This window comes from Bos mutus, chromosome 14 (genome assembly GCF_027580195.1).
Source record: "Bos mutus isolate GX-2022 chromosome 14, NWIPB_WYAK_1.1, whole genome shotgun sequence".
NCBI classification, from domain to species: Eukaryota; Metazoa; Chordata; class Mammalia; order Artiodactyla; family Bovidae; genus Bos; species Bos mutus.
Genome location: NC_091630.1, coordinates 21,729,129 through 21,795,348, shown reverse-complemented (window position 1 = coordinate 21,795,348; position 66,220 = coordinate 21,729,129). Strand labels below are relative to the sequence as shown.

Below are 66,220 nucleotides of genomic sequence, written 5' to 3'. Positions count from 1 at the left end.
TCCTGTCAAATTTATCTTATTGGAGATTTAATTTGCATTTTCTTGAGTGCTAATGAGGTTGAGTTCCTTTTCATCATGCAGTTTAATTGATCTTACTAAGCATCAGTTCCTTCATTTATAAGATGGAAATAATAGCATCTTCCTAATGCACATGGATGCTGTGAGGATCACAAAGCCCATACTGTGTGGTCAGCACAGGCTAGCTAGGACTACTGCTGATAGGAACATGATGAATTAATAAACAGCTCACTGCCCAGAGACTGCCAGAGTCTCGACTGTTCCCTTTCTGTGGGGAAGCTCACCAGGCTCAGGAGTGCCAGATCCTCTGACAGCTGGAGGAGCATGGAAGCCAAGACTGGAAGGGCGGAGTGAATGGGTACAGGGTGAGGGAATAGCGTGGGCCTGGAGAGAACTCTGAGGTCAGCGGGCATGCGGGCCCTGAGGCCTGGACCAGCTGAGAAATCAGCAGAGCTACAAGAGGACACATGGAGGATGAGCAGGGCCTGGCTCTCAAGCGACGCCTGCAGGTCCAGCAGATCCCAGGGCCGGCATCTGCGGCTCCACCTGGGACCGGCTTCTCAGCGTTTTCTCTTCCCCTCTGCCTGTCCACCGTAGGGGAGGCAGCATCCTGTGGGGGAGGGATTGTGGGCCTGTCACAGGCTTTAAAGTCACAGAGCTGGGTTTGAACCAGACGATCTAGATACTTGACCTTCCTGAGTCTGTTTCCCCATTGGTAAAGAGGGAAGAGTTAATAATACTTCCTCACTTGGGGCGCTTTTGAAGGGACTAATTGAGATGATATGGAAGGTGACTTCTGTGCTCTTTGCCCCTCGCCCCACCTGTTTTTACTCTTTTATTTGCCTTGTTTCTCATTTACCTGCTGTTGATTAGATTAATTAGATTTCTTTGTATCAAGCCCACTTTCTCCCTCTCCTTCTTTTTGGACAGTATCTATAGACATGTTAAAAGAAAGAAAAAGGCAGTGGGTCTATCATTTACCATTAAACACCTACTGCTTATAGAACACAAACCAAACCCCTCAGTTTTTTGTTTGTTGTTGTTTAATATTTATTATTTGGTCTTAGTTGCAGCCTGTGGGAACTTCAGGTGTAGCCTCTGTGGGTCTAGTTCACTGACCAGGGATCCAAGCTGGGCCCCCTGCATTGGGAACTCAGAGGCCTAGCTACTGGACCGCCAGGGAAGTCCCCCCAAGTCCCTCAGTTTTGGCTGCCACTGTCCCTCAAATGTACAGTGAGTAACACAAAGAAGTGCTCAATGAATTCGTCTCAGGAAAAGAAGACAAAGAAGATGATGGTGATGGAGGAAGAAAAGAGAAATAATTCACAAATGAAGATGAACAGTATAGCAAACCATTATTTGTGTTCAGGGGTCAGGAAGGCATTTATCTCAGGAGCTATCCATAGGATATCAGGGAAGTTTATAAAATTAAAAATGACCAGTTGTGAAATACATTTGCCCACTTTTTAATTTAGCCTATACAATAATCTAGCATGATAAAATAGCTATGTTATATTTACTGTTCAAAGTATTTGCAACTGCGTTGTAATTGTAAGTTCCTCAAGGGCAGGGACGGTTTCTTAACAGCTCGTGCCCCAAACAACACCAATACAATGTTTTACTCAAGGCAGACCTTCACAATGGGCTTGGTGAACAAAAATTAAAGTACTGTGGCTGAGACAATTTAAAGGAAAATGTCTGAGTTTGGAAAGATTTGCTGAAAGACAAGGGTTTTAAATCCTGTTGATGAAGACAGTCACACTTGGCAGAGGAGAAAAAGAAGTATGTTCTAGGAAAAAGAACAGTATGGCAAGATCAGAGGTCAGCTCATCCAGGGCCATCCGCCATGGAGGTTCACTGGGGACAGGCCATTGTGGCTCTATGAGCCAACGGAGGTGTCCATAACAAGCTGTTGGAGTTAGGAAGCATTAACAGGGCTTTTTCAAGCATTGCTCTTCATCTTAGAATAGGATGTAATCTCCACAAGAACACAGAACCTTCGGCATTTTCTTTAATGATTTCTATAAACATGCTCAACTGACCATTAATGTAATATTTTTTAAGCCCCTATTGAAACCATGCAGGACCCTCTAGGGCTCCTGGGCGTAGAAGCCTTTCTGTGCTCCCTGTTTCTTGTTTATAGGGAATAGATTCCAGCCCCCATGACGTTTCTTGAGTTGCAAAGGGCAGATTGGAACTGTTGCTCATCAGGGAAGGGGGGGATGCAGAAACAAGGGAGGAGACCACCCGAGCCAGATTAAAGGAGTGTGGGCCCTGCACACACCCTGATCCTTATTAGCAACTCCACCCTTGAACCATTGCTATAAAACTCCGCACCACATCCTCCTGGGTCGGGACACACAGTTTTTGAGGCATGAGACCGTTGTGTTCCCCTCTGCCTGGCCAACAATAACGCTATTACTTTCTAAGATTTGATTTAGGAACAGGTTCACAGATGAAGAGTTTTCAGCATCACTGTTAGGTGTCTAGACCACCATTGGAACTCCCCCATACCTCGTGTTTATGCCCATCCCATTCTCACCTAGTGAGACTCTGATGGTCAAGTCTCCATCTTGACCAGGTACAGCCCCCACAGGGCTGAGTGAGTGCCCACTCCACCCCCTCCAGGGGCATTTCCTCCCATCAGCACCCTGGGAGCTGTCCAAGCTCCACTCACAGCTTTGCAGACAGACATTTGGGAATTATTTATTCTCCACTCCCCGTTCTCTCAGGGCCTGTGTTCTTTTCTTAAGTGGTTTACAATTCTCTGAGTTGCTTTACACCTTATGGCCAGCTTGCCGTCAACTTGCCATAAAGCATTCTCTCGTCTGGGGAATTTTAGTAACAAGACCGCTTGCTTTCTCTTTTCTAAAAGAACACGCTGCACCCCCTCCAATCAATATTTACTGGGTGTAGGTCTGCTGAGAGGGAGAGAGGTTTACAGTGCATTAAGAAGATGTAGACACAGCCCTCAGGGAGCTTATAATGAAACTGTTATGGGGAAAGGAGTCAAAAAGTTACTAAGATTCTTAGGAGTGGATACTATGCCAGTAGTGCTGGGATTTTGAGGGAGTTGTCAAAAAAAAGGAATTTTCTTGCTATGTTTTTTTATTTTTTTCTTCTCCTCCTCCCTTTTCTCCTCCCCCTCCACCTTCTTATAGGCAACAAAAGAAAAATGAAGGTTTCTGAATCCTAGAATCTACCTTTATGTCACGGATCTAATTAAAGAGGAAAAATTGAAGATATTTCTCTTTATTGAAATTCGTTGGAGGACAATGGTTTAACACTAAGAAGGAAAGATTCTTAGAATAATTTGTGGGGGGGTAGGGGTGGTGAAGGCAAAGATTCAGAGCCCCAAAAGTTGTGCCTCATGCACCAGAGGGCACCTGACATGGACAAGGAGCCCAGGATTTGGGGTGAAAGGACAGCTTTCATCACAGTGTGCGGTCTGGGGCAAGTCTCTTTCAATCTCAATTTCTTGATCCATAAATGGAAATGGCAATATCTGCCCTGCTTACTTTATTGTGTTGAGCTGAGTGAAACTTGTGGACAATTAAACAGTATGAATGTAATGAGGATAATATGATTATAAACTCAATTTCAGGACCAAAAAGTCAGCTATTCTAGAAGTTGAAAAGTGAAAGTGTTAGTCCCTCAGTCATGTCCGATTCTTTCTGACCCCATGGACTTGTATCTGGCCAGGCTCCTCTGTCCATAGGGATTCTCTAGGCAAGAATACTGGAGTTGGTTGCCTTTTCCTTCTCCAGAGGATCTTCCCAACCAGGGATTGAACCCAGTATCCTGCATTACAGGCATATTCTTAACCATCTGAACTACAAACCAATTCTGAAAGTTGGTTTGTAGTAAAAAAAAAAAAAAAAAAACACTCAGAATGAGAGAGATTGTAAAGGCCATAGGAGACTTAAAAATAAACTGTTGAGATCACTGTCATAACAGAAGGGCACTTTTGAGGGGAGGGTGCTAAGAAAAGGAGAAAATAACTGAGAACTGAACAAGTTTAACAGGGCACAGAGAAGGAGGAGGTGTTGCTGGGTCCCACTGGAGGAAGCTGGAGGTATAGTTCACTAATATGCAGAGCAATTGGGGTTAGGGAAGAGCTTATAATGTGAGCATTTACTATGAGTCATTGTACCGTCCCTATTGAGTGCCACATGCAAAAGCCAGATCCCAAAAGAGGCATGGCAAGTGGAGGCTAGGACGGCATTCAAGAACTCATGGAGAAGATGCACTGAGCTGGGAGAATCAGGACAGTGAAATGAGGGGGACACTGCAGGCAAGTTCTGAGAAAGCTCAACAGGAGGCCATGGGAGGGAAGAGGTTAGGACAAGCTCGTGGATATCTGAGCCCAAAAGGCTGCCAGGAAGTACAAAGATCTGACGTAAGGATGGAGTTGGAAGCCAAGAAGATCAGTTCAGAAGGAGCTGGAATCCTAGGCTGCGTGACAAGGATGCTACTGGATCTGGAAGGAAGCTTGGCAGACACCCTGGGTTAGGACCAGAGCTGCCAGGCACAGAGAGGCTGGATTCCCAGGAACAGGACATGAGGACAGTGGTTAGGTCTTGCTCATCCAGAGACCTCAGTCTCCTTGTGACCTGGAACCACTGCTTCCTCCCTGTAGCCTCACCCGCCCCGCATAGTGCCTGGCCTTCAGACTTGATCAATGTCTGTTGGAATGAACCAATGAATGAAAGACAAATGAGTAAAGTCAAGTTCAAAACACCCAACAAACCATGAATTTTATTCCCCTCTCTGGTGGCTTCGGGCAGCATCTGGCTCTCCTTCTAGTGCTACATAGTTCATGTGGAACCACCCTGTGATCCCTCCTGAGAACTCCTGACCATCTAGCATGTCTCCTTCCCTTCCCTTCACATGGTGTGTGCGCTCGAGATGGCCACGTTCCACTCAGTGGCTTGTCTCCATGGCAACTTGCTCCTTCATGATGCCACGCTCGCCCTGCCTCTCATTACCAAGCATTGCCGTATCCTTTTCAGATGTCTAACCCTGGCAGTTCCCAGTGTGTTTACATCCTGTCCGGATATAGAATGTCTTACATTAACAGAACATTGTCTTCTCAGAAAATTAACTTTAAAAATTGCATTTAAACACATTATGGCATGATTTCTTTTTTCCCACTAGAAATAAAAATTTTCTCAACAACTTCTTTGCCAAGAAACAAGTTCCCTTGTCAGCCAGCCATGTTCATTGATTCCTTTCAAAACTTTTTTCTCCATGTGTATTGTAAAGCCCTGGAAAGAGTCTCCAGGAAAAGCATTTGGTTCCTGAAGTAACATATGGCTCTCAAACTCTCACCTACATCGGCAGACTCTTCCTCCTGCTGGTCATTGCCATGGGCAGACCGCAGCGACCTCAGCCTTGGCACTGATGAAAATCTGAACACCATTCCAAGAAAAAGGAGGTACAAAAGTCACAGTGCACGTAATGTTTTTCCCTTTTGTACCTGAGAAGGTCCATTTTTTAAAAAATTTATGTATATATATTTTTAATGTAAGACCACTTCTTCTACCTGTTTTTGGCCATGCTGGGTCTTTGTTGCTGTGTGCAGGCCTTCTCCAGTTGCGGTGCTCCAGCTTCTTGTTGCGGGCTCCAGCTTCTCGTTGCGGCTCCAGCTTCTCGTTGCGGGTCTCCAGCTTCTCGTTGCGGGTCTCCAGCTTCTCGTTGCGGTCTCCAGCTTCTCGTTGCGGGCTCCAGCTTCTCGTTGCATCGGCTCCTCTCATTGTGGAGCATGGGTGCTAGGTGTGTGAGCTTCAAGAGCTGAGGCTCAGGGGCTTAGTTCCCTCCCCACACCCACCCCAGCATGTGCAATCTTCCTGGACCAGGGATTGAACCCATGTCCTCTGCACTGGCAGGCGGATTCTTATCCACTCACAGTGCACATTTAATTTCATTTTATTGTGTCCTTTTTATTAGACTGGCCCATTTGTGTCTTAAGGCTCCCGACCTGCTTTCATCACTTTAATGAAGATGGATCTAGCCAATCTGTTCTTAGAATCCATCTCAGTCCCCTCGTAGCACGAGTCTCGACCTCAGTCTCTTTCTCAGCTGTCACCTATATTAAGAAACACTCAGAGGAGACCCACTAATGGTGGTTCAGGATCACATGATCTTTTCTTTTCCAAGGTGGATTTTTACATCTGCAAGGAGAACTGTCTACCACACACCTGCCACATGTTGCCAGTGTGGGTGGGCTTGTCCTTGGTGCAGCAGCTCGTCCTGTTCCTCCAGTGGGGCCTTTCACCACTCCTTGCCTTCCTGCAAGATAACAGATGGATCGCTACACTTGGTGTCTCTCGCTTATAAGGTCCCTCAGCTCAGTGGATTGCTGGGATCTTTCATCTAGAGCTTTTCCTCAACTCCCAGTGAGCCTCTATGTAGCAGACCATTTATTGTGGCTAAGATACAATTCCAAGTTCCATAGAGCAACTTTCCTCTGGCTGTACATCAAAAATTCAATTCTGAAGGACCTACTGTTAGGCACAAGGAACTCAATATTTTTCAATAACTGACATGGGAAAAATATATATATATATATATATATATATATATATATATGAGAATCATTTTGCTTTATGCCCAAAATTAACACAGCATTATAAATCAGCTATGCTTCAATAAAAAAAAAAAAAAAATTTCAATTCTGATTTCTCCTAACTTCTTCGTATCTGAATTTAGCAGTAGAATGCATCAGAGGATAATGTAAAGTTTATCCTAAATGTGCACCTAAGCTATGACCCAGTAAGAGATATCTTTAAAAGTGTTGGTTCTGCATACTGTATATACCATACAAGGGGTAATTCCCTAAATGGGAAAGAGATTCTAAACAGAGCAAATGTATGTATATGTACAGTTGATTCATTTTACTGAACAGGAGAACTGAACACAACATTGTAAAGCAACTGTACTCCAATAAAAATTAATTTAAAAGTTTTTAAAGGCTTTAAAATAATAGTGAGCTTGCCTAAGCTCTGTGTGTCTAGCAGATCTGGGCAAGTCAGCTGACCTGGCAAAAGAAGGAAGAGCTGCCCTCTGTTTGGATGAGGTGGGCGTACATTGGTGTGCCCCTCCACCTGGTCAGCTTCCCTACAGATTCTCAACCTGGTCCCTGCCCGCCGTGGAGTCTGCCAGCCCTAGGAGGGGAGGAAAAGCAGGGGCCCTGAGCCCGAGCCCAAGCTCAAGGCCAGAGCTGGGATTGTTAATGGCAGGGGTGAAGGGAAGCCTACAAAGGAACCACAGGACAGGGAGGACCAGAGAACCTAGGTCACAGAAGCTAAGGTCTTGTCCAAAGATTCAGGGACAGAATTTTCATCTATTTTTAGATGAAGTAGCAGGATGTGGAAACCAAAAAAAAACAAAAAAAAATGGTCAGTTCTCCCATACTGCACAATGGTGATGACTTATGCAAAACATCCTCTTTTCCTATTTTTAACTAGATCACAGAAGCTGCGTCAAAGGACTGGCTGCTGACTAATCCTGTTGAGACACCTTTCTCTGAATTGCATAAATGCCATCTACGCTAGAGAACATTCGAGAAGGGGGAGAAAAACTGTTAAAGACTACTGCACACGGGGCATCCTTATAAATAGTCTTCTGAGTGGGATTGAAGTGTTCTGGGCCACAGCTTTCTGGGAGTTGTCTAGGATTTCATGGCTGAATGAGGCAGACATTCAAGGAGAAATCATTCATTTACTTAAGCTGAATTAATGGTCCCATGACTTTCTCACATTCCAAAGTACAGTGACGACTGTTTTTCAGTAGATTACCTGGAGAAGAATGCTGGTTTTTCAGAAAAACTATTATCTTGTGGTATAAATATCCCCACACCAGGAACAGATATTTTATTAGAGAAAAGGAGTCAGGAACGAAAGCAAAGGGTTCTCAGTGCTTTATGGATGAGAACCACGTCATGCCAATGGAGGCCCTTGAACATCAGCAGAGACCTGAGCCATCACGGAAGGCAGCCCTTCTCCACTGTACTGGAGGGGAGATGGCGCTGCTGGAGATGCTGTGGGGACCGGATTCCTCCTGCCTCCCCGGACTCACCACTTCCTCATGCTCAAGCAGACCCCCAGCGGCCAGTCTCTGCATCTCTTTGCCTGGGAGCTTTTTTCATAACTGAGGGAAGTCACATGTGCCAGGGGATACACACCACCCAGAAGCAGCACCAGCCCACAGTCAACAACTGGCAGGACTTGATGTATAAATACCCCAGGCCCTCACCCCTCAGTGGGGTAACCCCTAGGTATGGGGGCTCCAAGCTGCTAACACAAAGAGAAAGTGGGCTGCAGGCTGTGGTTGGTGGATGTTGGCTAGAAGTTAATGTAATAATGTTGGTTTGCTTTCAAGGTATGTATATGAGTCTCTGTGTATATCTGTATGGAGTGTGTGTGTGTATATATATATGTATACACACACATATATGTATAGACATATTGAGTGTATTAATATATCTGTAAGTGTATATATATATACAAACAATAAATATTATATACGATGTTTATGTACATTACCTTCTATTTACAGAAGGTGATACTGTTTTTCTGTTTGCAATGATATTACAAAGTTTCCCTTTAAAATAAACTTATTTAATAAAAAATGCTGGGTTGATTTAAAGCACATGTAAGTACATGATAGAACATGAATTATGCTAATATGATAAAAACTGGGGAAGGCTGTGCATGAATGACTAACGTTAGTCTGGTATCTCCTGCCTCAGATTCTGCTGGTACTGCAGAAACTGTGGAGAGAAAGGAAAGCTGGCTTCAGGTCACCTGCCTCAGTTTCAAGCAGGGCAACTCTGTGTTTGTTGGGTTGGGAATCAGTAATTTAAAGATTGAATTAGGAATACAAGCTACTAGATATAAAACAGATAAACAACAAGGACCTACTGTGTAGCACAGAATTATAGAATTATATGCAACATCTGAATTATATCCAACAACAGAATTATATTCAATATTCCATTATAATAACCTATAATGGAATATAACCTGAAAAAAACCTGAATCATTTTGTTGTATACATGAGACTAACACAATATCATAAATCAACTATACTTTAATTTAAAAAATCCAATGTTGGCATTGAATTGTACATCTAAAAACTGTTAAAATGGCAAGTTTTATGTTATGTATATCTTGCCACAATACAAAAATATAACTTTTTTAAAAAAAGAATGAATTAGAGGAAGGGAGGTTTACTGCTTAAAGGAATATTAGTTGATACGTTTGCAAATTTCAGGAGTCCAGCATTCAGTTGATCAAGAAATTGGAGCCCAGAGAGATTAGATGACATTTCCTAGTTCCCACACAGAGGTTGTGAAGGGTGGGTTGCATTCTCATAACTCCCTCCCGTGCACTTCCCACTGTGCTCACTTCCTGAGGTAGTGGGACTTGAAGGATAGGAGGAAGTGAAAGAGGAGCAAAGACTGGAGAGCGCTTTACAGGTGGGGAGGTCCAAGAGCTTGAAGGTGTGAAGGCAGAATGCAGGTGACTCTTCCCAAGCCAGGTGGGAAGAGCTTTTTGACTGAAGGGAGGCTTGGGAAAGAGGAGGGGTGAGGAATAAGGTGAGGAAATAGGCTAGGATCAGACTGGAGGGGAGCTCAAATGCCTGGAGCTGACTCATTGGAAAAGACCCTGATGCTAGGGAATATTGAAAGCAAAAGAAGAGGGCCGCAGAGGATGAGATGGTTAAATGGTATCCCTGACTCAATGGACATGAAAAAATTTGAGCACACTCTGAGAGATAGCAAAGGACAGGGGAGCCCAGTGTGCCGCAGTCCATGGGGTCACAGAGAGTCGGACATGACTGAGCGACTGAACAACCAACAAGAAATGCCTGGTGTGTGTAAGTCGCTTAGTTGTGTCTGACTCTTTGAGATCCCATGGACTGTAGCCTGGCAAGCTCCTCTGTCTATGGAATTCTCCAGGCAAGAATACTGGAGCGAGTAGCCATTCCCTTCTCCTGGGGATCTTCCCAATGCTTGGGGAGGAGAATGTTAACTCCCCAGGATTTGTGATCCAAATCTCTGATCTGGGAATTGACAGATCAAAACCAGGCTATAGAATGCAGCATGGTAAAAAGTAACTGTGATCAAATAATCGCTTCATGAACATACAATTTACTTAGCCTGTCTATGCCTTAGCTTTTTCATCTATGAAACAGCAACAGCATCAGAAGTTCCCACTTGAGATTTTGGTAAGGATTACTGGAAATTATATACCCCAAACAATGTCTGGTATCTAGTAAGGGCTCAGAAAATAATAGCTACCATGATCTCCGACTATGCCAAAGCCTTTGACTGTGTGGATCACAATAAACTGTGGAAAATTCTGAAAGAGATGGGAATACCAGACCACCTGATCTGCCTCTTGAGAAATTTGTATGCAGGTCAGGAAGCAACAGTTAGAACTGGACATGGGACAACAGACTGGTTCCAAATAGGAAAAGGAGTTCGTCAAGGCTGTATATTGTCACCCTGTTTATTTAACTTATATGCAGAGTACATCATGAGAAACGCTGGACTGGAAGAAACACAAGCTGGAATCAAGATTGCTGGGAGAAATATCAATCACCTCAGATATGCAGATGACACCACCCTTATGGCAGAAAGTGAAGAGGAACTCAAAAGCCTCTTGATGAAAGTGAAAGTGGAGAGTGAAAAAGTTGGCTTAAAGCTCAACATTCAGAAAACAAAGATCATGGCATCTGGTCCCATCACTTCATGGGAAATAGATGGGGAAACAGTGGAAACAGTATCAGACTTTATTTTTCTGGGCTCCAAAATCACTGCAGATGGTGACTGCAGCCATGAAATTAAATGACACTTACTCCATGGAAGGAAAGTTATGACCAACCTAGATAGCATATTCAAAAGCAGAGACATTACTTTGCCAACAAAGGTTCATCTAGTCAAGGCTATGGTTTTTCCTGTGGTCATGTATGGATGTGAGAGTTGGACTGTGAAGAAGGCTGAGCGCCAAAGAACTGATGCTTTTGAACTGTGGTGTTGGAGAAGACTCTTGAGAGTCCCTTGGACTGCAAGGAGATCCAACCAGTCCATTCTGAAGGAGATCAGCCCTGGGATTTGTTTGGAAGGAATGATGCTAAAGCTGAAACTCCAGTACTTTGGCCACCTCATGCGAAGAGTTGACTCATTGGAAAAGACTCTGATGCTGGGAGGGATTGGGGGCAGGAGGAGAAGGCTGGATGGCATCACTGACTCGATGGACGTGAGTCTGAGTGAGCTCCAGGAGTTGGTGATGGACAGGGAGGCCTGGCGTGCTGCAATTCATGGGGTTGCAAAGAGTCGGACACGACTGAGCGACTGATCTGATCTGATGATCTCTGAGGGGCTTCCCAGGTGGGGCTGGTGGTAAAGAACCTGCCTGCCAATGCAGAGGACGTAAGAGAAATGGGTTTGATCCCTGGGTTGGGAAGATCCCTTGGAGGAGGGCATGGCAACCCACTCCAGTATTTTTGCCTGGAGAATCCCATGGACAGAGAAGCCTGGTGGGCTACAGTTCCTAGGGTCATTCAAAGTTGGACACAACTGAAGCAACTTAGCATGCACACATGATTTCTGAGGACTGAACTGACTCTAGAGATGGAAGTGCCTTGGCTGAGCTAGCTCATAGCGGAGCCAAAATTAGAAGTCAGATCCTATAATTTCTAATTCAACATTGTATCATATTTTAAAACAGTGGGTTATTTATTTTCTGATACGATTATTTATTTCTGATATGCATTAGCATTTCTACTTGCAAGGCATAGGGCTCTTATTCTTTGTGGGCAGTCACTACAATGGTTTCCTTTTAGAAAAAGAATTTTGATCAATATCTTTCATTCTCTAATTAATATATTACATTTAGAGTGAGTGCACTGTTTGCTTTGAAAAAGCCAGACTTTCCATTTTCAGCCAACTGATGTTGCAGCCTTACTTTAAACCTTATGAAATTATGACATTTAGAATATAATAACTATTCTGATTGTTTCTTTGTGTCTGTGGAGAAAACATTTATTTTGACCAAATGCTATCTTTTCCCTCTTTCATCAAATGGATCATACTTACGATCCAAGTGCATCTGTTGTTCTTTATGATTCATTGATCAACCATGAAAGAACAAACAAATCAGATGCTGAAACTTGGGTGGTAGGTTATCGGTGATTCTCTCCAGGAGACTGCAGTCTCCTAAAGAATCATAGACCTGAAGAGATGGCTTCTCACTGAGGAACAAAATGTTTAAACTTCACAGTGGGAAGCCTCCACTTTTAAGATCTGCATCTAAGAGATGGGCTGCCAAGACATCTAACTTTGAAAACCAATAAGGCTCTGTCCACAAGCCCCATGAGGCTATAGGGAGGTGGGCTCTTAAAGGGTTCCTGTCCTGGGATGCACCAGCCTGAAAGCTCAGGGTATAGGGCAGAGACAGAGTGCTTGGACTTTGTGAGAGAGAAGCCCATGTGCTGATCTTGGAGTTGGCCTGGGGGCAGGCATCTGATCTGACACGCATTTGGGGGCCTGCTGGCACTCTGAGGGGGGAAGTTAAGGGTCTGGTGGCCACTGTCTTGGCTCTCACCACCTCTGGACCCTGGGATTCCCCCAGTGGAACTTTTATAGGCATCTGGCTATCAGTCTTTGCAGCTGCTGTCCAGGGGCCACTCCTTGATCGCCTGGCTCTGATAGGCAGCCAGGCTTGCATGCCTGGATCCCAGGGCAATGTGGCAGTCTGCGAGATGGTTCTTGGTTGGTAGCCACCCGGGGCAGTGCACAGGTGGTGATCTGAGGTGCTCCCCCAAGTCCCACACGAGGCTCTCTGTCTGGGTGGCCTCTTGGCTGGTCCTGGAGCTTTGACCGGAAGGACAGGACCACCCGCAAGGCCCTGTGGATGCAGATGTGCTCTTGGGGCAGGTAGGCTATTGCAAAGCATCTCTGCAGCCTCCCACTGCCTCACTGTAGCTTGTGGATATCTCCCAGATGGAAGTGCATATGGTCATCTGGAGCCCCAGTTTGGGGGGTTGCTGCCCAGGGGACACCTCAAGATGATGGCCAGGGAGACATACCTTTGCAGTCCTGTAGCACTGGTACAGACTTACATGCTTTAAAGTTGCTGTCTGATAGTCTGGCTTCTTAATCACATACCACCACATGGCACGTTGATGCTGTTCAGTCACTAAGTTGTGTCCTACTCTTCATAACCCCATGAACTGCAGCACACCAGGCCTCCCTGTCCTTCATTATCTCCGAGTTTGCTCAAATTCATCTCCACTGAGTCAGTGATGCCATCCAGACTTCTCATCCTCTGTCACTCCTTTCTCCTCTTGCCCTCAATCTTTCCCAGCCTCAGGGTCTTTTCCAATGAATCAGCTTTTTGCATCAGTATTGGAGCTTCAGCTTTAGTGTCAGTCCTTCCAATGAATATTCAAGGTTGATTTCCTTTGGGATTGACTGGTTTGATCTCCTTGCTGTGCAAGGGCCATTCAAGAGTCTTCTCCAGCATGACAGTTTTAAATCATCAATTCTTTGGCCCTCAGCTTTCTTTATAGTCCAACTCTCACATCCATACATGACTACTGGAAAAACCATAGCTTTGACTATACAGACCTTTGTCAGCAAAGTGATGTCTCTGTTTTTTAATACACTGTCTATGTTTGTCATAGCTTTTCTTCTAACGAGCAGCATCTTTCAATTTCGTGGCTGCAATCACCAACTGTAGTGATTTTGGAGCCAAAGAAAGTGAAACCTGAGACTGTTTTCACTTTTTCCCCATCTATTTGCCATGAAGTAATGGGACTGGACGCCAAGATCTTCATTTTTGAATGTTGAGTTTTAAGCCAGCTTTTTCACTCTCCTCTTTCACCGTCATCAAGAGGCCCTTTAGTTCCTCTTCACTTTCTGCCATCAAAGTGATATCATCTGCATATCTGAGGTTGTTGATATTTCTCCCAGCAGTCTTGACTTCATCTTGTGAGTCATCCAGCCCAGCATTTCACATGAGATACTCTGCATACTAGTTAAATAAGCACGGTGACAATATACAGCCTTGACATACTTCTTTCCCACTTTTTAACCAGTCCATTGTTCCATGTCCAATTCTAACTATTGCTTCTTGTTCTGCATACAGGTTTCTCAGGAGGCAGGTAAAGTGGTCTGGTATTCCAATCTCTAAGAAATTTCCACAGTTTTCTGTGATCTACTCAGTCAAAGGCTTTACCTTAGTCAATGAAGCAGAAGTAGATGCTTTTATGGAATTCCCTTGCTTTTCCTATGATCCAGCGAATGTTGGCAATTCGATCTTCAGTTCCTCTGACTTTTCTAAATCCAGCTTCTTTATCTGGAAGTTCTTGGTTCTGCTGAAGCCTAGCTTGTAGACTTTTGAGCATAATTTTGCTAGCATGTGAAATGAGTACAATTGTATAGTAATTTGAACATTCTTTGGCATTGCCTTTCTTTGGGATTGGAATTAAAACTGACCTTTCCAGTCCAGTGGCCACTGCTGAGTTTTCCAAATTTGCTGGCATATTGAATGCAGCACTTTAACAGCATCATCTTTTAGGATTTGAAATAGCTCAGCTGGAATTCCATTGCCTCCACTACCTTCGTTTGTAGAATGCTTCCTACTGCTGACTTGACTTCACAGTCCAGGATGTCTGATTTTAGGTGGGTGACCACATCACCATGGTTATCCAGACTACTAAGACCTTTTTTACATAGTTCTTCTGTGTACTCTTGCCACCTCTTCTTAATCTCTTCTTCTGCTGTTAGATCCTTGCCATTTCTGTCTTTATTGTGCCCATCTTTGCATGAAATGAAAACTCTAAATATGAAAAATAATCTTCTACAATCTCACCAGCAATCATTGACTTTTTCATTCATGCCACTCTCTAATCTGTCCAGTTTATTTTCAGAATCTGTAATGACTTTTGTTTTCTTATATGATGATTTAAAAATACTATATTTGTTCAGTCAAAAAAAACCACCTCTCCTAAAAAGTTATGCATGTGCTTACTAAACACAGCATTAGTTTCTAATGTGTATGTCAGTGATAAATTTACGAATATCCTGGATTACCCTCCTTCTCTTTTTCTTGTGCTCTCCTGCAATAGTTCCTGGACTGACTTTGCTAACTGGTGCTTGTCAAAATAGATATTTTATATTCACCTCTTCAATTCAAGCTTACTAAACTTCACAGATATAGTGGTTCCAAACCATGATATAGTATAAAGAACAAGCAATTAGCTTGTCATTTTATTTAAGAGTACAAAGTTCCAATTTCAAAAGTTTTGCATGCATTTACCATAATTATATGAGAATCTTTTCAAAGCTGCTTTTTAATCTTTTGAATTTCCCTGTCTAACTTTGCCAAATACATTGATAGTAGTAATAAATCTTTACAATAATTATTTTTAAACAAATTTGCTTAGATTTTAAGACAAGTTTAATTTTTGTAAGCAATTTTATAAATATAGAAAGATACTGCGCATTCTCGAAAGCAATGATTTAAAAAGCTGATCTAATAAATTCTCTGGTGTATGAACTTTGATGAATTTATATATGGTGTATGAACTTATATAAATGCACACCACTATATCTTATGTTATCATAAGGCTTAATGATTATGGTCTTCGGGTAACATGAAAGGTTTCTTTTAAGTAGTACCCAACATCTTTAAGCAGAGAAGGCAATGGCAACCCACTCCAATACTCTTGCCTGGAAAATCCCATGGATGGAGGAGCCTGGAAGGCTGCAGTCCATGGGGTCACTAAGAGTCGGACACAACTGAGCAACTTCACTTTCACTTTTCACTGTCATGCATTGGAAAAGGAAATGGCAACCCACTCCAGTGTTCTTGCCTGGAGAATCCCAGGGACGGGGGAACCTGTTGGGCTGCGGTCTATGGGGTCGCACAGAGTCGGACACGACTGAAGCGACTTAGTGGCAGCAGCAGCAACATCTTTAAGAGAACAATTAACTGTCTTTACTTGGAGGCAGTGTGAAGGATTGGTGACTCTAATCATTTTTATCAGAGTAATTAAAGTAAATGAGTTAACCATATCATTAAAACTTATTTTGCCTTAAATGCAACAATAATAATAATTGACCTCAGTGGTCTTTGTCAGTATTACTGACTGGGTGAAAAAGTTAGTGCTTACTTCCTTAGGCATTAGATATTTTTATTTCTTTCTCTTAAGTGAATTAAGACAAAAATGTATGATACGGGAAGATGTAAACATATCCCATATTATAATTTGGATTGACTAGGATCTAACAGAAAAAGCAGCAGATACAGAATCTAAGAGGAAAGACAATATTTAACATCCTCAGTATGACAGTAAAAGAAATGTATTAGTATGAAGATTTTTAGAATTTTTGTATCTTATTGTCAAAGAGAAACACAACTGACAACAAATATGGAGTCAATGAGGGCATCATAATGACACTTATAGCAAAATATGGCCACCAAGTGCAGATTCATGAGATGAGAAAGAGTGATTTAGACCATGTGATACAGTTTATAAGCCATTAAAATTAGAGGTGAAAGGAAGTTGTATTAAATTACTTAGGGCAAAATTAGAGGTGAAAGGAAGTTGTATTAAATTACTTAGGGCAATATCTTTCTGCCTCTACAAGATTAAGAGAGCGCACTTCACAATAGATGTCTTCAGAAATTTAACTGACCATTCATTTAAATCTAAAGTGGATAAGCTGAAATTTAATAAGCATTTTATGTCCTACATTAGATTGGCCCTAATAAGCAAGTCTGAATCTTGTTTTCAAGATGAAAATTGCCTTTGGTGACCAGCACCTCTTTGCCTGTCTGTCCTTCCAGTAGGGACAAGCTCTTCAGAATAAGGGCAAGCATGCCTAGCAGATAATAACAGCAGGACATTCTCCAGGTGTCTGGCGAACTGTTCAAAGTCATGGTCCATTAGAAACAACAAAGGTAATTTGGTTTCAAGGAAATTGAGACCCCTTTACCAACGCCTCTAGTGCCCTTCTCCTAGAGAAGAGGGGTAAACAGAGCATTCAGTTTAGAGCGTTCGGTGAGGGCAGAAACAGGCACTGTTCCCTGAAAGCACTGCCTGCTCCATGCCCTTGGGACTTAGCAAAAGCTACCACATATTATTGTTTATTGTCTAAGCATACGTCTGTCTTCCTGACTAGACTGAAAGCATCCCAGAGGCAGGGACAAAGATGAGTTATCTGGGCATCCCCAGCACCTTCTATGTGCCCTGTGCAAAATTTTGCTGTGGATAAAGGTGATATTTTTAGGTAAATAAGTAAGCTAGTTAATTAATAGAATTTAGGAAGGCTGAGGATCCAATTTTCTCTAAAAATTGAGTAGTAGTAGTAGTATTTTTAATTTTTCATTAAAGTATAATTGATTTATAATGTGTTCTTTTCTGCCATAGAGCAAAGTGATTCTGTGATATATACACATTCTTTTTAAAATATTCTTTCCCACTATGGTTCAGCTTAGAATACCGAATATACTTCTCTTTGCATACAGTGCGTGTGTGCTAAGTCTCTTCAGTCCTGTCCAACTCTGCGATCCTTTGGACTGCAGCCCGCCAGCCTCCTCTGTCCATGGGATTCTCCAGGCAAGAATACTGGAGTGGGTTGCCACGTTCTCCTCCAGGGGATCTTCCTGACTCAGAGATCAAACCCGCGTCTCTACGTCTAAGCTGCAATGGCAGGAGGGTTCTTTAGCACTTGGCCGCCTGGGAAGCCTGTGCTGTGCAGCAGGACCTTGCTTATCCATTCTATATAGAAGAGCTTACATCTGTCACCCCCATCTCCCACTCCTCCCCTCCTCAACGCCCTCTCCCTTGGCAACCACAAATCTCTTCTATCTGTCCTTGAGTCTGCTTCTGTTTTATAGATAGGTTCATTTGAGTCATATTTTAGATTCTACGTAAGAGTGATATCATATTGTATTTGTCTTTCTCTTTCTGACTTACTTCACACAGTATGATAATCTCTAATTGCATCCACGTTACTGCAGATGGCATTATTTTGCTCTTTTTTATGGCTGAGTAGTATTCCATTGTGCTGATATATAGGCACCACATCTTTATCCATTCCTCTGTGGATGGACATTTAGGTTGCTTCCATGTCCTGGCAACTGTAAGCAGTGCTGCTATGAACATAAGGGTGCATATATCTTGAATTATAGTTTTGTCTGTATATATGCCCAGGAATGGGATTGCTAGATCATGTGGTAATTCTATTTTTAGTTTTCTGAGGAACCTCCATGCTATTTTCCATAGCAGCAGCATCAACTTTCATTTCCAGCAACAGCGCAGGAGGGTTACCTTTTCTCCACACCCTCTCCAGCATTTGTTATCTGTAGATTTTTTAATGATGACTATTCTGAACTGTGTGAGGTGGTACCTTATTGTAGTTCTAATTTGCATTTCTCTAATCAACAATATTGAGCATCTTTTCATGTGTCTACTGGCCATCTGTATTTCTTCTTTGGAGAAATGTCTGTTCGGGTCTTCTGCCCATTTTTTGACTGTGTTGTTTGGTTTTTTGTTGTTTGTGTTGTTGAGTTGTATGAACCGTTTGGAAACGAAGTCCTTGTCATTTACAAATATTTTTTCTCATTCTGTAGGCTTTTTGTTTTGTTTATCGTTTCCTTTGCCATGCAAAAGCTTGAAAATTTGATTAGGTCTCATTCGTTTATTCTTGTTTTTATTTCTATTGCCTTGGGAGACTGACCTAAGAAAACATTGGTACAATTTATGTCAGAGAATACTTTGCCTATGATCTCTTCTAAGAATTTTATGGTATCATGTCTTATGTTTAGGCCATTTAGAGTTTATTGTGTGTATGAGTGTATTCTAACTTTAGCAGATGATTTTTTGCCTTAGTTAATGTGGGGCAGATCCCTTCTCTAGGAGAAATAAGTGCCAAATGAGTAAAAAAAATCACATATCGTATCAATGTATTAATATATATATTTGTTTAGAAAATACAGTAAAGCATAAAATCATTAGAATATTTATAAAATCCAAAACTACAAATTTATCTTCACCACAGGTCTTTTTTGGTCAAAAAGTTATGCTAATTAAATCAACACTTATCAGAGTTTGGGCTCTAGAGCTGGTCCTATGTGCTATTAATAGCTATTACAATTAAAATTGTACCAAAGTTTAATAATTTGAGAAAATTTGGGGTGAAACAAAATTATATGATATTCCTTTATTATAGGGTTTCTCAAAGATCTATTATTAAAGGGTTTCTTTTAATTCTTAAAAATTATGCCAACATGCTTTATGGATCTTCAAGGTTGGAAGGCAGCTGATACGGATTTATTAACATCATTTATCTCTTTTATGAAACAACTAAGGGATTAGTGGTTTGAGGAACACACTTTGGGAAATGCTGACTCAGACAGAATTCTAATGTAGGCTCCTTCTGCTAGAGAAATTTCACCATTGACGACCTGTATTTAAAGAACTGCAATGTAAAACTTCCTGGAATGATGGTTCTCAGCGCTGGCTGACCGTTAGAATCATCTGGGAACTTTAAACATGCGGAAGCCAAGACCCCATCCTAGGCAAGATAAGTCAGGGTTTCTGAGGGTAAGTTTCCCATCGAGAAGATAGAAATAATACTACCAACCTCACAGGATTATCATGAAACATAAATGAGATCATATGTGTAAAATGCCCACTCCAGTGCCCAAAATGAAAGTTGTCTTTGAAAAAAAAAAAAAGTTTCTTTCTAGGGATAATGTAGAATTTCAATTTAAAAATGTAGAAGATATTACGAAAATAGAAAATCACTATTTGGCTGGCACTGTTTTGCCTCCTTGAATGCAAAAACTAAAGGGTAAATGTATGATGAGAAACAGGATGTTTGCCTAGTCTCAAGGGATTTCCTCACGACATACTTATTCATTACAAAGGGAAAATAGCGACTTCAACAGTGGAAGAATCTGCGGACCCCATCTGAATTAAGCAAAGAAAGGCGGCCTCACCAGTAACGAGGCACGTCTACATGACCTACCCCGATTTCGTGCATTGAGACGAGCACGCCAGCACTTCTGCAGTACCGTTGCCAAAAAATACGTCTCCAGGGTTTCCTTACTAGGAAACATCGGACAAACCCAAATCAAAGGACATTTCACAAAATAACTGGCAGCACTCTTCAGAAGTGTCAAGGTCATGAAATAAAAAGAAAGACACGCTAAGGAACTGTCCCCGATCAGACGAGAGTGAGGAACTATGACAAACACATACAATGCGTGAGGCTGGACTGGATGAAGGACCAGTCCTTGGGACATTAGTGGGATATTAGTGGGACAATTGGTGAAAATCCAATGAGTTTTGTAGATTCTGCATTTTCCAAATGCTATTACCTGGTTATGACAATTGTGCTGCAGTTATATAAGATGGTAACTTTCGGAGATGAGGGGTGATAGGTAGGTGGAATGCGGTACTATTTTGCAACTTTTTTGTAAGTCTGAAAAATTTTCAAAATGAAAAGTTTTAAAAAATTTGATGTGTATTTCTTTCCTACTCGGACACTATATAGAAAACAGAATCAGTATTTTGTTTTCTTAGGTATTATAGGGGAAATATGTCTCTGTGCTCTACAGTGTATGTTGAGTATCATGAAAAAGAGGCCCAAGGTGAACATTGTAACCAGTCTTTCATATGATGTTAATAAATGTGTTCTCTAAATAAATGGGGCTAGAGGATTTGGTAAAAGAGGAAAAACCAAAGAGATCCAGGAAAGTAGAGGGTAGGAGAGAGGAGATGGTGGGAAGAAATTGGGAGCTGCTGGAACGGGTTTTGGAAAGAGTTCTTGAGTAAGGCTGCAGGAGGCAGACAGACAGTTGTGAGAATAGGAAGTAACCATGAAAGATATTAAGGAGGGCAGAGAAGGGACAGAAGCACTGAAAGATATTTTCCTGGCATCATACATGTATTTCTCCTTGATATTCGCTTGTGAGTCTATAGTAGAGATTTTTATTTTTTCTAATTTTTTCCTTTGAATATTAATCTGTGCTGAGACTCATCCTTGAAGGGCCTGGGTTATAGTCCTGTTACACTGACACACAGCCCAGACAACGTGCCTGGTCTGTGAGACAGACAGCTTAACTGTTTACCTGGGAGCCCTTTATGGAAAAAGTAGCTTGACCCTGCAAACTTAAGCCACTGAAGGATCCTGCTGTGCAGTTCTCTCTTGCTGGGGATGAGGAAGGGCCGCCATCTGTAGACTTGAGAAGGACTGCTGGCACAGGGTGGATGAAGAGCTGTGTGGGGTCTCTTCTGGGTTGTCTTCACTGGCAATGTCCATTTGTTTCTTCCCAATCATTTTCAAGACTGGAAGCCAGAAATGAATCTGAAAAGACACAAAGTTGGACGAATGAGCATTAGAATTATTTCAGCTGCCACTGACAAAAACTTTTCAAAAGACTTTGAAAATGGCCAGAAAAGCTTATCCTTAAGGATTGCCTTGGTCTTTCATTGTCTATGAAATATTTTCCGATTATGTAAGTTGTAGATGGCTGATGGCAACAATGCAAATTATTCCTGTCCATAGGCATGCAAATGAATTTCACCCAATAGGATACAACTCATCCTCCTATCCACCCTGTTGGAACAAGCCAGTTTTGCATCTATTAAGCAAATTAATTTTGGTCTTCTCAGTGGTTTGTATATATGTGTGTGATTTAAATTGTTCTTTGAATTGGTTGGAATTTCTTATTGTTCCCTTTTTAATTAATAAGCTGAATAAAGTCTTTGACAAGCGTTCATTTTATATGTGTGTGAAAGTCATTATGTCATCATACATATGTATAAATATACATATATCATATAAATATCATCATATATTTTTTAAAAACTTCAATGTTTATTTATGCAGCTGCACCAGGTCTTAATTGCAGCAGGTAAGATCTAGGTCCCTGGGAATCAAACTCGGGTCCCCTGCATTGGAAGCTTAGAGTCTTAGCCACTAGACTACAAGAACAGTCCCTATGTCTTTTAATGCTGGACAATGAGCAAATTCTTTGGAGTTTACCAAGCTGTAGCAGATACTTCCCTTCTGTTCTTTGCTTACTCTGGTAAAATAACTCTGGGCATTGTCCTTTAGCAGCCATTAGAGGAGGCATTCCCAGTAGCTTCTCTTCAATAAGACTGAAAAACTCACTTGGAATCAGCGTTTTGAAGGATTATTCTTGCAGAATCTTCTGGAATGACCAGCATTATTGTAGAATCTTCTGGACCTAGCCATGTGTGTCTGTTCCCCATCTTCACCCCCTCACCCCCAAGGTCTCCCCACCTGTTGCTGGGGATATAAGCCTTAACGTAAACTTGAAAGAGTGCTTTGAAATTCCATTTGCCCTTGAAGCTCAAAATTTCCCTAGTTACAGGTCACACCCCCATTTCAGCTTTACCTTTGTAAAGTACAGGCTCAGTTTCCCTTTTACTTCTCCCACTGGCCGCTTTGATCTTTTCTTTAGTATCTTTGCGTGGAGGTATTGCATGCGCTCCCTCTGCACGCTCGGGTAGAAGGATGCTGACACCAGGATTTTAAGCTGCATCAGGATGGAGGACAACAGTCCTAGCGTCACTAGTATCACGAGAATGATGCTGAGAGGAATCCAGGTCTTAGATAGAAGGAGCTTCGGTTTAGGGATGCAGGTCTGTTCAAACAGAGATATATTAAAGGAAGAAGCATGGATGATATCTTGAGTCCCTTGTTCCTAAAATGAAAGAATAAAAACATCAAGATCCATGCCATTTTCATACCCTGCCCTAGTCTTTTCTCTGTACTGCTCTGCAGCAGGTAGCATTTATCTTAAAACAGGCAGGGAGCTTTGGTGGAAGGAGCTATTCCAACTCCTTTTATGTGCAACGATTGGAGTAGAGAAGGGAGGAGTTTCCGTTGTAGCTACTGCAGTGTTTTGCAAAGTGGATTTGGGGAAATATCGACTTCTTTGAGAGAAGAATATCAGGTAAGTTTGTTTGCTGTCTCATCTTTAGAGAGAAATGATGCCCACGAGACTGTTGAAGGCTCCGAGAAGAAAGCAGAGAAATTTGTTCACTTCAGCAAATCCTTCTCCTAATGATGTTTGAAAGGATTTTAAAATAATGTATTATTTTCGTTTTGGCTGCACTGGGCTTTTATTGCTGCGCATGGTTTTCTCTAGTTGTGGCAAATCGGGGCTACTCTCTAGTTGCGATGCTTCTCATCGCAGTGGCTTTTCTTGTTGCAGAGAACAGGCTTTAGGCACTGAGGTTTCAGTAGTTGTGGCACACCCGTGGGCTTAATTGCTCTGCAGCATGTGGGATCTTCCAGACCAGGGATCAAACTCATGTCCCCTGCACTGGCAGGCAGATTCTTAACCACTGGACCACCAGGGAAAAGAAAAAAGTGAAAGTCACTCAGTCATGTCTGACTCTTTGCGTTCCTTGGACTATGTAGCCTGCCAGGCTCCTTTGTCCATGGAATTCTCCAGGCCAGAATACTGGAGTGGGTAGCCGTTCCCTTCTCCAGGGCATCTTAGCAAACCAGGGATCAAACCCGGGTCTCCTGCACTGCAGGCAGATTCTTCACCATCTGAGCCACCAAGGAAGCCCAGACCACCAGGCAAGTCCTCTTCTAATAATTTCGACCGCATAACCCACGTATGGAACACCTGTTTCTATACTTCAGAGGATGTGGGATTCATGAAAAAATGGTTTTAGCTCAACTGGAAGAGATTTTTTTGTAGCAGAGCCCATCAAGACCCAGTCATAGACTCTGCATCTTGACAAATACCCCATCAGCAGACCACAAGGTCATAACGATGTGGAGGCATTGAATTATGTTCTCAGTCACCCTTCTAGAGCTTGAAGTGGCAGGGATGGGGTGGAATTATTCTTGATGCAAGGATACTAAAAAGAGTATATTTACTGAAAGTAGTTCTAAAATCCTATTTATAGAGGTCTCAAAATAGGACAATTTCTCATCTCTCTTGGATGCTAGGAGGGGTACATTCCTTCCTGCTTGAAGGCAACAGAATAAACCAGCTGCCCTCATCAAACTGACCCAGAGGGCAGATGACATTGGGCCACCCAGACAAGCCACCAGCAGGAGATGTGTGTGCTGATTCAGCTCTTACTTTTCCCTGACCTGAGAAAGTCACATCATCTCTCAGTGGATCTGTTTTCCAATTTGGTAAAACAGGAATTAATGGACCAGATCCTGCCCACGAATAAACTACTCCCAGTGTAAATTAAGCACCTTGGGGATGGAGCATTAACCTTATAGACTGGAATACTTAGTAAGTTATTATCACCCCAGTGCCCCAGAGCCCTGGGACCCAAAAGCCGGCAATGACTTCTGAAAAGAACCCAACCACACCCAGAGAACACTGTGCACCTTAGATTCACCCCAATACCAGTGAAAAATCTGGAAACCCCAATCCTGGGACTTTAACACAAATGTCAAGTCCAATCTGCAATTTCCCCAGCACTGTAGCTAGGTGGGAGAAAGCCTTCTTGTTGCCTCTCCTTTTCTCTTTTTTAAAAAAGACAGTTTGCCTGAGATTAAGTAGAGAGTTTTTGGTCCCCAGAGCAAAGGCATGCACTCTTTTTAATACCGTTGAAGAAACAAACACATCGATTGAGTCAGTGATGAGAAATCCTGCAATAAAAAAACAGCGGGTGTCCGGTCTGGAAAGAAGTTATTTAGTTTAGGAATCTAACCGAGGATTTTGCAGTTGGGAATCAGGATTGAGTCAACAATTTTGTAAGGGCTTAATAGACGGTAGTGTGGAAGACAAACTCTCAAAATACAGAGCAATGTATTAAATGGTATTCCAATGTTTTAAAATGCGTTTGCCTCTCCCAAGTAAACAATTTGCCAGAATGGCATCAAGTCACAAACAAAAAGATTCGCTCAGGTAGCAGACAGTCCTAAAAAGTTAATGCAGAATGGTGTTGGGCACACAGTAGGTGCTCAATAAGTAGCGACCTAGTAGCTACTTTTTTCTTACAGTGCCCAGCCATCCAGCCAGGTCTAGTCACATCATCTGCCATCTTTCTTCTTTAAATAAATCATATGAAAGTGGGAGGAACCTTGAGCCAGTGTTTCTCCTCTTGCTTGCTGCTGCTGCTGCTAAGTCGCTTCAGTCGTGTCCGACTCTGTGCGACCCCATAGATGGCAGCCCGCCAGGCTCCCCGTCCCTGGGATTCTCCAGGCAAGAACACTGGAGTGGCTTGCCATTTCCTTCTCCAATGCGTGAAAGTGAAAAGTGAAAGTGAAGTCTCTCAGTCCTGTCCAATTCTTCACGACCCCATGGACTGCAGCCTACCAGGCTCCTTCGTCCATGCGATTTTCCAGGCAAGAGTACTGGAGTGGGTTGCCATTGCCCTCTCCTCTTGCTTGACTGCTTTGCAAATCTGCCCCACCTGAGGGACCAGAAATCTCCAAGGACATCCAGGAATAAGAGAGGCACTGCCAGTCACGTGGAAGCCAGCCGCTGGAGGCACGGTCTCCCAGGCTCCGCAGCAGAGTCTGAGAGGAGCCGGAACAGCAGTCTCATACTCACATCTGTCCCAGCGCCCACTGCCCTGTTGTCCTTGTGAGTGTCTGAGTCGGCCTCCCCCTGCCAGATCATGAGGTGCTTGACGGTAGCCCTCACGCTTGAGACATCTTTGCATCCCCAGGACCCCCGCAACAACACCCAAAAATGTATTTGTCAGGACATTGTCACTGGGAAGTTTCTGGGCCTTTTTCAAAAGGCATAGATCACTTCTGTCTCCCACCGTCTCCCCACCCAACCCCCGTCTAAAACAGTGAGAATTCACAAACCAGGCATGGGTTTTGGCTGAGAGAGAAACAGATGAGAGAGGAGCAAAAAGAGAAAGAAAGAGAGGAGCTGGTTAAAAAAGGGACTACGAAGGGGATGGGGTGTGGGGAGGGAGGGAGGGGTTCTTTTACCAGCTGCCCCCCAGGATCCAGCCAGCCTGAAAAATCTTATTTGGCTTCCATCTGAGATGCTGCTTCCATTATCCACTCTGCTCCAGATATCTTGAGCAATAGGGGGTTCTTGTAATTAACTGAAGTCTTCAGGGGAAGGGAATGCTCAGAGTAATCAACTCTGAGAAGCAGCCCAGGAGTGGGAGAGACAGGGGCCAGACAGCACCTGCTGACCAGGAGAAAATGGAGGGAGAGTGTGGACACTGCAGGAGGAAGTGGGGTTTCAGAGGAGGGTTTCCAGGTCCCCTTCTGCCCTTCCCCTCTGAGATTTCCCCCGGCAGAGGCACAACCTCCTGTAGCTCCATAAAGAGGAAAGAGTCGGACACATGGAAACAGTGGACGGTGTTTTCACCAGCCCAGGCTAGTACACACCACCCAGCGTGCATGACTTTCCTACACACGCGCATGTGCAAACACATACAGCTATACACATTGTGTGTGCACATGCACACAGACACATACACGAGACACACAAGTGCACGTCCCACCTAGCTCAGCTCCACACTGACTGGGTTTAAAAACAAGTAAGACAAGTATCTGACAGCATGCAGATCCTCTGAAATGTCCAGAATGGGCTCAGTCATGTCTGACTCTTTGTGACCCCGTGGACTGTAGCCCTCCATGCTCCTCTGTCCATGGCAAATATTCCAACCAAGCATACTGGAGTGGGTTGCCATTTCCTACCTTAGGGAATCTTCCCAACCCAGGGATCTAACCCAAGTCTCTTGCATCTCTTGCATTGGTAGGTGGATTCTTTACCACTGTACCTGGAAAGTGGCAAGGGAAGCCTCCTGAAATGTCCACGTAATCATAAACTGCCACAGGGAAAAAATGGAAAAGAGGAAAGGTGGGATGAACAAAAACCATGGTCTTTTTCGTTGGGACACAGCTGCCCCAGGAAACTAACGCAGTGATCAAAGACGTTCAGAACGTTATCATATAACACTGGGGTTTCAACTCAGTTTAACCAACTCATTTGGGGCTCTTCCTACATTCCAGGCTCCATGCCAGGCCCTGAGGATCCAGAAAGGAAATAAAACACTGCCCTTCCTTGGGATGTTCACGATCTTTTGCAAAGAGACAGCGAACAGCGAGGATACCAGGTGAGATGGGCCTGTGAGCACCTACCTGTCTGTGCAGTTTCAAGCGCACCTCGAGCCCTGGCAGGCTTTGGAAATGTTTGCTCATGGAGAAAATGAGCGAGTACAGCAGATAATCTATGGCTGCAAACAGCAGCCAGATATAGAGGTGGGTAAGAACCGGGAGGAAAAACAGGCCCAGGTTCCTCCTGTCTTTAGGAGTCAGCCAGAAAGACGGGATGACGACATACTTCTTCCTTTCCTGCTTATTCAGCGGGAGGACACAGGGCCTCTGTTCACGCCTCTCCCTTTCGTCCAGCTGAACAAAGTGCCTGGTGAGGTAGATGTTCTCAAACTTCCAGCCACAAGGGTCCAAGAATCGCTTCATGAAGAGGCCAGTGCCAAGCAGCACCAGCAGCAGCCCTGTGAGGGCAAGGAGCTGCCGCCCCAGGGAGCACAGCACCTCCGTCGCCATCACCATCTGGTACAAGACACCCAGGGCTTTGTCCGTGGTGTCGTTGAGCTGAGCCTCCAGGGCTTGGCTGGGACTGAAAAGAGAGACCTCCAGGGTCTGGTTCCAGGACACAAGATCATCAAATAGACTCAGGTGAGTGACAAGGCCGTACACCCACCGAATTGCTTCGATATATTTTTTCAAAAGTGGGAAATGGATGGCAAAGCTCTTTGCCCTCAGGTTGCAAGTCATACTGTCCAGGAGCCCTTTAAAGTTGTGAAAGATATTTTCCACGTGTCCGAAGATGACCACCCCTGTGCCCGCAGCAATCAAAGCGTTCCTGCCTTCACGCAGGCCGCACGAGAGGAAGAACAGCAGAATGAAACACCGTGCGTGCTTGGAGCAGCACAGCAGAACGCACGTGGCCATCCAGGAGGTGATGAAGACGGTGAGTGAGGACAGGAACCAGTAGAAGGCCCCAGAGAGGAGGCCCACGGAAATGAAAGCGACAAAACAGCAGACGCCCGCGTGCTGGGCAAAGGCCATCCATCCAGGGCTTCTTGGAGACACATACGTCCCCCAGAGGCTTAAGAAGATGTTGCCGCCTGAGGTCCAGACACCCATGCTCCCTGTGTCCCTGGAAATGAAAAAGAAACCAGGGTCAGATGCTGCTTTTAAGTGTCCTCTGTCACTTTGCAAAGGGCACGGTGATAGACTGATTGCAAAAAGAATGGCCATAATTCTTTACCCTTCTCAGTCTCCACACTGTTTTCAAACTTAAATTGGGTCCACTCGCCTGAACGTAGTAAAGCTAACCTACTGGCACCAGATTGTGGGGAAGGGAAGTACAGACTTTATCCCAAGGTCCCCAGGGTGGGGCCAAGCAGGAGAATGGGCAGCTTGAGTTCAAAAGACCCAAACTTGATATAAATGAGCTTATTTATGAACCAGAAATAGACTCACAGACACAGAAGACAAACATGGTTACCAAATAGGATCATGTGGTGAGGGGCGAAGGAGAGAGAAATTAATAGTTTATGATTAACATACACACACTTCATGTGTAAAAATAGATAAAAAATACAGACCTAATGTATAGCACAATTAACTGTATTCCATGTCTTTGTAATACCCTAGGGAAAAGAATTGGAAACTATATATATACATATATATGTGCGTTTTCAGTTGTGTCTGACTCTTTGTGACCCCAAGGACCCTATCCTACCAGGCTCCTCTGTCCATAGGATTTCCCAGGCAAGAATACTGGAGTGGGTTGCCATTAAATTATGTATATACATACATATATGTATATAACTTAACTTGTATATATATAACTTAATCACTTTGCTATATACCTGAAACTAACACAACATTATAAATTAACTGTCAGTCAGTCAGTTGGAGAAGACTCTTGAGAGTCCCTTGGACTGCAAGGAGATCCAACCAGTCCATCCTAAAGGAGATCAGTCCAGAATATTCACTGGAAGGACTGATGCTGAAGCTGAAACTCCAGTACTTTGGCCACCTGATTCAAAGAGCTGACTCATTTGAAAAGACCCTGATGATGGGAAAGACTGAAGGCAGGAGGAGAAGGGGATGACAGAGGATGAGATGGTTGGATGGCATCACTGACTCAATGGACATGAGTTTGGGTAAGTTGGTGATGGACAGGGAGGCCTGGCGTGCTACAGTCCATGGGGTCGCAAAGAATCAGACATGACTGAGTGACTGAACTGTCAGTCACTCAGTCGTGTCCAATGCTTTGCTGAACCTCAATAAAAAACGTGGTTTTAAAAAAAAGGCCACAACTCCCCAGTGGCTTTTGGGGAAAAGCTGTTAAAGGCAAGATGGGGGAGAGGCTTGCAGGTGCTTGATCAGCTCATGTAGCTCTTAATTGCTTGGTGGTGAGTGTGACATTCTGGGAATGAGCATCATCAACCTGGTTCCAACAACCATCAGGTGGTTCCTGAGGTCCACCTGATGTGGTCAGCCTGCAGTTAACTTCTTTCACCTGATGGAGGTTTTGATGTCTACAAAACAACTCAAGGATATGGTGCTGAATATTATCTATAGCCTGTGAGGAGGAACTAAAGAGCCCTGACTTTGTTTTATGGCTAAACTCATTATTTTGTTTTTCTTGACTGTTTTCCTTCGTTTCTGTAGTTTCTCACTTTTCTGATTAAATTTTCTCTTTGGACTTGGAGAAGGTCTACGAGGGTGAAGCTCTTCTACAGAGTTGGGGCACATGGGGTTGGTTCCTGGGAAGGCCCTGCAGAGTACTGCTCAGTTTCAACGCCTCCTTGCAAGGTGACTTTACTGTCTCCCATCAAGAGGTGAGAGAAATAGAATCCAGTGGTGGTGTTTATTTCTCTAGCCCTTGAGTTCTGGATGGCCTTGTGACAGCACTGGCCAGCAGAATGTGGCAGAAGTGACAGTGTGTCTCTTCTGAGTTTATGATTCCCTGCTGCTTCTCTTGGAAACCTGCTACGAACTTGTTGTTAACAAGTCCAAGTGTATTAGCCTCTATTACTGTTAAAGCAAATTTCCACAGCTAGTGGCTTATGAAAGTGTGAAAGTGTCAGTCGCTCAGTCATGTCTGATCCTTTGTGACTCCATGGACTATATATCCTTTGTGACTCCAGGCTCCTCTGTCCATGGAATTCTCCAGGCAAGAATACTGGAGTGGATGGGTTGCCATTCCCTTTTCCAAGGGATCTTCCCAATCCAAGGATTGAACCTGGGTCTCCTGCATTGCAGGCATATTCTTCACTGTCTGAGCCACCAGGGAAGCCCTTGTTAACAAGTCCAGGTGTTCAGTTCAGTTCAGTTCAGTTCAGTCGCTCAGTCGTGTCCGACTTTGCCTCTACTACTGCTATAGCAAATTTCCACAGACTTAATGGTTTATAGCAACACATATTTATTCTCATAACAGTTCTAAATTTCAGAATTCTAAAACTGGTCCAGAAGGCTGGAGTTTCCAGGGGAAAATTCATTCCATTGCCTTTTCCAATATATAATGCTGCCTATATTCCTTGGCTCTTGGACTCTCCTCCATCTCAGAGAGAGCAATGATTCATCCTCTTTTCTCTCCGACCTCTGCTTCCATCCTTATGTCTTCTCTCAGGACTCTGATCCTCTTGCCTTCCTCTTGTAAGGACCCCTGTCACTATACTGGGGCCACCCAGATAATCCAGGATAATCCCTCCATCTCAAGATCGTTAACTCAAGCACACATGTAGAATCTCTTTTGCCACGAAAAGATAACATAGCCACAGGTTCTAGGTATTAGGACATGGACATCTTTGGTTGGGGCTCCGGGTAGGGGGTCATTCTGCCTGTTATACAGGTTGGACTGCTGAATGACAAGAGGCACATGACCAGTCTGTTCCATCAACTCAGCCGATAGCCAGTGCCTGATATGTGAAGCAGGGTATCACATATCACATACCCACATCACACATCACATAGCCAGTCCTCAGCCCCCAGCTGATCGCAGATACTTGAACAATAATAGGAAATGCTGGTTTACTCTCAGGCCCCAAATTCTGCAGTACTTTGTTAGGCAGTGGCTGTTCACTGCTAAGAGCAGTGGGACTGTGCCGTGGGTCTTATTAATTGAAACCAACCTTAGGTTGATGGACAGGCTGAAGTTTCCACAAACTGAAGTAAGATCACTTTCAGATAATCATCTATTTTCTTGTGCTCTAATTTTACAAAAAAGAGCAAACTGAAGGCATCCAAATTCAAACGTGGCATTGGACTGAGACCGATGTAGTCATCTCTGTGACACTGTGCCTTCCCTCCCTAGCTCTCACCCTCCAAGTTCAGCTCTCTCCTGAGAATCTTATAAGGAAAATGAGAATAATTTGTCACTGAGTTAATCATCTTTTCTTTTTTCCCAGATCTGGCATAATAAAATGAAGATGCTAAGGGGTTGCTACTGCCCTGACAGTCATGCAGATTTAGGTCCATGAGGCACTCAGAGAGCCTTGGGTTCACTTGGAACAGTATAAAATAAATTTGAGCTCTCTTGATTGACATGAAAATATCTAATGAGCATTATACTGTATGTATGGAATTTTAATGAAGACATTGATCAATTATTAAATCCTCTCAAATAAATCCCTTTTCACATCAACTATTGTGGGGCTGGATTTATGGAGTAGCTTAATATCATTCCAGCCAGTGAATTACACTCACCATGTGAGAAAAGTGTCTGCGCATTGGCTGGAGGGCATGACCTGAAATGAGGAAATGACTTTCTTTCTGGGTTCAGGCAGAATGTGGTTAATGTAGGGCAGAAATGAGATGGGGAAATAGGCAGGTTAGGAACAAACCTGTGGAAATTGCTCCAGCAATAATATAGAGGCCTTGCAGCTCTTGGCAAGTAATCTGAACGGGAAAGTTCTGTGCAGAGAAGAGAAACGGGGAGACATTGTGTTGAAGAAGGGGCAGTACCATGTGGGACTGGCCTTCGGGGAGATTCAAGATCCTCCCCACGAGGGTGTTCTAACTCCATCTGGAGGAAAGCGGATGGGAGTAAATGGTCATTAGAAGGGTAACCAGCAAAAGAACAGTTCTTTTTCCCCTAAGCTTGCTTCCTTTCAGAACTGGAGGTTGGTTTGGAGGCTGGCAGTGAAAAGTGGCACCCCACTCCACTACTCTTGCCTGGAAAATCCCATGGACGGAGGAGCCCGGTAGGCTGCAGTCCATGAGGTCGCCAAGAGTCGGACACGACTGAGCGACTTCACTTTCACTTTTCACTTTCATGCATTGCAGAAGGAAATGGCGACCCACTCCAGTGTTCTTGCCTGGAGAATCCCAGAGACGGGGAAGTCTGGTGGGCAGCTGTCTATGGGGTCACACAGAGTCAGACACGACTGAAGCGACTTAGCAGCAGCAACAGCAACAATGAACTTTCCCATTCAGATTACATGCCAAGAGCTGCAAGCCCTCTATATTATTGCTGGAGAAATTTCCACAGGCTTGTTCCTAACTTGCCTATTTCCCCATCTCATTTCTGCCCTACATTAACCCCATTCTGCCTGAACCCAGAAAGAGAGTCATTTTCTCATTTCAGGTTGCTCAGTTCATGCCAGTTTGGAGGCTGGAGGACTGATGCTGAAGCTGAAACTCCAATACTTTGGCCACCTGATGTGAAGAACCAACTCATTTGAAAGACCCTGATGCTGGGAAAGATTGAAGGTGGGAGGAGAAGGGGACAACAGAAGATGAGATGGTTGGATGGCATCACCGACTCAATGGACATGAGTTTGAGTAAACTCTGGGAGCTGGTGATGGACAGGGAGGCCTGGCGTGCTGCAGTCCATGGGGTCTCAAAGAGTTGGACATGACTGAGTGACTGAACTGAACTGAACTGAGTGATCCCATGCTTCCCTGGTGGCTCAGATGGTAAAGAATCAATCTGCAATGCAGGAGACCTGGGTTTGATCCCTGGGTTGGGAAGATGACCTGGAGAAGGGAATGACAACCCACTCCAATATTCTTGCCTGGAGAATCCCATGGACTTCAGAAGAGCCTGGCAGGCGGCAGTCCATGGGATCACAAAGAGTCAGACACGACTGAACGACTAACACACACACTTTGAGTGCTCCCATGCACCGACTCCATACCCACGCCTCTCTGACCCTCAGAAATCTTGTATGGCCCCTGTGCTCCTGAACCGTCCCCAGCCTTGCCAGTGTGAGTCAGCCCTGCTTCACTGCTGGGCAGGAGGACTTGATCAGCCAGCAGTAAGCAGGTGGGCAGTTCACACAACGCCCAGCCCCAGTGCCATTGGGAGGTGCCGCCTCTCCTCCTAGGCCTGGCCCCAGTGCCTTCTTTTTTTACGGCTTTGGATTTGACCTCAAACCATTATGTGAGTAATTGGTGCACTAATGGGTATTAATTGTCTTTTGTGCCCTAGGGGCACTTTACAAATAGCCTCTCTGCATCCTCTCTGAAGCTTCTGGGGACAGATGTTCTTTGCATTTCACATAATGGACGCTGAGGCCCAGAGTGCTTCCTGAAATGTGTCAGCGACCACACAGAGCAGGTGGCACAGCGGGATTCAGGCCAGATCTCCCTGTCCCCCTGAACCATGCCCAGATTCTAAGGCTCTGGGCTCTGTTGTGTGACAGGGTGCTCAGTTCACTCCATCTGCTGGAAACTCATCACACTTCCTGTCAGTGATTCTTTTAAGACATTGTTTGTATATCACAAACCCATCTCTAACTGCTAATTTTTTTTTTTTTGGCATCAAAATAGTTGACCTTTTCGGCTTTCCTGGTGGCAGAGACAATAAAGAATCTGCCTGCAATGCAGGTGACCTGGGTTCCATCCCTGGGTTGGGAAGATCTGCTGGAGGAGGGTGTAGCAACCTACTCAGTGTTCTTGCCTGGAGAATCCCCATGGACAGAGGAGCCTGGTGGGCTGCAGCCCATGGGGTGGCAAAGAGTCGGACACGACTGAGCGACTAAGCACAGCACAGCACAGTTGTCCCTGTAAGCATGTTTCCCAAATCAGCAGATTTTTCTCTACAGCAAATCACAAATCCCAGCTGTTTTATGTTTTCTAATATCCTTTACGAGGTACCCTGTTGCTTGCTTCCTAAAAAATTAATAATGCATATTTTACATTTGTTTTCCCCTTCTCTTGCCTTTATCCTTGTACAGTTTGTTCTTAATAAAGAGATTTCTCTGCAAGTGAGAAACAGATTTATGGATCCATTAAAATTTTAACATTTGCCAATAAAATCTAATAACAATTATATAAGATATATGCCTGCAATTTTGTCTTGTAAGAGGCACATGTTTTCTTAACAAGCAACAGATCTAATATTATTCCCATTTGTTTTGGGGTTGAAAACAGCACGTCACCAAAAGACACCAAAACTTTCTGCAGCAAGAGACCATATGCCTTCCCTCCTATTTATATTAATATCTCAAGCCACAGGGGAGAGCTTTGGACCACGAGCCCAGGACTGGTCTTCCACTCCGCCCTTCCCATCACTGTTGAATGTGGCCTTGATTTCTTCACCAATCTCTCTTCCTCATTTTCCCTACTTGAATAGAAGACATGCCTGAGCTCCTTCCTGGTGAGGTTTGAGAGGAGCTTTCACAAGCAGGTTAAGATGCCCTGGAGATAAGGTACCCAGTAAATGCAATCCGTTTCTTCTTGTTTCTTTGCTGCCACAGAAAATTGAACCTCTGTTCTCTGAAGCTCTTTAGGCAAGGCTTGAACACCTTGGATGGGAGGCTCAGAGGCAGGAGCTGGACTGCCCCGCCTTCCCAGGACTGACATTTGACATGGTGCCTTTATTAATAGACGTCTGTTCATTTCTATCCTCTGGTCCTGCAGAGGTACAGTCATTCTGTTCATCTTTCTTCCAATGGCCCCAATCCTTTCTTTTTAGAAAAAAAAAAAAAAAAACAGGGAATCAGGATTTGGACAAGCCGGTTGCTTATTTTTTCTCAAAGACTTTTTCAGGCAGATACCAGATTTTTCAACTTTATTTTTAGAGCTGGAAGAAATCTTATAGGTCAGAGTTTCTTAAACTTGAGTATGTTATTGCTGGGGGAGTCGTGTCAAAACGCAGATTTTGATCCCAAATGTCTAGAATGGCACCTGAGCCCACATTCCTAACAAGTCTCGGGTGGTGCTGATGCTGCTGATCTGAGGACCGGACATTGGGTCACGGTCTCTAGAATTCAGCACTGTCTGACAGCACCTTGAGTGACGATGAAATATTCTGTACCTGAGCTGTCTGACGTGGTCAGCACTGGCCCTACGTGACGACTGAGCACTTGACCTAGAACTAGTGCAACTGAGAAGTTGCATTCCTAACTTTAGTTTTAATTCATTTAAATTTAAATAGTCTCATGTGGCTGGTGTCTGTGTACTGAACAACACAGCTCTAGATGACTAACACCTGGCCAGCTGGTTTCCACAGATGAGCAAATGAAAATCCAGAGAGGCTGCTGGACTTGCCAAGGCCATTCCAATTCTGGAGGCAGAGGTGGGAGGCAGACCCCAGTTTGCTGCCACAGGGTGACACATTCCCCATTCCATCAACATCTCATTTCTGACTCTTCATGAAGCCCATTTTAAAATCCCTACCAGAGTTCCTAAGCAACAGAGTATCACATTTCCCACATACCAAATTTGCCTTCAGCTGTTACTAAATAAATAATTAGAAAAGAGGAACAAGCAAAATAGTAATAATAATAGATAATATTAATAGTGATCAGGTTGTTACCGAGAGTCTGGCCACTGTTATGGCATCTGAAATACATTATTCCCAATCTTCACAGCAGCTATGTATGATTATATTGATATGGTTTGGATGACACAACTCAGGCTCAGAGAGGCTGAATAACTTGCCCAAAGTCACACAGTGAACAAGCAGAAGAAACAGAATTCTATCTCATGTTTAAGTGGTACTGAGGATTCAGGATAGGCAAGCTTCTCAGATTCTCTTTCACATGATCCTCAAAGAGTAGTTTCTAAGTTGAATTGAACTTAAACCCCAAATCCCCAAAACCCCAATCACTCAAGCATCATGAAATGCATATTCAACAACGCGGGTGTACGCTCTTCTTGCCTTGTCATCTACATTGGGTGTCCTCCGCCCTTCTCTGCCAGCACAAACTAGCTGAATGCTCCAGAGCCGACAACGGATTTCCAGCCAGGAGTCGGGCCCATCCTGGTCTGAGGTCCAGGTTCCCAGGCACTTGTTCTCCCAGGGTCAGGGGATGAGAGCTGCATTCAGTGTTGGCCCTGCCTTCTCTGTTGGGCTGGAGGTCAGGGTCGGGGTTTTCCCTGAGTTAGGGCATTAGGGCCCCGTGGGCAGCACTGAAGTTTTCAAATGCCTGCAGGGGTCAGACAGGCACCATAAAGAGTGAAGGAAATCAGGAGATAGAGACTTCCTGGGGTGGGCAGAGGTGTGGGGCAGTGGGTCTTGGGGGGTTATGATGCCCACGCCCCAGTTGAAGTTGCCAGAGCAGCAGTCCCACCCCAGCAGGTTTTCTTCGAGGTTGTACACAGACCCCGTGTAGCCAGATTTTCTGATTTTTTTCAAGAGAAGCCAGAAATCTCATTTCCTTTGGGTAGCATCTCCTGAGTTTTTGTCTTTTTTTAAAGTTAGCTCAATTTACTTTTAAATAGTCTGACAATGCTTTTGGACACTGGTCATCAGTTTGCAATCCTTGGCCTTTAGGGAATCTGCACCTGACTTCTTCCTCCTCTCTCTGCCCTGCCTTTCTCCTCCTCTTATCCTGCTTGTTCTCCCGTCATCTGAATTGCCTTTCTCTCTTTTTATCCCCTGAGACATTTTTAAAAATCATGCTGTAGGCCAGATTCCAGTGTCATGCATAAAGGTTTTTCTTTACGCCTTGGGAATATTTATTTCTGCCCAAAGATCTCCAGCCCTATTTTATTCCCTTCTCTTATGCTACTGGATTGAGCACCCCCTCTCCATTGCTTCTTCAGCAGGACCTAAAAGTCTCACCCATCCCTTTAACCTGTGGTTCCCCTGTATTGTGCCTCTATTAGCAACAATGTTTATCTTCTGACTCAGTGTTTCCCCATGACCATGTTCCTGTTCTTTGCTTTTATCAACAGCAATATCCCCAAAATAATGACCACTTTTCTGCCTTTACCCCTAAACTCCAGTTTCACCACACCCTGGGGCCAGAAACCCACAGCTGTAGTCCACAGGAGACTATCGCTGAGGACCCATCTCTCTTTCGCGGGATGAAAGTCATTTTTGTGTGGTTGGGTTGCTGTGCTTAGTCGTCGCTCAGTCGGGTCCAACTCTTTGCGACCTTATGGACTATATAGCCCACCAGGCTCCTCTGTCTACGGGGATTCTCCAGGCAAGAATACTGGAGTGAGTTACCATGCCCTCCTCCAGGGGATTTTTCCAACTCAGGGATCGAACCCAGGTCTCCCGCATTACAGGCAGATTCTTTACTGTCTGAGCCAGCAGGTAGGAGGGAACAAGTTAAGAAGCAGGGGCAGTGATGAGAAGCACTTGATCCAAGCAGGGAGCCATGCAGAATGTGCGGTCTGTGTACGAAGCCTGAGCCCACAATTACCTGCTTCCATGCAGAGCTGAACCGTTGCCATGGGAAACAGAAGCAGCCAGGCTCCTCCATCAACCTGCACACGCCAGCAACCACTAGCGCAGAGGTGCATTCTCAATGGATTCGATGGTCTTTCCCAGGGCGTATATGTCAGGAGTTGCAGCAAAAGCCCTGGCATGGAGGGCATGGGCTCCCAGCTCCCAGCCCCTAGCCCCAGAGCTCTGTTTACCCACTTTGTTGGGGTGTCAGGGAGATGAACATTCCAGTGTTGTCCTGTGATTCTTTTGGGCCCAGATTAACTCGAGAGGTGCAAGGTATGCATCATTGTTTCAGATACGAGGCCCAATCAATGGCCATGACAAAAACCATTAGAGCCTCTGAAGTGGCCCACCCTGGGAGCCTTCTGGATGGAAGGGTATTGAAGATGTATACATGTCACCAGTGCCATTCTGGGGCTGACAGACAGAAACACACAGGCTCTCTGCTTTTGCAAGTGCCAGAGAAACCGATGCAGGTGATGAGCACCTCAGCGTTGTTCTGTTTCTCCCCTCCTTCCCTGCATGGGGAGCACTCGCCTGGCCTGATATCACAAGATCTCCAATAAGGGAGAACAGCTCCATTGGCGCCTGCCCACCAGGCCCACTGCTGACGCACTTTCTCTGCTCCTCTAGCCCGTTCTGCTAATCCCCTGCGGAAACCTAATCTGCACCCATCGGCCTCTCGCTGACTTCAGGGCTTGGTGGGAATCTCATTCTAGAGGCAATCTGGAGAAAGGGCAGAGGAGGCATAGAAAAAAAGTGTGAGGCTGGGAGACAGCAGACCTGTGGCCTGGCCTGCTCCCCTGACCTCGCTGGAGACCGCAGAGGTGACGTGGGCTGGCTGAGAAGCTCAGTTCTAACGCTCCTCTAGCCCACAGTCTCTGGAAGGAAGGCAAAGGAGAGTGGCCGAGCCCGCCCTGGGCGCTGGCATTCTGCAGCCGCCCAGGAGCCCCCAGAGGGGGACATGAGGAGAATGGAGCATTTCTTGTCCTTTCTTTTTTTCTTTTTTTTCAAACTCTTGCAAACTTCATAAATTGGTTGGGAACACACTGTTCTCTGAGCCTGCCAAAATAGCTCGAGCAGCGCCGAGAGGTGGAATGAGTTCCTCATCATTTTGTTTTCATCGCTCTTGCCTTGGGAAAGCCAGCGAACACCTTCCTCTCTGAAAGCAACCTTCACACAAGAAAGGAAAGATTAATGAAAGCTATCGGGATAAACCGAGCAGCGTCTACAGAACAATTCAGTCTGGCTCGGCATTGTCTGTGAGGCCTGGCAGCCCTTTCACAGCCAGTCCTGTTCCTCTCCTGGACCCGAGCCTTGGCTAACAGATCAATTCTTCAAAAGCCCGGGGTGGCGCAAGTCCATGCAGCTGTTCTGCTAAGAAGATGCTCAAGCTCCTGTCCTCCATGAGATGAGGGATTCAGATCCCTCAGACCATTGTTAACAAAAGCTTTCTTTTCTGCCATTTCTGTTCATGGGTAAACTGTCAGGGATAGAAACAGGGACTTCAAGTTTCCTCTGGTCTCATCTGTTTATTCCAATTTTCTAATACTTAATTTTTTCTTAAAAAAAAAAAAAACAATTTCAAAGTCAAGATTATTCTGAAAGTTTACTTACAGGTTCCTCTCAGGTTCTCCTCTGGGTGCAGCAAGGCCCTTCCCAAGGGCTCTGAGTCTTGATATACAAGAGGGAAAAAGGAAGCAGAAGTAACAGGAGGGTCACATCGCCATGAATCAACCTCTTTAATTCCCCACAGAAGTGACTAAGTGATTTAATATTAACAAAGGGGTTAACTGATGCAAAGGAACTACTTATTTCTTTCTAGTGTTTTTCTCGGAATAGATGTTGCAGAAATCAGTTCTAGAAAATAATAAAATAGGGTATTTTCAAACACCAGGGAGTGAGTTATGAAAACTTGGATGGTCTCTTGCCTTTTTCCTCTTCTTTCATCACTCATACTCCCTACCTCCATCCCTACCCCAGAGAGGAGACCAAACATTCGCCATCCCCACTCCCATCCACAGATGAAGAGGCAAGAAGGAGCCGCCTCTGTTTTGAATGACCCAAGACACTGTAGAAATCTGTGTCATATGTCTCCATCTTGCTGGAACTTCCCAATGTAGACATTTAGATTCAATTCAAGAGAACCAGCTTGTGGGGTTGCAAGGAATTAGCAAAGCCCAAAACCCTTCCACAAAAGTGCTCTTCTCCTATTCACCAAAACCTGCAATATACCTGTAAGAACTTTTATCTTAAAAATGCACACATTCCAGTCAAAATGCAAGCATTTCTGAGAAGAGTCAATGCAAAGGAAAATCTAAAACAAGTAACTGTATAGCTGGGACATTGAAAACTCATGTCAAGTTCAGTGAAGATACACAAACATTTGATGTTTGGGAAACACAGCTGTCCATCAATAAGCAGTAGGGGATTCAGCAAATTTTGTGAGTAAATTAACATTACAAAAAGCCAGTGAACCTCACTGGAGAGAGTTGGAGGGGAGTGAGTGAACGCAGGAACAGGCAGCTGAGTTAGGAGGTAGGACAGTGTATTAGTCAGGGTTCTCCAGAAAAACTGAACCGATAGGCTGTGCATGTGTGGAAAGAGACAGGTTTATTTTGAGGAACTGACTCACATGATTGTGGAGCTGGCACCTCTAAAGTCAGCAGGGTGGGCAAGCAGGCTGGAGACCCAAGGAAGAGTAATGTTGTAGCTGGGGTCCAAAGGTGGGTTGCAGGCTGAATTCTTTCTTCCTTGGAGGACTGCAGTCTTTTCTCTCCTAAGACCTTCAACTGATTGGACAAGGCCCACCCACATCCAAGAGGATAATCTGCTTTGCTCACAGTCTACTGACTTCATTGCCCATCTAGTCTTAAAAAACATCTTCAGAGTAATGTCTGGATTCATGTTTGACCCAATATCTGGGTACTGTGGCCTAGTCAAATTGAAACAGAAAATGAATCATCACAACCAGATTGAGTAATACTAAGGCAAGACAAAAACATAGGGCTCTGCTTGTTCACTTTAGATTGTAAAAGGTGAATGACAGAATTTGGTATCTGGGGGAGAGGGGAAAAAAGGAATCAGTGATGATCAGAGCTTCCCACCTGAGCCAGGTAGAGCATGGAAGCACTGGTTCCTAAGGAATGTGGCTGGAGAAACAAGGTCCCAGACAGATGACCAGATGGAAATATCCATCCTCTGAATGGGCAGGAATGTGGGCCTGGGCACAGGAGGGGACATGAGGCAGAAAGACAGAGCTGAGAGTTAGCCAGATGCCGGGAGCCAGTGTGAGGAACTCTGCCCATGGCAAAGGTCATGAGGAAGGAGGCTCAGCATACGCAAAGGCGGGATTGAGCCTCAGGAGTCCCCCTGGAAATTCTCGAGCATCTACCCCCAAAACCAGAGTCTGCCTACTTTACTGCTTTATGCTCTCACCTACACCTCTGACTTTATGGGGGGACTGTCCCCCACCACCTCCCTCTGAAAAAGAGTTTACTTATAGCTCCAGTTAATAAAGTTCCTGGGCGTGACAAGAGTGTTTCAATCTACAAACTCCTTTGGAAGTCCTCCAGCCTGCCTGAACAGGTTCTTCTAGCCACATGTGATTGTTCACAGCCTCCCAACCGTGAGAGGCATGAGATGTTCTAAACTGTCTAAATACAGATTCCTTTGAGCAGTTAAAAGATTGATTAGAAATTGTATTGGTGAAGGGTTTTTCACTTGTTGGGCCAATGTTTGCTACCAAGTTTCCATATCCCTTACCTACTGTGTCCCTGGGAATGTACTGATTAATATAATTGGTGTAAGTAGTAGCTTTAATGTTTGTAACCTTGGACCCTTGAGTTAATTCTTTTCTTGTTATAGCCCACCACACCTTTGCCCTATAGGAATGCAACTTTATCTAATGTTTTTGGAGTGTGGCGCCTGACTTTAGAATAATCACCTTTAGAGAAAAATAAGTTTTCTGGATAAAGGATCTTAAAATGTCGACAGGCCCCCTGGCCAGAAGATGATGTAAATCACCTAAACTTTTGTATATGATAAGTTTGAAAGCCTGGCTTCGATAAGGATCAAGGACTGCTGACCTTCCCCCATTATCCTCTCTGCATAACTTAAGGTATAAAAACTACTTTGGAAAAATAAAGTGCGGGCCTTGTTCACTGAAACTTGGTCTCCCCATGTCATTCTTTCTCTCACCTTCTGGCTGAATTCCCATCTGGAACGTGGAGGCTTGTCAAGCCTACTAATTATGCCTGGGCTTCTAAGATCTGACGCGGGAGGCCTTAGTGTCTCCTCTCCTTCCGGAGAATGGGAGGATGCCTGCGGCCTACGTAGGTGACGCAAATTCCTTATTTTGGAATTTTATTAGCTTTCCACATAAACCAAGTTATTCAGCCTCTTTTCTCCGCTGAATTTTCCTGCTGAGCTATCCTTATTCTATTACTCTTTATATCTCTCAGATCAGATCAGATCAGATCAGTCACTCAGTCGTGTCTGACTCTTTGCGATCCCACGAATTGCAGCACGCCAGGCCTCCCTGTCTGCCGAGGACCAGCCCCGGCTGATCCAGGGTATTCGAAGGGGAGACGGCGTCGGCGACTATTTATATGCTAATTAGAGATATAGAGAACAATAGAATGAGGATAGCTCAGTAGGAAAATTCAGTGGAGAAAAGAAGCTGAGTAGCTTGGTTTACGCGGGAGACCAATAAAACTTCAAGACAAGAAGTTTGCACCACTTACGTAGGCCGCAGGCGCCCTCTCGAATAGCGGAAGGTGCCTCACCCTAGACACCTTCTCGAGTGGGTCTTAGAAGCCCAGGCATGATTAGTAAGCGTGGTGGGTTCCGCGCTCCAGATGGAGACTCAGCTGGAAGTTAAAAGAAAGAATGACATGGGGAGACCAAAGCGTTGGTGAGCAAGGCCCATAGCTTTATTTTTAACAGGGGCTTTTATACCCTAAGTTACACATAGAGGATAATAGGGGATGCAAAGTCAGCAGTCTTTGATTCTTATCAAAAACCAAGGTTTCTTTCCTGCAAATTTACAAATGGTTTAGGTGATTTACATCATCTTCTGGCCAGAAGGCCTACTAACATTTTATGACTCTTGACAAGGACTTATCAACAAAGACTTACTTTCTCTAAGAGTAATTATTTTAAGGTTTGGCACCATCTTCCAAAGATAAAATTGCATTCCTATAGGGCGGATGTGTAATGGGTTTACAACAAAGGAAAGAATTTATTACCTTAAGGGTCTAAAGTTACTAACACCAAGGCCACTACTTATTTTTTCTATATACCAACTATTAATTAATACACATTCAAGGATACAATTCAGGGGATGTGAAAACTTGGCAACAAGCGTTGACTCATCAATGAAATCCTTTAGTAGTTTATTCTGACAGTTTTTAACTCTCTGAGAGGCTCTAAGCTATTTGAATATCTTAAGCTTCCCGTGCCTCTGGAGGCTAGGAGACTGTAAACAATCGTATGCATAGCTGCAGGAGTCCGGGTAAACTTGTCAGGCGAGTTAGAGAGCCATCTGAGGGGTTTGGATTTAAACACTCCTAATTGCCCAGGAACTTTATTAATTGGAGTTGTAAGTTAACTCTTTGACAGAGAGAGAGAGAGATGGTGGTAGGGGACAGCCCCCAGTAAAGTCAGAGGTGAGAGCACAAAGCAATAAAGTAGGCAGACTCTGGTTTTTTGGGGGAAAATGCTCGAGAATATCCGGGGGGACTCCTGAGGCTCGATCCCGCCTTTGCGTATGCCGAGCCTCCTTCCTCATGACCTTTGTCACGAGTGGAATGCCTCACCGGCTCCCCGCACCTGTCCATCACCAACTCCTGGAGTTCACTGAGACTCACGTCCATTGAGTCAGTGATGCCATCCAGTCATCTCATCCTCTGTCATCCCCTTCTCCTCCTGCCCCCAGTCCCTCCCAGCATCAGAGTCTTTTCCAATGAGTCAACTCTTCGCATCAGGTGGCCAAAGTATTGGAGTTTCAGCTTTAGCATCATTCCTTCCAAAGAAATCCCAGGGCTGAGCTCCTTCAGAATGGACTGGTTGGATCTCCTTGCAGTCCAAGGGACTCTCAAGAGTCTTCTCCAACACCACAGTTCAAAAGCATCAATTCTTCGGCACTCAGCCTTCTTCACAGGCCAACTCTCACATCCATACATGACCACAGGAAAAACCATAGCCTTGACTAGATGAACCTTTGTTGGCAATGTAATGTCTCTGCTTTTGAATATGCTATCTAGGTTGGTCATAACTTTCCTTCCATGGAGTAAGCGTCTTTTAATTTCATGGCTGCAGTCACCATCTGCAGTGATTTTGGAGCCCAGAAAAAGAAAGTCTGACACTGTTTCCACTGTTTCCCCATCTATTTCCCATTAAGTGATGGGACCGGATGCCATGATCTTTGTTTTCTGAATGTTGAGTTTTAAGCCAACTTCTTCACTCTCCACTTTCACTTTTATCAAGAGGCTTTTGAGTTCCTCTTCACTTTCTGCCATAAGGGTGGTGTCATCTGTATATCTGAGGTTATTGATATTTCTCCCGGCAATCTTGATTCCAGCTTGTGTTTCTTCCAGTCCAGCGTTTCTCATGATGTACTCTGCATATAAGTTAAATAAACAGGGTGACAATATACAGCCTTGACGTACTCCTTTTCCTATTTGGAACCAGTCTGTTGTTCCATGTCCAGTTCTAACTGTTGCTTCCTGATCTGCATACAAATTTCTCAAGAGGCAGATCAGGTGGTCTGGTATTCCCATCTCTTTCAGAATTTTCCACATTTTATTGTGATCCACACAGTCAAAGGCTTTGGCATAGTCAATAAAGCAGAAATAGAATCTCTAATTAATATTTAATTTAAGCTATTGTATCCAGTTTGCTGACGCTGTCTCCACTTTGAATTTCCTGGATCCACCAGGGCTGGACCCCAGCAGCCAGACACAGGCTTGCAGGCTAGGTGGGCTTCTCAAGTGCCACAGTGACAAAGAATCCTCCTGCCAATGCAGGAGATGAAAGAGATGTGGGTTTGACCCCTGGGTTGGAAGGACCCCCTGGAGAAGGAAATGGCAACTCACTTCAGTATTCTTGCCTGGGAAATCCCATGGACAAAGGAGCCTGGTGAGCTACAGTCCATGGGGTCACAAAAATTGGACATGACTGAGCGACTGAGCAACTGAGCATGTGTGTGTGTGCATGCATGTGCGCACGCACACACACACGCACACACACACACACAGGCTTTCAGGGTAGCACCCAAGCATATGGAAGCGGAGTGAGGATCTCTGTTTGTTGTGTGTTGGGTTACATGGTACCTTCCTGGTACTCAAGGGGCTGGGGCTGCTGCTGAGTCATTAAGCTCATAGAATACACTAGGGAGAGCTTTAGGAATGTGGCTGCCTGCCTCAAGGAGGAGAGGTGAGTGCAGTGGGAAGGGAGGCATTCCAGACAGAGGAGATGGCGCCTGCAAATGCAGGAGGACCAGTGAGAGGACTGCCGAAACTCTGGATGGGACTGAGGTGGAAGACGGTAGGGACAAGCGGCCACAAATGATGCAGGCGAGCCCACTAGGGCCACATCCTTGACAGCCCATCATGTCAGGGGGCCCACTTATTCCTGAAGGAAACGAGAGCCATCGAGGCAAGATGTTTTCATTCAAACAAGAAGGTCCAGACCGCAGCGCGAATGCCTGATTGGGTAATCCAGAAGCGCTGTAGGGGGTTCCAAGACAGGGATGCGTCAGGGAAGGGAGAATCGGAAGCTGGCTGGAGACTGTGAGGGCAGGAAGACCTTGAGGTCCCAGAAATGGCCCTTCAGTAGAAGGGGTGGGGGCAGAAGCCAGAGGTGAAGAGGGGAGGGGCAAGCCGAAGGTCATCACGTAGTGTTAAGAATGGAACCAGAGAGGTGAGGGCAGTAGTAGAGAGGCAATGATTTTGGTTTTTGGAAGAACAGAGAAAATTCAGCATATCAAGCTCACCAAGGAGATCAGATGTGGGGAAAAGGAAGAAAGCTGATGAGGGTGGTCTCAGCCCTCTTGGGGAAGGAGAAGAGGGGGCCTTCTGCTCAAGGAGGAGGGGAAGAAACAGAGGTTGCTGGCTTGAGCAGAGCAAATGTGGGAGCAGGTGCTGGAAAACGCCCTGGGAGGAGGGGGAGGGCCCCAGCCCCCAGGGGCCATCACAGGGAGCCCGGGAGCATAGTTTGGAGAGCTGCCTGGCAATGCCCAAGCTAGGAGTGGGAGAAAACGGCCATCTGGGTTAGACCTTAGAGACTCCTAAAACTGGGTGCAACTTGAGGTTGGGGGCCTGGAATGCAGGTGGATAAGATTCAGCTGTTGCTGCAAAATTTCTTCCTGGTGCATCCATTGAACTTAGAGAATAGAAAAGCTATGCTTAGCTAGGTAGTTCAACCTGATTCGGCTCATATGTTCTTCAGTGGCTTTGAGTCTGCAGTTGGTGGGCTGGACTCTTCGACAGCAATGGTATTGATATGCAGAAACCATCTGATTTCAATGCTGGGGCCGACTGGCCACCAGCTAACTAAGACTAGGGCCTGAACTTCCAGGGCCTCTCTAGAATTCTGGTTGGGATGGAACAGTCAGTCACTGCTGAAATGACTGTACAGTCCCAGAGTCAGGATCATCTCCTGTTCTTTCTCCCGCATCAGGAATGTCTGCCCCACAGAGGTGGTTTTCTTTTGGATGAGCCATGAACTCATCAAGTGAACTCCAGGGTTCACTTGAGACTCATGTGAGTCATCCAGCCCCGGGATCCCTCTGCAGAAAGAGAATGTGTTGTGAGGCTGCAGGGTCTGGCATGGACAAGTGCAGTCAGTTTGTTCATTTAGTAGCTTTTAACCTCTTAAAAATTGTGGCAGTCTCTCCTGAACAACCTATTGAGGTAATAAGTTCCATATGTTGAATAAACAGAATTCTGTCCCATGAGGCCAGCTGCACTGTCTCGGCTCTAAAACTCTCTCCTTTTCATTTCACAGTGATATTCCCAGGTCTATTTTTACTGCGCTTATCCCAATGATGTCCTTTCTAATTCCAGATCTCAATCATCTTTGCTGTTTCAATACTGGAGTCTTTCAGCATTTAGTACTCACTTCTGTAAGGACGCTATTCCTCGGCCTCCACTTCCCACCCCCACCTTTGCCTTATATGTCCTCTCTGGGACCTTTTCTGGCTCCATCTGCTTTTTCTTCTATTCAAGTTCACTTTTTCAAGGGTAACTGGGCTGGGACCTGGGACTCCCCTGATGAAAGAGGCATGATGCTAAAAGCTCACATCTGGCCGTTAAGACAGATGCAGGCATAAGGCAGTCTAGACAGAAGGACAATGATGTTATATAGAAAGACCTGCGGGAACCTGGATGAGCAACACTCTCAGGGGTAGAGGGTGGAGTAAGAGAGAGCCAGCAAGAGGAGGATGAGGCTGAGTGCTGCAGTTGGAGAAGTGGGAAGGGAACCAGCAGAGCCACGGTGCCCTGGAGGTGCCAGCGGAGCCCAGATGGATGCCCATGGGGAAACACTCCCCCTTCCCTTTCCCTGACTCCACACAGTCAGACCCTGGATATGGGACCCCACCTCAGCCAATGGGACCCTAGGAGAAATCTGCGAGGAGCTCACAGGAGAGTTTTCCTCTCTCTTAAAAAGACGTATGAAAGAAGAAGTAAGTTCGTCTTTACTAGACCTGGCTGGGCCTGCACGTGACATCTTGAAAAGTTGCATCCATTTTCATAACATGAGGGGAGACAGAGCCAAAGATAGGAGGAATCTGTGTCGTCAATATCATCTGCAGCCCCTGAACAAACCCTCGACCCCCTCTGCTCCCAGAGCCCTGATATGAGAGCCCAAACGTATCCCAGTTGTTCAAGCCAGTTTTTAAAAAGTAAACTTTACTTTTTAGGGCAGTTGTAGGTTTACAGCAAAGCTGAGCAGACAGTGCAGAGATTTCTCCTCTATACCTGGTCCCACATACCCCTGACCACCCCCACCGTCACCATCCCACCCCAGAATGGAAAATGTGTTACAACTGATGAATCTACACTGACACGTCACAACCACCCAGAGCCTGCAGGGTGAATTATGAATCACTCTTGGGTCCTGCATTCAATGGGTTTGGACACATGTGTCCACAATAACAGTGAACACTCAGTCAGACAGAACAGTTTCACTGCCCCCAAAATTCTCTGTGTTCTACCTGCTAAGCCCTCTCTTCCTGCAAACCTTTGGTGACCACAGTTCTTTCTATTGTCTCCATAACGTTTTGCCTTTCTACAACGTCATATAGCTATAATCACATAATAGGTCATTTTTCAGATTGGGTTTTTTCTTCACTTAGTATTATATACTTAAGTTTTTTCATCACTTTCCAAGGTCAGGTCACTTTTAACTACTACTTTATTGAGGTATAATGGACATACAACAAACTGCACATATTTAAACTGCATAATTTGGTTAGTTCTGATGTGTGGGGACACCTGTGAAACCATCGTCACAGTCAGGATAGTGAACACACCCGCAGCCTCAGAAGCCGCCTGGTGCAGCCTGTGAACCCTCCCGCCTTCCCCTCCCCACTCCAGCCCATTCCTAGGCCACCACGGATCTGCTTTCTATCACTATAGTTTGTATTTTCTATAATTTTATAGATGGAACTACACTGTATGTAGTCTTTATTTTTTTGTCTTTTTTCACGCAATGTAATTATTCTGAGATTTCTCCATGTTGTTGCAGATACCAATAGTTCATTCCTTTTTATTGCTGAGTAGTATTCCACTGAATGGACACACTAGTTTGTTTATCCATAAACTGATTGATGGACACAGGCAGTTTCCACTTGGAGGCTATTAAAAATAAAACTGCTATGAACTTGTGAAAATAAGTCTTTGGATGGACACATGCTTTCATTTCTTTTGGGAAGATACCTAGGAGTGGTATGACTGGATCATATGGTAGGTGTGTGTCTATCTTTCAAGTTTTCTAAAGTGGTTGCACCATTTTACACCCTCTCCAGCAGAGCATGAGGGGTCCAGTGGCTTCATGTCCTCACGAGCGTTTGGTATGGTCAGTCTTTTTCATTTAACCCACTGGTTAAATGAAAAAGAAAACCCAGTGGCGTATCACTGTCGCTTTAATTTGCATTTGTCTAGTGACTCATGACGTGGAGCATCTTTTCATGAACTTGTTTGCCATTCCTATATCTATCTTTGGTGAAGTACCCATGCCTGTTTCTAATTTATTTTTAATACAACTGCCACAATAACAATTTCTTTCTGTTAAAATATGAATCTTCTTTAAAAAATATGCACATTTATCATAGAAAATCACCCTTAACTTTACCATTCAAAGTAATTGTCTATTCATTTTATACATTTCAAATATTTTTCCAGTTTGCAATTTGCATCTTAATTTCATTTGCAGGTTTATTTTTTAATATATATAGATGTTTAAAATGCTACCACTCTTTGTCACTGAGGCCATAATTATAAAATTCTACTCTCCCCGCAATGTATGTTTGTATGGTTTGCCTATTTAAATATTTAATCTATCTAATACTATTTGACAAGTTATAAACTGGATACTCATACTAGTTTTCTACAGATGTAGCAAATGGCCACAAATCTAGTGGCTTAAAACAATAGAAATGTATTCCCTTATAGTCCTGGAGGTCAGAAGTCTGAAATGGGTTTTAGGGGATTAAAATCAAGGTGTCAGAAGTGCTGTTTTTCTTTCTAGAGGTCCCAGGGAAGAATCTGTTCTTGCTTTTCCAATCGTCTAGAGTCTGCCCTCATTCTTTGGCCAGTGTCTGGGTTGATCTGCAAAGCCAGGAATCACATCATGCCAAACTCTGCTCCCATCCTTACATTTGTTCTTTCATTTTGAGCCTTCTGCCTCCCTTTACAACCCTTGTGACTACACTGGCCCCTCCTGGATAAACCAGTATAATCCTCCAATTTCAAAACCCATGATTCAGTCATATCTGTTTGCCATTGTAAAGCAACACACGCACAACTTCCAGGAATTAGGACACACAACTCCAGGGCGGGAGGCATTATTCTATCGCAGGATCTAATATTGCTTTGTATCCAAATGGTTCACCAGTTAGCTCAATATTCTTTACTAAATAATCAATCCATAATTCTCTACTGATTAGAAATGTCAGCTTCATCATAAAAGAAATTCATAGGAGAAAACATATATTTATTTCAGAGCTTTCTATTCTGTTCCTCTGGTCATTACAACACATTTTTTCTAACATGGGTATATGGTCCCTATTGGTACAGGTCACATTTCAAACTCCTCTCACAACTCTTGAGATCTCCAGAGCCCACTTCTGTCCCTCTTCTCAGCCTCATTGCTGACCTGGGCTCCAGCCACAGCCAGGGGAGCCTAGTAACATAGTGACCTGTCTATCCTGTAGGTGATACAACTGTATAAGAGTACTGCCTTGTAAAGGGACACCAAAGTGAAAATACAAGATTTACGAGATGTGTAATGATGGAATGCCACCTCACACTCTGTGAAAAATAATGAACTGTATTTTGATGTTTTGCACTTCCCTGGTGGTACAGTGGTAAAGAATCTGCCTGGCAATGCAGCAGACAGGGGTTTGATCCCTGGTCCCCAACTCTTTTGACACCAGGGACTGGTTTCATGGAAGACCTTCTTCCACAGATGGGAGGAGGGCATGGTTTTGGTGCCCCCCACCTTCCACCACTCTCCTCCTGTTACCTGGCCCAGTTCCTACCAGGCCACAGATTGGTCCATGGCCCTAGGGTTGGGGACCCCTGCTATAAAAGGAATAAGCTATCATCTTTGACTTCAAGGCATTCCCAATCTGATGGAAAGCTCAAACACATGAAATGAGAATTTTAGTACAGAGAGAGAGCTCTCGAGAGGAAAACAGCTCACCCACCAGGGTTGCGTACTTGTTTATCTTTTTTGATGTTTCCATTATGCTATCATTTATTAAGAACTACCACACTACTCATTTTGTCAAATAGCAGAATCTGTCAAAATCACAGAGGGTTTTTACTAACATTGGGCTGTAATGATGTCTTATAGTGGTCATTGGTAGAATTACTAATGAATGCCCTGAGCTCACATTGAGAAGCTGCCTGGTGTTTGCTTCCTCAGCCACAGAAGCTGCCTGGGGGCATAACGTCCAGCAGCCAGGATGAGAAATGCTAAGATCACTGTTCCAGTCATTGCAGATACCTCTGCCATTGACCGCCAAGCAAGACGCTCTGTGCTTCTGTTTTTCATTTGCAGTGTGGCAGGATAAAACCAGATGATCTCTAGTGTCATTTTCAGCTTTAAAATTCTATTCTACCAACTCTCACTTATTGCTGATGGGAGTGCAAAATGGTAAAGCTACATTGGAGAGCAGCTTGGCAGTTTCTTACAAAATTAGACATACTCCTACCATATAATCCAGCAAACACAATCCTTGGTATTTACCCAAAGATGTTAAAAACCTAAGTCCACACAAACACCTGCACAAGGATGTTTGCGGCAGCTTAATTCATAATTGCCAAAAACCTGGAGTCAACCAAGATGTCTTTCAGTAGGTGAACAGATAAAAAACCTGTGTTACATCTGGACAATAGAATATTTAGTGTTAAGAAGAAATAAACTATTTAGCCATAAAAAGGCACGCTGCTGCTGCTAGTAAGTTGCTTCAGTCATGTCCGACTCTGTGCGACCCCATAGACGGCAGCCCACCAGGCTACCCCATCCCTGGGATTCTCCAGGCAAGAACACTGGAGTGGGTTGCCATTTCCTTCTCCAATGCATGAAAGTGAAAAGTGAAAGTGAAGTTGTTCAGTCATGTCCGACTCTTTGCGACCCCATGGACTGCAGCCTCCAGGCTCCTCCATCCATGGGATTTGCCAGGCAAGAGTACTGGAGTGGGGTGCCACTGCCTTCTCCGTGAAAAGGCATGAGAGAAGCTCAAATACACACTACTAAGTGAGAGAAGCCACTCTGAAAAGGCTACATACTGTATGATGCCACCTATATGGCATTCTGGAAAAGGCAAAACTATGGGGACAGTAAAAGATCAGTGACTGCCAGGGGTTAAAGAGGAGGGAGGCACGAGTAGGTGGAGCACAAAGAATTTTTAGAACAATGAAGCTATGTGATACTACAATGGTAGATACATGTCAATATGTTCAAACCCACTGAACGTACAACTCCAAGAGTAATTTATAATGGAAACTATGGACTTTGAGTGATCATGATGTATGAATGTAGGTTCATTATTGATTATAACAAATTTTCTCTTCTGGTGGAGAATGTTGTTAGTGGGGGAGGCTGTGCACATTTGAAGGCAGAGGGTATAGGGAAACTCTCTGTATTTTCCATAAAATAGTTTTGCTGTAAACCTAAAACCATTCTAAAAAATACACCCTATTTTTAAAAATTCTGTTATTTCATAATCCCTATTACTGAGAAATCATGAAATAAATGGCTCTGAGTGACATCGAACTTTATGTTTATTTCCCAATATCTTTTCCCTGAACTCATAAGACTTTCAGTCTTGAAGCTCACTGACTTCTGAAAACCTGGTTTCTGCATATAGCAGGATAATTCCCAGATGGAGACAGCAATGAACCCAGTCCCATGGGAGGAGCTGAGGAGCCTTCCCTGCAGAAGGTCAGGACTACAGTCTGTAGAGCAAGCCAGACTGAAGCTGGGCAGAGACTCTGCAAACAGCACTCACGCAGGGTCAACCCTGGCATCTATCACCTCACTGCTGGTTATTCTCCAGCAAGAACCAACCAGCTCTTCAGCACTGGAAATTTACCCTAGACCCAGAAGATCTGGGCTCAAAATGGAAAGTTCACTTAGACAGAAGAGGAACTTTTAGCATAAATACATAAAATAGCAGAGTGGAGAAGCATTTGCCTCTTGAGATTAAAACATAGTTGAATTTAATATGTCATCTTCGTATCATGGATCCATAAATAGAAAATGTGCCACCTCTTTATGCACTGAAGTGGAATGATCTCCAAGAAATACTGATTGGAAAAAAAATGAGGAGCAGAATGATATGGTATGCACCATTTGTATAAACAGGGGTAAAAAGAATAGGCGTATTATTTTTATCTATCCCGCTGTCTCTGAAAAGATACACAAGGAACACATTAGCCATGATCGCTCCTGAAGTGAGAAGGAACCTGGGTGGCTGAAGGACAAAGACTGAGGTGTGGGGACTTTTTACTGCACTCCTTTCGTATATTTTGAATTTTGAGTCAAATTCACTACTATTTGAAAAACAAAGAACACAAAACCTCAACAATAATGAAAGTCATCAACCATAAAAGCATTTAATATCTTACACAATTTTACAAATAAAGCTCTGTTAATTATAGAAATATATTTACATAAGTATATGTCAATAACACTAAATACACTGTGAAAATAAGTAAACAATAAAGCAGATTGACTTGCATTTGAAGCCAGTTACTCGCTGGGTGCTCTTGGACAAGTCACTTACCCATTCTGAGCCTCTGTTTTGCTTTGAGCACAGTGATGTCTATTATTGTGCAAATTAGAGAATCTAGTGGACAGTTGGTGCAAGGGCTGGCACTGGGAACCCTCGGAGAGCTGGTGGCTGGGATGTGGATCAGCCCCGGGACCTACTTTCTGTGGGGTGATGGGCAGAGGACCAGAGGGCAACAGAACACAGCCCTCCTGGCATGAGGAAAGCATCTCTGACCAGTGTTGCTACTCTGGGAAGCACTCCTTCTGGTTTCAAAGGCAGCTCTGGCCCAAATGCCTCAGCATAGGTCCGACTGTAGGACCTTCTTAGTCCCTGGCCTTCTCTCAGTCTTGTTCCTGCCAGCCATCAAGGTGATAAACACTTGAAATTTACATGCCCTTACGCACCTGTCCTAGAGAAGGCAATGGCACCCCCACTCCAGCACTGGAAAATCCCAGTGGATTTTTGATTGCCTGGAAAATCCCATGGACGGAGGAGCCTAGTGGGCTGCAGTCCATGGGGTCGCTAGGAGTCGGACACGACTGAGCAACTTCACTTTCACTTTTCACTTTCATGCGTTGGAGAAGGAAATGGCAACCCACTCCACTGTTCTTGCTGGGGAGCCTGGTGGGCTGCCGTCTGAGGTCGCATAGAGTCGGACACGACTGAAGCGACTTAGCAGCAGCAGCAGGCACCTGTCCAATCCAGTCCTGACTGCTTCCTAGCTAGGGTGGGTGGGCAACTGAGAAGCCAGAAGGGTTGCTCAGACCCCCTCCCCATGGCCGAATTTCTCCTTCTTCCCATAGGAGTTGGGGCTCCTTCTTTTCCCAGTCGGACCCTCCCTAGGGCACAAGGCTGCCGGTGCCTTCCCAGCAGTTAGTTCTTCATTCTCCGGAAGGAGAGGGGTCATGAATCAACTCGTGGGTTGTGAGTTAGGGAAGTGGCTTCTTCTTTCTTTAGGTTTGGTCGTGGATAAAACTGAGACACCCAAGTCTGAGAGCAGGACAGGAAGGCTAGGCTGCAGGAACTCCAGCCTACCTCGACCTGTGCTGTCCTTCTAGTCCCTAACGCATCTGAAAAAAATCAAACTGCTCACAGATAGAACAAACCAGAGGTTACCGGGTGAGGGGTGGGCAACACAGGGGTGGGCAGTGGGTATCAGATAGGCTCAAGGATGCACTGTACAACACCAAGAACACAGCCAATATTTTGTAATAACTGGAAATGGAAAGTAACCTTTTAAAACTGAATTAAATTTTTAAAATTAAAAACGTACAAACAAAATTAAGTAAAAGGAAATAAAAGATGGCTTGTTCTCATCTGGTCTCTGTATCCTCCCCCAGGCCTCCCCTCACAGCCTCTTCCCCAATATAGTTGTTCAATTGAAACCACCAAGCTATTTATCAATAAGCAGTAGGAAGATGGAAATGTCTTAATTTTTCCTTCTCTGTAGCATACCTGACTCACTCAGACTGGCCTCCCTTAGTGCCCTGAAGAGAGCTAGATTTAGAAGAAATATTACTTCAGCTCTCGGGATGGAAAAAAATCTAGCCAGGAGGCAGAGACTCTGGAAAATTGCTAATAAATTGTTACTGCCTGCTATTAAAAGGATCGATAAGATAAGGCCAGAAATAACTGATGGAAGGGACTTGTGCTCTGAGTACTAAGCGGGGAAGTGGTGCCTGGTGGCTCAGCACCTCTCTGGCTCAATGCATGCCCCACCTTCTTCACCAGAGCCTTGGGCATCTTCATTTATTGCCTTGGAAATCAGTAGTTACTGATGGAGGTTATGAATAATTAAATCAAATATCACGGGGGATGGAAGTTCAGGTTTCAGGGAAATTGCCTACTTTATGAGTGTAGCATGGGAAATGCACCAGCATCCTCTTCTGTGATTTGATTTGGGATGTTCTCATGGGACAGAACTGGGGTAGGCAGTGCTTGATTTTTGGGAGGCTTCCCCAGAACAGGAAGGAGCCACTGGCTCAGCGTCCCCTGAAGTCCTGCCTGCTGCTCTGCATGCCTGTCCATCTCATGTATCTTCTTCCTTGAGACTTCCCTGCCTTTCTGCAACCTTGGGAGAGGCACTATAGGCCCTATAACAGGACAGATGTGTGGTAGACCAGGCTTCTCTATGGGACTAACCTCTCTTCCAGCCAGCACACCTCCTCCCAAGATCCAAGAGGATGAATCCATGCATTCAACAGCCCAGTTTTTCAGTCACACACATCTTTGTTCATCTTCTCACTTTTTTTTTCCCTGGTCACCAAGTAGGCCAGCAGAAAGGCCTATGGTGGGATTCCAAGGTGCCCCAGGAGCCTTGTTTGCTGGAAGTCCTGCCTGCCCCTTCCCCAATTCTTCCATAGAATTCTCATTCTTTAGAAGCTTCAGAATGCCTTGAACAAACCACATCTTTCTGGCAACCACCCTCCCAACACATGGAAGTGTTTGCAGTCTCAAGGATCAGCACAGGGAATCAGCTGTCCCTGCAAACAGCAAGGCCACGAAGTGCAAAGTGAGGGGCCAGGGCTACAGAAGGTGGGTGGTCAGGAGACTCCACAATCCAGAAGTTGCCTGAAGGTAAGCCATCTTTGGGCAAAAAAAAAAAAAAATCATTACGTTACGTGTGGCTCTCTTGCTATCTCCCCTTCACTTTCTTTGCCAATACTCTTCAATGTCTTGCTTTTCTGCTCCAGGGAGCTCTGGATAATTTTTTTTTCTTTGCTTTTTCAGGAGGTATCCAGGTTCATGGCCATTACCTTCCCTTTATCCCAAATTCAAACAAGTCCAGCATCCTTTCAGCAGAAGCCCAAGCTCACCAGCGGCCTGGGTGTCACAGGCATAATAGGAAATCATTTCACAGGCATCAGAGAAGCACTGAATGTATGCAGTGGCCTGGACTGGGGGCTCCTGGGTCATCACCTGCTCACATAGCTGTCACCCTCCTTACTGTGTGGGGAGCCTTCCGAGGGCTAGAATTATCCATTGCACAGGGCTGCTCAGCATCCCAGTTCTTGAGCCCAGATCAGGCCCCAAAGTCAGTCTCTGTCCTCTTACCTCACCCTTCCTCAGGGGCCTCAGGAAGATCAGTCTCTTAACAGGGGCAGAGAAGGCTCCAGAAGGGCAGGCTCATGACTTTGGGGCCCAGATCCTTGACCTTTGCTGATAATGGCAAGTAAGACTCACAGGAAAGCCAGGACCTGAGGAGGTTGTAGCTGGGAAGTGACCAACACCAAAGCCTCTGGCAATTCCTTAGATCAGTCTGGGGCTGCCTGGCCTGCCCGGAGCAGTGCTAGTAAACTCCTGATGGAGGGAAAGACAGCCTAAAACAGCCATTCTCCAGGCGATACAACCAGAGACTGACCAGGGAGAGACTCACAGGCAGACACAGGGCCTGGCCTCTCAGATGGAGGAGTCCAGGCCATGAGAGGCCCTATGTGGGGCTGGGAGTCAGGTTGCAGACGTGGATTTCGGATCACACCAAGGCTGAACACAGCCCTCAAGAGACCCACACTCCTGGGGTTCGCCAGACCCACCTCAGCTTGCTAGAAGCCAAGTGCAGCCTGGAGCACTGACGTGCCCGCAGACTTCCAGTTGGCATTTCTACACTGTAGAGCAGCCAACTTGGGCAGCCGGCAAAGTGCCAAGAAAACGTTAGGAAAATGCCAGTGGGAATGGGGACAGGGGCTGACAGGGACAGCTGCACATCCTCCTGCCTGGGACCTCATGTGGTGGGGACAGAGGATTGATCCACACATGCCCACAAGCGAGGCCACTGGGCAGTCCCAGGGCACAGGCTCTGGGGTGAGGCTGGTGGCCCTGGCCATTGGGCAGGGGCACAGATCGGTGAGGCGTCTGGTTCCATAAGGGCGGAACTGGTGGCCAGGCATTTCAGGAAGAGGCTCTGTCCTCCATGCTTGGCCTGAAGGTAGCAGCTCATTCTGTGTCTGGAGCAGTTGGGTGCTTCCTTCTCTGAGACCTTTAAAGTAGGCCAGCTTCTCGCTCCTGGAGCGTCTCCAAACTCTGGAGGTTATGAAACAGCCTTACTTCTGTTTTCAGAGATTCGTTGGTGGAATTAACGGCATCACTCAACACTCCACAGCCTGGAATGGCACAGAGTAGCCCCCTGGTAAAAGGGTCATCACCCCAAAGGGCCTTGCAGTCAAGCGTGTCCCTGGGGAGTCGAGCCAATGTCCATGTGAGCCCCTGAAATGCCACTGGCTTGTGGAGTGGCCTTGTCCCAGCAACTGAAACCCTCTGAGGATGAGAAAATTCCTGTGATTTCCTCCCTGCCTGCCTGCCCTGCTCAAATAAGTCATATTCCAGGAGTCACCAGGCCAAGTAGTTTGGAGGGATAAGGCTGGAACCTGTGAAGGAATGGAATGGAATGGAAGCACCCATTGGTCCAAGAGAATCCAGTATGTGGGTACAAAGCATCCAGTGGACGCAGCAGCGATGGCTGCCCCCCTCACACGCTGTGCTGCTGAGATGCAGGGCACACCCTGCTGGGCATTGTGGGAACTGCAGCTACAGCCTATGCATCCAGACAAGCCCCAGGCGAGACTAGTAACAGTAGTAACTAGACAGCACTGCTGACAGGCTCTGCACCCCACACTCCTGCAAGCAATTTGTATCTATTATAAACTCATTTTTGGATAAGACTCTTGAGAGTCCCTTGGACAGCAAGGAGATCAAATCCATCAATCCTAAAGGACATCAACTCTGAATATTCGTTGGAAGGACTGATGCTGAAGCTCCAATATTTTGGTCACTTGATGTGAAGAGCCAACTCACTGGAAAAGACCCTGATGCTGGGAAAGATTGAGGGCAGGAGGAGAAGGGGACAGCAGGAGATAAGATGGTTGAATGGCATCACTGACTCAATGGACATGAGTTTGATCACACTCTGGGAGATAGTGAAGGACAGGGAAGCCTGGCATGCTGCAGGCAGTTCGTGGGGTCGGCCCCAAGCAAAGAGGCAGACACAACTTAGCAAATGAACAACAACAAATTCATTTAATGTCAACAACAGCCTTGTACCATTGGTACTCGATCTATAGATGATGAAACTGAGAAGATAACAGAGAAGTTAAAGAACTTGCCCAAGGTCACATAGCTGGTAAGTGGCAGTTCTGAGATTCAAACCCAAGCAATCCAGCTTGGTTTGAGAAGGTGCTTTTAAGGACTAAACCAAGGTGCCTCTTAAAGACGCAGTGAGCACCATGGTCAACAGAAGCCAAGTGCAGATTCATGGAGGAGCTCGTCTTGGGGACCCAAGTCTGTTCTGTGTACAGAGCACAGGGCTCTGCACCAGTGCAGAAAGACCGCTCCAGAGCCCAGGTGGCAGGCAGCAGAGCTAAAGGAAGCCTCCTTCTGGGGCTGGGAGGAAAGCGTCCATGGAGTGCAGCTTCCCCCGGATGTTGGGCCCCTCCTGTGCCCTTACATTGACCCTGAGCCCTGTTACTCTGCTCCATACCCCTCAATGGAGATGCACAGGCTCCTGACAAACCGCAAGGCCTGGGGAAGAATAGCAGCAGTTAGAATAATGGATGCCTCACTGGAATTTGGAGCTACGTAAGCATTAGAATGGAAATTAAGTTGGAGAAGAGAAAGCTCTAATGGACTTTGGGAAATGTTGGTTTTCCTTTTTTTTTTCATTCCAGATTGCCTTTCAGAGAGAAAATTAAACATAAAGCAAATGTACAAGGGAAATGGGACTCTGTTTTCTGATTGGTCGCCCGATGCTCGGGGCCGGGCCTGCCTACGTGTCCCGGCCACTTTCTGCAGACAGCTGTGGGTGTTGGGGGGTGAGAAGGGCATAGCTCTACAGAACCAACCTTCAGTGAAGGGAGTGGGGGTGGGACGGCCATAACACATCAGCTGAAGCTATTAGAGCCACTAATGGCTGCCTGGATGAGCCGAGCTCTAAGTGGGGCTTTTATGAACCTGCGGCATCCCAGCGTCCTCCTGCGGAGAAGCGGAAGCCATTACACTAATCACCGCGTCCTCAGCCTGCGGCCCTCCCTGCCCCCGCCTCCGTGCAGTTCCCGGCCTCTTGCACCCGAATTATTCCTGGAGGTGGGAATGCAGAGGTTGGACTCTCATAATTATATTAAGGGCTTTTGACAGGACCAACCTTTCTGTCTTCTATTTCTGTCTTGTTGAAATTCTAGTGCACTGAAATAAATGTGAGGGGAAGGATCCATCAACTCTTTCTGGGCACAAGGACGACAGCCGAGTGTATTGCGTGCCCAGCACTCGCGTCCACGGGGAGATTTATGGCTTGTTCTCCTAACAGGAAGATTGCCCAGACTTAGGTCAGCTGGGGGTGGGAAACCACGTTGTCTCACTTAGACTTAAATTTATTGCATGCAGTTTTATGCCAATATCAAAATATAGTCTGAAAGGGACCCCCAAGGTGTCTCTGACCTAACCCCCTCATTCCTATTTCATGGGCTGGCTTTCTCCTTGCACCCCTGTTCTTGTCTTGACCTAATACTTGGTAGCTTGCCTTGTCAGGTATAAAAGAGTTAGTGCTGCCAAAGTCAAGGCCATTGGCCAGAACCTTCAACTGGCGAGTTGGCCAAGGTTCTGACTGCCTTCCATCCCCAACCACCTGCTTCTCTGATCTCAAGGGGAGTTAACAGCTAGGAGCCTAATGGCCGGCACTGCCAGACTCCTGAAGGGAGCAGTGGAGCTGGGAGGCACGATGCTAAAAGGTCAAGAAAAGCAGCCTGGACAAATAGTCACCTGCTCTCGCTGAAGACTCAGATAATAGCAATTATATGCCCTATGCTAGGTGCTGAGTTAAACTCATGGGCATCTCATTTAAGCTTCATCACAATGCCATGAATGAAGCATTATTAGCCCAGTTTAGAGATGAAGTAGAGGTTCAGAGGGTTTAAATAACTCATCCAGAGTCATATGGAGAGTAAGTTTCATGATTGGAATTGTATTCATAACTCAGTTGTGAACCCAGACTATCTGAAGGCTACACCCTTGGCCCCTGCGTTAAATTGCCAGTTATACACCCAACTGTTAAACAGAAGGGTGGAGGAGCAAGGAGGTGTGAGGCCCACCTTCCCACATCTCTGGTACCCCCTGGCAAATATCTCTTGGGATCACAGCAAGGAACCACAGCCCCTGACAACTGTACTTCTTGGAGGTCCATCCATTTTAGTTCACATTCCGTGCTAGGTCCTTGATCTGCCCTTCACACATTTTAGTTTGGGAAATGAAACATCATATTTATCTGAGTCTATTAGTCACTTCCAAGAGTTTCATAGTCACATCTAAGAGCTTAATTCCTGGTAAATGCATGAATTCATATTTGGTACTTACTAATCTTTGCCAACAAAGGTCTGTCTAGTAAAGGCTATGGTTTTTCCTGTGGTCATGTATGGATGTGAGAGTTGGACTGTGAAGAAGGCTGAGCACCGAAGAATTGATGCTTTTGAACTGTGATGTTGGAGAAGACTCTTGAGAGTCCCTTGGACTGCAAGGAGATCCAACCAGTCTATTCTGAAGGAGATCAGCCCTGGGATTTCTTTGGAAGGAATGATGCTAAAGCTGAAACTCCAGTACTTTGGCCACCTCATGCAAAAAGCTGACTCATTAGAAAAGACTCTGATGCTGGGAGGGATTGGGGGCAGGAGGAGAAGGGGACGACAGAGGATGAGATGGCTGGATGGCATCACTGACTCGATGGACGTGAGTCTGAGTGAACTCCAGGAGTTTGTGATGGACAGGGAGGCCTGGCGTGCTGCGATTCATGGGGTCACAAAGAGTTGGACATGACTGAGCGACTGAACTGAACTGAACTGAACTGAATCAATAGATGCAACATGCCCAGGCCATCACAAGGTATGCTACTGCTCATTCTTGCCTATTAGGACCTGCATCAACCAAGAGTATGCTGGGCTGCAAGGGACAGAAAATTAGACTTGCAGAGGTTTACACAAAGAAATATATATTTGTTGCACACGCCAAGAAGTCTTTGGCAAGGTAGCTGATCAAGTTGATCCACTGATTCAATGATGTCAGGGTCAGCTGCTCTTGGCCTTTCTTACAAGGTTGCCGGATGGTTGATCAATCCCAGCCTTGACCTTGCTGATCTGGAACAAAGGTCAACAGAAAAGTAGGCGTGGGTTTGAATCCCAGCTCTGTCCACTTGGCCTGCCCTTTACCTCTTTGAGCCTGAAATTGTTTCCGGGCAAGGTAAGGATATCCTTTGGTTGCTGGCTACCTGGGGGAACAGGAGGGGGGACTTGAAAAGGACCGAACACAGAGCCAGGTGCAGAGGAAGTACTCAATACACTCAGTGTACTTTGTACCCCTGGCACATTCATCAGGGCTGCCAGGCTGTGATGTGCATGGCTTGAGGCACAGAGGTACTTAATATCTCTTCAGAAAGACAGCTGAGAGATTTCTTTGGAATTCTTTGACAAGGTGCATGCCTTATGAAATGGGACAGCACCACAGGCCCTGGGGCTCAGCCACGGTTGTGGGCCAGTTAAGCAGAGAGGAATGGACGTGGGTGGTCACTCCAGCCCTGCCCTCTGGGGTCCGTGCTGGGAAGTGAAGCTGAGAGTCTCAGGGGTCATTGGCAGCCACACTGGCTCTGAAGCTCCGGCATTACACTTTATAAATCTTCCCACTGTGATCTGGGCCCCCCGTCAGTAAGGGGGGCAGGCAAGCAAGATGGTTTCTCTCTGAATCTTTTTCTGCACACAGATGAATTTTGTTCTATGGGTCAGGTAAGTCTCACTGTCATTCTCTGTGATTTAAAGGAGGAAGTGATGGGGGGAAATAGAGCTTTGTACCATTTAGCCAGAAACAGCAGTTTTATTCCTGGGGCTCAGTGATTTCTGCTGAGAGTTCATGGGATGACTCTTGCTGCCAGGACAGGACATTGGAGGACCCAAGGAGCCACCAGTCCAAGGAACGAGATACAGGTTTTGTTTGCAGGATATAAAGATTGAATCTGATGCTGTTTTATACCACCTCCTAGAAGCAGTGTTTCTCAACTCATCCATTGTTATGCCTTGCTTCACCAGCAGTTAAAATGGACATCATTAGTGTCTGCAGTATTTGTATAAGCTAGGAGGAGTTAACAAAGGCCTTCCACCTCTATTTTCCATCCAACATGCCCGTGGACTGGTTGGTAGTATGAATACTGGAAGAAACGAAGAAAGTGGGGTACAAAGAATTATTATAGAATATTCCTAAAGTCAAGTGAGGAAATTGAAGAAGGAGCTCCCACCTAAGTCCTCAGACCAGCTCCTTTACTGTTTTGATTTATTCACTAGCAAGTTTTGCCCCCACGCATGAGTAAGTCACGACTTGTCACCTGTGCGTGCTTTGTCTTCTCCACCTGGGGCCTCACAAACACAGATTCCAGACTCAGCCCTGTGGTGGGCCTGCCACTACTTTGTGACCTTGGCGCCGCACAGCTGCTTTCTGTCATCCAAATAGGGACAGTACCTCCCAGAGGATAATGTCACCAAGCACATAATAGGTGCTCGATAAATGGTGTCATTTGCCATTATTGTGGGCTTCCCTGTTGGCTCAGTTGGTAAAGCCTCTGGACCCATGGACAGAGGAGTCTCATGGGCTACAGTCCATGGTGTCATAAGAGTCATATGCAACTTAGTGACTAAACCACCATCAATTACGTGACAGAAATAATACATTATTATCAATAATATCTCTGGAAAGTGAAAGTCACTCAGTCATGTCTGACTATTTGCGACCCTATGGACCATACAGTCCATGGAATTCTCCAGGCCAGAATACTGGAGTGGGTATTTCCCTTCTTCAGGGGATCTTCCCAACCCAGGGATCGAACCCAGGTCTCCTGCATTGCAGGTGGATTCTTTACCAGCTGAGCCATAAGGGAAGCCCAAGAATACAGAATACTGGAGTGGGTAGCCTATCCCTTCTTCAGGGGATCCTCCCAACCCAGGGATCGAACCGAGGTCTCCTGCATTGCAGGTGGATTCTTTACCAACTGAGCTATTGGGGAAGCCCAATAATAATATCTCTAATTCAGTCTTACTTAACTGGAATTAATAACTGTCAACAGGAATGACAGTGTTGTACTTTATGCATTTATTTAAATGAATCTATTTAAATATTAGATAATGACTTCATTTGAATGGAAGCCTCTGAAGTCAGAGATTCTCATAATTCTCTTTGAAGCCCACCCTCTCCCATTTCCTTATCTTCACAGCACCTGTCTTTTACATATTTATCAATTTGATCTAACTTAGGTCACAGACAGTTGAAACTGCTGAGAAGCATATGAATGAATGCAGTCAGTCCAAACAAATATCCACAAGAAAACCCACCAAAAGCTAGGTGAATTCATTCTAACTACTTCCGAGGAGAAAAAAAAAAAAGACCAGGTTGGAAAGCCTAGACCCAGTGGTTTTGATAAAGCCTTTTACTTTGGTCTGCAAATTTTGCCCTCAGGCAAAGCCTGCAAACATTTCTGGCTGAATCTCTGTACTTCCTGGATTCTACAGCTGTGTCCTATGAAAAGGAAATGGTTTTTCTGACAACCCAATAACCCACCTCCCACTGTTCTGTCTATAGAGTATCAGGCAGGCATGCATTTAGGCAGGCAGGGAGACAGCAAGCAGAAGTGAAGGCATTCCTCTTTAAGGATGTATCTCCTGGAAAATCATAATCAGGTCTTTGGAAGAAACCTCATTGGCACAGATGGTCCTGCCTAAGCCCCGCCAGCCTTTGGAGTGAGAGGTGAGACACACCTAACGTAACAGGACCTTCCACCAAGGTGAATAGGAGGTTGTGTTTCAAGGGGAAAAGATGTTTTAACCCTGAATATTCATATTCAAACCACTGGACTTCCATTGTATTTTTTCCCCCTTCTTCTTCTATTGGATTCATTTTTCTAAGGTCTGCAGCAATTTTCTTGAAAGTGAATTTTTAAAACACTGCACCTTACTTGAGGTCATGGGGCAAGGACTTTTTTTTTTTTTTCTAAATTGGATCAACCATTTTGGATTATATTCGTCCATTATATTCATCCCTCTTGCCTCCAGACACCTCTCTCTCTCTCTCTCCCCACCAGCTCTGGGACAGGCCCAGAGACAACCACCCCAATAAGAAGCCATCTCTGGGTCAGCATCACTCCCTAGCACATCTCATTCTCATCTCTCCTTGTCAGTGATGGTGGAGAGATCTCAGGGCTGATACCCAAAGGATGGAAGGCACGGGGTGCACACCAATGCCGGGGTTTGTATCCTGGCTCCCCACTTAGAGCTGTGTGAGCTTAGGCAAGTTACTTAACCTCTCTGGGCTTCAGCTGCCTAGTTGGTAAAATGAGGAATGAGAATTAGGACAATTAAGAAAAACAAAGCATGCTTCCAACAGTGGCCGGCATGTGGGAAGTACTCAGTGAGTGGTATCTATTATTAGTAGCCATTATTAGCCATAGATTCATAACATAATCTCATAGATCTCCTTACATCATCCCAAACACAGATAGTGTGTTTGGGGATTATTACCTGTGGGCACAAGAACTGGGCATTGTACACTACACCATATGTACACACCATATCATGTATACACACTACACAGTGTGGGCATACCACACCATGAGATCTCAGAGAGGAGTTCCCTGAGGTCTAGAGGGACACCTTTGCTTGGCCAAGTGAGGCCAGAAGTGGAGATCAGGCAGCTTCATCCTCAGGCTGAAATTCATTAATTACCTTGAGATGTAAAAATTTTGGCCAGAGAAGAAGCACTCTCGAAATTCAAATCGCATGAAGCTGAGCCCGGGTATGTGTGTTGTGCTTAAATGAAGCAGCTTATGACGTGGGTATTCAATTTCTATAATCTGTTCTAAATTTAATCATGCAAAATGTCAAGTTATCTCACTATTTTGTTTCAGTTAAAAAAAAAAAGTATTTAGATTTATGGTTGGATGTTACAAGAACTGCTGCTTCATTTCAAATCTTGGCAGGGCCCTCCAAAGCAGCAGTTGACCAAGAAGCCACTTCCTGAGCTGAAGGTCAGAGTGTTGGCCCTGGAATGAATATCAACACATCAATGGTAGGAGCCAAACCCTCTTTCTTGCCATTTTGGGATGGGGGTTGGGTGAAGGCCTTGAGGCTCCAGCTGCTCCTGGCACCACCTAGGCTCCCCATGTGGATCCCTAGCTCTTCCCACAAAGTGCTGCCACAGAGCCCCATGGGGTACGCCTCCCAGACTTGGGATGCTCCATTCCCTTGCACTTGGTCCCTTGGCAAAGGTGTACCCATCTGAAAGGGTTCCCTGGACTTGGTGCTGGGGCCTAAGGGGCAGTACCTGGCTTGGGGATTCCAAGTGACTTTAAAAAAGTAATTAGACCCAGGCCTCCTGCATTGGGAGCTCAGAATCTTAGCTACTGAACCACTAGAGAAGTACCCTGCAACCCAAGTCACTTTTAAATGTCCTTGCATGTCTTGGAATTCAAGAAGTTACCTATCAGGCTCCTCCATCCATGGGGTTTTCCAGGCAAGATTACTGGAGTGGGGTGCCATCGCCTTCTCCGCAAGAAGTTACCAGCATAGGTTAAATATGTATCTCCTGGTTTATGTTCCTAGGTATCAAATCGCCTATGATTATACAGTAGAAGTAGGAAATAGATTTAAGGGACTAGATCTGATAGACAGAGTGCCTGATGAACTATGGACAGAGGTTCGTGACATTATACAGGAGACAAGGATCAAGATCATCCCCAAGAAAAGGAAATGCAAAAAAGCAAAATGGCTTTCTGAGGAAGTCTTGCAAATAGCTGTGAAAAGAAGAGAAGTGAAAAACAAAGGAGAAAAGGAAAGATATAATCATTTGAATGCAGAGTTCCAAAGAATAGCAAGGAGAGATAAGAAAGCCTCCTTCAATGATCAGTGCAAAGAAATAGAGGAAAACAATACAATAGGAAAGACTAGAGATCTCTTCAAGAAAATCAGAGATACCAAGGGAACATTTCATGCAAAGATGGGCTCAATAA

At 45.0% G+C, this 66,220-nt stretch overlaps 1 protein-coding gene across 2 annotated transcripts; it reads right to left on the bottom strand.

Moving 5' to 3' along the window:
- Nucleotides 1-6,096: 6,096 nt before the first annotated feature.
- DCSTAMP (dendrocyte expressed seven transmembrane protein) lies at nucleotides 6,097-39,351 on the bottom strand. Of its 2 annotated transcripts, XM_014477890.2 has the most exons (5): nucleotides 39,315-39,351; nucleotides 27,170-28,211; nucleotides 22,470-22,778; nucleotides 21,177-21,412; nucleotides 6,097-6,309 (listed from the first exon to the last, which is right to left on the bottom strand). In XM_014477890.2, the coding sequence occupies exons 2-4, from the start codon at nucleotides 28,196-28,198 to the stop codon at nucleotides 21,218-21,220; spliced, it is 1,533 nt and encodes a 510-aa protein (XP_014333376.1). In that variant the 5' UTR covers nucleotides 28,199-28,211; nucleotides 39,315-39,351; the 3' UTR covers nucleotides 6,097-6,309; nucleotides 21,177-21,217. The 2 variants fall into 2 exon arrangements, with proteins under 2 accessions (XP_014333376.1, XP_070238923.1); XM_070382822.1 differs by lacking the exon at nucleotides 6,097-6,309 and having other exon boundaries at nucleotides 19,054-21,412.
- Between the last annotated feature and the right edge of the window lie 26,869 nt (nucleotides 39,352-66,220).

Coding starts and splice junctions, on each gene's coding strand:
- DCSTAMP (XM_014477890.2), bottom strand. CDS start 28,198: ATGGGTGTCTGGACCTCAGGCGGCAACATCTTCTTAAGCCTCTGGGGG. Junction 22,779..27,169: donor GCTTGAAACTGCACAGACAG/GTAGGTGCTCAC, acceptor CTTTCATTTTAG/GAACAAGGGACTCAAGATAT. Junction 21,413..22,469: donor TGAGCCTGTACTTTACAAAG/GTAAAGCTGAAA, acceptor GTGTCTTTTCAG/ATTCATTTCTGGCTTCCAGT.